Below are 61,487 nucleotides of genomic sequence, written 5' to 3'. Positions count from 1 at the left end.
CGGCGGATACGGTCTTGAGATTCTTTTTCAACACACCGAAATCTACAAAAACAATTTTTTTTTTTTCTACTAGTTTGAGTTCACGCTTTTCTTTTCTTTTTTTTTTTTTATAAAATAATACCATTGTTTTTTCGCTGAAAAAAAAATTGATGAAATTAAGTGAAATTATTTTTCAAAGAACTTCATTCCATAACGGATATGTACAATTTAAACTTTTTTCGATATTTTCATTTTTTAATGTCTTGATTAAACTGTACAAGTACCAAAAGATTAGATTAAAAACAGTAATTTATACTTAGCTGACTCGTCCGTGAAAGACGTTAAATTATTGATTACTTGTAGAAAAATAGCGTCCATGTCAATGCTGTAGTTCCAGAAACTGGAAATGTCATACAGTTAACTCCCTTTTCAACCCACTTTCTTGCACATAGTGATTTTTGCGGACATCTGAAGCGGCGCTTCTTCAGTGAAGCGCGACACTTTGACTAAAATAAAAAATTTACCAAATTAATATTTAATAACAATCATTTTTTATTTGTGTTTTATTGAATTTAAGTTTTTTTTTCAAAATGACATTTTTAGAATTAAAAAAAAAAATGCGTAAAAATAAACATTTAGTATTTATCAACACTTTATACGGAAACCTGCACAGTTGAATTAAGATATTTTATTTAGAAAAAGAGAGAAAAAAAATCAATAAAAATAACTATCATTCGGAAACATTTTCACAACTAAACCCGAAATGTGCACACAAAGAGATTCAAAGATAGAACGAATTTATTTCTGCCAGAGAGTACTTCAAGAAACCGCATATTAAAGTTTACGATATTAATGAATAACTGAGATTGTTAGTAACTGTACGTTTATTTTTTATCAGATAATATTCATTTTTACGGCCAGTAAAAAAGAAAACATTATTATTTTATTTTTTGACAATTCGTATCTTCGGTGCCTTTCGGTGTCTTCCGGTTTATCCGCCATAGTAAGAAGGAAACATCACGGAAGAAAGACGTCAGTTCGAAAATAATAAAGTCTCTTATTTTTTTAATTTCTCAGTTAATTTTTGAATCAATTTAAAAATAACCACTGGATTTGCATTAATAATTGTTTTTTATACCCGTAAATCTTTTCAAAGTGTGTCCATGCAGACGACAGATAATGCCTAAGCAGCGATTTGATTGGTCTGTGGAGGAGAGACGTTATTTTTCTAAAATCGAGCTATTCCGGTCCACTTAACTACCGTTGTTTTACTTGGCGCTATCTGATACCGAATTTACGCCATAAACGTTTAATAACCGCTCCAACTACCGCTTACAGGCTGGTTTATTTATACGAAAAGGTAAGAAAGCAGAAAACTGCGCGTGAAATCTCCGAAAACTACTGCGTTATTCATAACAAGTACGCTAAATATTGGTGGCCACAAAATGGGGGTTTGTTTTTTAATGTATAAGTATTAGTGAACAGACCCCCCACTTTATAGCAGTTTCGTCTGTTGTTGTTGATGGAATAAGTCACAATATAACCAGGCTGTTTTTTTTTTTGTTTGTTTTTTTTTTTTCGGAAAACACGTCTATTTCGAGGTTGGTATTTTTTTTCTTCGATGGTCCGAACTTCATAAAAAGGCCATTTCTATATTGTTTTATTGTTTTCACAATATAAGCAAGGAAACCAGATAGATTTTTAAATCCTAGAAAGAATACATAGTCTTTGTTTGGTTTAGATATAGTTAAAAAAAAAAAAAAAATAAATAAATAAATAAAAAAAGGCGAAGAAATTTATCAACATGGCTGTCGTCCATTGACGATTGTCGATTTCTTTTTTTCTACGACAAAATGTTCCAGTAATTTCTAATTTATTTTTTTCTCTATTAAAGCTTTTAGCAATCCATAATTTATTTTAAATTAGAAAAAAAAAATACATACGGTTGTTTCTCACCTACACAAAAATAAACATTTTAAAGCGTGTTTTAAAGTGGGGGATCATTCTATAATAAATTTGATGTAGTGGATTGATCCCCCCGAGGCACTGTCCCAAAAGTGGGGGTTCAGGTTTACTTATAATCGTATTTGTATATTAATCCTCCATTTTATGGCCACATTGCGTACATGCTTTTATTAGATTATTATTTCCAATATAATTGGATTTCCTTTATCAAATAATTTTATGAACTATTTAAAAAATAAAATTGTTTTTGTTCTATCATTTTTAATATTAAAATTAAGTGAAAATATAGTTAAGTAAACAAATAAAATAAAACCTTTTTTAATTTAGTTTTGATAAAAACTATAATTGAAAATTAGTAATTATTTTAATTAAAAGGAAACTGTCATTTTCCTTGTCAGTAAATACAATTACTTCAAAAGGTTTTAATTTACAAACATTTACTTTTAATTTAAAAAAGTAATTGCGTAGATATTTAAAAGTGAAGTATTTACAGTTTGACAAAATATTATTTTCTGTATCCTATTTATATATATATTCGTGCATTTTAAACAAAAGGGGCGAAGAAGAAATAAATATACAACAAATAAATGTTACCAAACGCAAGATCAGATACTCTTCTACCTACCTGGATAAATTTGTGTTTTAATTTATTTTAAAACTTTTTTGACTTGAAAGCAAAATGTCTTGTTAGAATTGAAAAAAAAAATGTCAGTCTCTTTGCAGGTATGTCGAATCACTCAAAAATCGAAAATTAAACAATTCTGATAGAAACATATCCAATGAATTCTAATAGAATTTTTTTTTGATTTTTAGCTATTATCGTGGAAAAAGATTTGAATCTCCCTAAAAAAAGCAAAGAATAAAAATTACCTATCCCCCCTCAAAAAAAAAAAAAATAATAAGGTGCTAGTGCATGCAGTGCACTTACTGATCCGCACTATTTTTTAAATCGTATTTCCAAGTTTAATTAAAGTTTTGATATGTTTTTTATTCAATTGTAAAGTTAAAGTATGGAATAGTTACAAAACGCTCTCCCCATGCTAAGAATGGCTTTTTAAATAATGTTATTATTTCAGCACGGATCAATAAGTGCACTTGCACTAGTACCAAAAATAATAAAATAAAAAAAACTTTCTTTGCACGGATGGGACTCTCCAATGGCGAATCCCCCACCCCCTTTCAAATTACGAGGCCGGATTGACTTGTAAACAACAATATTCAAAATGGCGACCAGTGAATTTAAAGGAATACATCGGAAAATGTAGGGTTTAATAAGAAGTACTTGCCAGCGTCAATTTTAAATGTGATATTCGTCCTAAACTAGGCACCGCCAAAACTGGGGGGGCAGGTCAGTACTTTTTGACGGACCGTCTTTTTAAAAATCTACCAAAAATCAGGTAATTATCCGATCAATACGAAATTTTCAGCGATTATTAGGAGAAGAATGAACTTTATAACAGTGTACTTATTTTTCATAAACGATATTTATATATATATTTTTTTTTGCTTACAAAACCCCCCCTTGTTTTGAAGTGGGAACAAATATGCTTAAAATAATCATTTGAAACTGAACAAAACATATTGTGTTGTTGTAAGGGACAGAATTATAGATTAAAAAAAAAAAAAAAAAAAAAAATTGTTTGCATACCTTATTTTGACGTCTGAATATCAGAACTTCGATTGTGTTTAATTATCCCGCTTTTGAGTTTTGAAGTGTGAAATTCGGTGAATATGTTAAGTAAAATAATTAATTTAAGTTAAGCAAAACAAAAAAAAAAAAATTTTTATATTTATACGAAAAAAGCCATTTTAAAATTTTTGATAAATAAATTAACAATTTTTTTTTAGCGAGCCGAATAATGCATGACCATTATTAAACAGAGCATGCTTTGAATAATCGATACAAAAAAAAAAATTCGATAAATATTGTGCCCTTTGTGTTAAAAATAGCATCATTTTTTTCGATCTCGTTTGAAAACGTTTGCCGCCTTTCGACTACGGTGGACCAAAAGCGCTGAAATAATTTTTTTTTATTCTGCTTTAAATTGCCCCCTCCCCCCATTTTGGGGAGCCTGGCCCCCACACACATACACATTAAAAACCAAACTCATACAAATGGTCACCCATCTGGTACTGGCCAGCCTCAGCTTAATAATACATTGAAATTTTCGTCACTGAAAAATAAGTTTTTTTGGCCTGTTTAGTCTTCCATAGTTTTCGTCTCATCGAAAGAAAACGTAAATAGAGTCGATCTGAACTCTTCGGCGACGCGAAATATCTGGTTACATATATGAATAAGTGGAATTATTTGAAATTCAGGTACTTATATTATAATATTTTTGCATATTCTCTTAGAAAATCATCCTAAATCTTAGTTAGACAATAAATGAATAAATAAATTATTTCAAAAACCCTTTTTTTTAAATATTTAAGTACGTTTTTTGTGCAAGACAAAAAATAACAATTGTTAACTTTTTGGGAAAATTTAACATTTAAAATTGAATTAAAAATAGTAGAAAAAGTTTTACATTATTCTGTTTTCTATATGATAAAATTCAGGGTTTTATCTTTCTGGAAAAAAAAAAGTTACTCAGAAATAATGGATTTTAATAAATGTAATTTAGTTTTAAAAAACAACAACAACTTGATTTTGCGGCCATTTTTGGCGGTGCCTATCCTAAACGGATCAGAATACCTCTGTAAGTTAACGGTTTAAGAATACCTCTGTAAGTTAACGGTTTAATGGCCAGTTTTCAGTTGGTCCTCTATGACACAAATACCGTTTTTTCCCCTCTATTAGAACATAATACGTTGGTTCTAAAATTTAATTCTACTTTTTAATATTTTTGAATTATTTATTATGAATTCATTCCATATTTATATATTTTAATTTGTATTTTTGCATCCCCACGAAAGCAAAATGTGACAAGGTCGTTTTTAATGTGGGGGGGGGGGGTCATCTCCCCAAGAAGGGGCACTCTCGAAGTAGGCAAAAATAAAAATTGCCTTCGTATAGAACGGTTTCCCCTACATTGACTAAGGACAAATTAAATGTGGCATCAGAATAGATACTACACTGTGATCTTGGCCCGGATTTTTATTATTTTACTGAAAAGTAGTGGTTAAAAGATTCGAACCCTGATTGAAGAAAGAAAATGCGTTATTTTCTCCCTTCCCCCCTTTATTTTATATAAAAATTGAAATGAATTAAGTAATTTAAACTGACTAGTAAAATATTCCAAAATTAAAAGGGACTACAGAAAAAAAAAAAAAAGGATTAACTAAAATAAAAAGTATAAAAACTACTTATTTTTTTAAATACACGAAATATGATAGCCTTGTTTGTTTCAACGTTCATTCATTAGATTTGTCGATTGTCGGCCCTTTAAAATCCCTTGCTTTAATTTTATTGGTTCGTTTTTGTTCGTTTGGATTTTATCGGTTAGAATTTAAGAAATCGCTGCAAATACCAATTTAACAAATACCCTCAACCAAGAAAATATGAATTTCGGTATTTGTGCAGAATACAGATTGTGCTGCTGCTGCTATTATTATTATTATTATTATTATTATTATTATTATTATTATTATTAGGTAGAATTTTCAAGTTAAGTTTTATTTTTACTGCATCTTTTGTTAGGTGAAAGTACAGCACAGTTATCCTCCCCCTTCCATGTTAAGAATGGGTTGGTGACTTTGTTAAAGTTCTGCTCTGCATGTCTGTTTACTTCCGTTTTCTGCTGACCACTCTGCTTCACGATGCATGCATATGCCCTGAAAAAAAAGGACTTTGTTGCGTGTTAATAAAGATAGTCGATAGATCGATTTTTTTTTAAATACGTGGTTTTAAGCAAAAACATAAGTACTTAAGTTAATTGTCATTGAAAATAGTAATATATCTCAAAATTACGAAAATTCAACGGTAAATATTCAGATACGTTACAACAGAACACCGACCACTCTAATTTGTTTTTTTTTAGGGGGTAATCGAGGTCGCTGACAACGAATGTGATACTCAAACCGGGGACAAATTTACCGTTTGCATGGTATTAACCCCTGAACCCACAAACTACTTTCCGCCATTTTACAGCTTCCGTTTGCGCTACGCGCGTGCGCGGCAGCATAAACGACGGCTTGCATCACCTAGCAAGCTGCCTTCTCACATGGCGTACCAATCTTCCGCAGAAAATTTAAAATTAGATGAAAAAGAAATACTTTCACCGGTGTCAAGGTAGGACCTAGCCCCTTCGAACAACAAGAAAAACGGAAAAGGTGTAATATACAAATAAATGCTACCAAAGGCAAGTTAAAAGGAAAATAAGAAGCAATTCGGTATTTTTTTTTTTTTTTTTTTACATTAGGTCAAGGTCCACAATTTTATTTAAAACGACAAGGTTTGATAGGTTTTCGACTATGCTAAATAAGAAAATCTCATTTAAATTTTGGAAAGACAAAGACCTGTATTATGCAGTGTAATTCACTGGCGGCCATGTTCGTATACGCGTGCGACCTCCACAGTTTTCTTGAAAAATGTTAGGATCGGCTTTCAGAATAAACACTTCCAACCTCCCCATGTTAAGAACGACTTTCGAAAATAAACACTCTCAACCTCGAAAGCTGTTCTTAACATGAGGAGGTTGGGAGTGTTTATACTACTCTGGGTACTCTCGCAAAAAAAAAAAAATACCAACAAAAATCTAATTCTTTGAACTGTTGAATTAAAAAAAAAAAAAAATCTAATTCTAAAATGTTGTCTATAGTAATAAATGCTCGAAAATTCTTTTGAATTGCTTCTTGTTTTTCTTTTAGCTGACTTGCCTTTGGTAATATTTATTTGTTGTATATTACACCTTTTTCGTTTTTCTGTTGTTTGAAGTGAGCAACTCTGCTCTTTATTCAAAGGGGCTAGGTTCTGTCTCGACACTGGTGACAGAGTACTACATAACCCAATTTCCCCAAACTTGGAAAGAGGCTGGATTTTCAGACTCCATCTGTGTACCTTAACCGTGTACACCTTGAAGATTGCGAAGATAGAAGACCTACTTGGCTCTCTCTTTCGCCACTTTAATGGCTTCCAACATGAGTTGGAACAGATACATTGAGAGCATTGCCAAGGCTGCTGCTGCTACTGCTGCGATGGTGAGTTCTCTCTACCATGCTAGAAAGTTACATATGCCTAAAAGTATCCTGTACCTCTATAAGCCAACTATTCGCCCATGTATGGAGTATTGTTGTCATATTTGGGCTGGTGCATGTGCTATTAGTCTCTCACTCCTGGACGGGTCAAGAGTCACCAATCTAATAGGTCCTGAATTGTCATCTAGGCTTCAACCTTTGTCTCATGGACGAAATGTTGCATCCGTTTGCCTGTTTTACAAGTATTTTAATGGTGGATGCTCCAGACTACGTTCTTGTACCCCTTGATGTAAATACCCCCGGCGAATCCGACAAGTGGCAAAGTCCCACCCCTACACAGTAGAGATCCCTAGATTTAGGAAAGCCTTCTACTCTAATAGTTTTTTCTCCAGAGCTTCTAAACTGTAGAATTCTCTTCCAGGTTCCTGCTTCCCCAACTGTACTTACATGCAGAAGTTCAAATGTAATGTGAACGGACATCTTGCTGCTCAACTCCCTACATAGTATCCCTGCAACTTATGTTCCTGATAGTAGCCCCCCACTCCCATCAAAGTAGCACTGTGCCTTGTTTGGAGACAAAATATAATAAAAGAAAATGAACACAGACATGCAGAACTTTAACAAAGCCAATAATGGTTCGTATTCTGTTTAAGTACTCGTATTTTCGGTTGTGATTCCTTATTTTCTCCTCCTGTTTTGAAGAATTTAAAATTTAAGAAAATAACAAAACTAAGAATTATTGGTAACTTTATTTTATTTAACTTTTTTTCGATGTGCAATGCAAGGAAAGCATTTTTTCTACTAAAATAGTAAACTTAGTCAACTGGCAAATTGAAAAAAAAAAATGTTTTTCATTTTTAGTAATGAATGGTAAAGATAAACGATCTAAACAGTTCCTTCAAAAAATGCAAGTAAAATTTGTGTAAAAACGGTGTTTGTCCAGAATTCCTCCTATATTGAAAAGAAAAATCTGATGTGTGGTATCTGTAACAAAACTAAAATATCATGATCCGCACTTTACAGAAATTGATCAAGTAGTTTTAATTTTAAATAAGAAAATGAGATCTAACAAAATAAAGGGACATAACTCAATAAGTTAAACTTGCAAGATTTATTTTGTAATGCCTACGAGTTCCCATTAATTGCTTAAAAATGATTTTCTTTACAAAAATAGAACTTGATTAATTCACATTTTTAAAATATATTTTCATTTCGTCATGGAGACGTAAGTCATACCAATTTCTTTATTTTTGTTTTTAATGTGGGGGAATTTTGGATACGAACACAAGTAGGTAAACCAAAATAAACTGTTTTTGACTTTTTCAACTCTATTTCCTTAAAAATAATTTGTATCGCCAATAGTAACCTTTTTATAAAAAAAGGGGCCTCTTAAAAATTAATTCCAACACAACCCTAATTCCATGGCAAGACAAAAAAGCTTTTATTCAATTTTAGGGATCTACTTTTCACATTTTTTATTTTTTTTATTTTTATATTTTCACTCCAAACAAGGCACATTGCCACTTTGGTGTAGGGGGCTACTATCAGGGGCAACAACTACTGGGGTACTATGTTGGGATTTGGGCAGCAAGATGTCGGTTCACATTACACTTGAACTTCTGCATGTCAGTACAGTTGGGGAAGCAGTGGCCTGAAATGGGATTCCAGAGCTTAGCGGTTCTGGGGAAGAAACTACTGGAGTAGAAAGATCTTTTATATCTAGGGATCTCTACTGTGTGGGGGTGGGATTTAGCTGCCTGTCGGGTTTGTCGAGGGTGTCTACGTCGTGGGGGCACAAGTGTCTGCAGTTCGCCAGAGCATTCACCATTAAAATACTTGTAGAACAGGCAGAGGGATGCAACATTACATTGATAGGACAAAGGCTGAAGCTTAGATGCTAGTTCAGGGCCTATCAGATTTGCGACTCTCTTTTGAACCTTGTCTAGGAGCGAGAGACTAGTAGCAGATGCACCAGCCCAAATGTCACAGCAATACTCCATACATGGGCGAATAGTGGCCTTATAGTACAGGATACTTTCGGGTATTAGTAGTTTTCTAGCATGGTAGAGAGAGCCTACCTTCTTCGCAGCGGCCCTGGCAACGCTTTCAATGTAATTGTTCCAACTCGTGTTTCCTGTGAACGTTAGGCCAAGCAGTTTGAAAGATGTACTCTCAGATAAAGAATCACTGGCCATTGCTATTGGTGGCAGAGAAGGTTTCTTGTAATTATTGAAGGAAACCAGTTTAGTCTTGGCAGCATTGAATGTCCCCATTCAGCTACAGATTGGAGGTCATCATCTAGTGTTTTTGCCATTTCTTTAGATATATGTTCATTTGTTTTCCTGTCATGCCTGTTATAGAGTGTGGTGTCATCAGCATATATACCCATCTCAGAGGCAATTTTGTCGGGGAGGTCATTAATGAATATTAGGAACAATAGAGGTCCAAGGATAGACCCCTGAGGCACTCCCACATTTATATCATATTGTTTAGATGTACGACCATCGAGGACAACCTTGATTTCTCTTATCTAAGAAGGATTTAATTATGTTAAGTATTCTACCAGTGATACCGTATGATCTAATTTTCCTGAGGAGACCCTCATGCCACACCCTGACAAAAGCCTTAGATATATCTAGAGCTACCGCTCTGCCTTCCCCCACTTTGTCCAGAGATTACAGTGAGGATGTCTGCTGTGGAACGGGCTTGTCTAAATCCATATTGTTTGTCAGTCAGAAGTTTAGCATCTGTAAGGTGATGGACTAGAGCATGGTTAATTAAAGTCTCAAATATTTTGGTGAAAAGTGGGAGGAGGCTAATGGGGCGATAATTAGATAGGTCAGTTCTTTCACCAGAATTCTTGAATACTGGTACCACAGAAGCAGTTTCCAACAGTCCGGAAAGCAAGATTCATTAAGGCATTTGTTGTAGAGTTTGGAGAGAACTGGAGCTACTTCGGCTGAGCACTTTTTTAATAGCACAGCTGGGATGAGATCGGGTCCACATGCTTTTGAAGTGTCAAGGTTTTTTATGATAGCGTGTACCTGAGCAGGGGTGATTTTTAGATCATCTAGTGTGGCGTCTGTCCGCAAAGGAAAGTCAGGCAAGGGGTGGTTGGAAGGGTCCAGTGTGGAGTTTGAGGCAAACCGACTGGCAAGCATATTAGCCTTGTCGGTTGCTGAGCAAACAACCTCGTGATTGTTGGGTAGTGGGGGAATTGTTGATTGCCCATTATTTGTTATATTGTTCTTTCGATTGTAGCTCCTTGCAAAATTCTATTGAATTAATATTGCCGACCGTATTGGCTGATCTGTAAAAGCATAGAAAAATAAAATAATTATTAGAGATCATCACTCTCACCCTCTCTCATCACAAAAAATCTACTTTTTGTAAGTGATTACATGTGAGCACTCTAAAGAACTTGGCATAATGAAGAAAAAATTTAATGTAAAATGATTACCCATTTCTGGTTCATTCTAGCATTATAGGGCAGTTGTTCTGACTTTAAGTCTATTACAAGAGATTTTGTTTGGTTGGAGAATTGTCACTCTTACTTAGGGTTAGTGGTAGTACTAAGAGTTATAGTGGGAGTGAAGTGCTAACTTTTACTTAATTTTACAGCATCAAATTTGTTGTTTTTTTTTTTTTTTCACCCCAAACAAGGCACATTGCCATTGAGGTGTGTCTGCTGAGAATTCGGAATTGTGCAGCAAGATGTTTTTCACATTGCATTTAAATTTTGTTATGTTGATATAGTCAGGTAAACGGAGGGAATTTTGAAGGCCAGTAGTTTGAGAAAATAGTCTATTAAAGTGGAAAGCTCTATAGCATCTAGGGACCTCTAGTGGCAGGGTGGAATTTTGCTGAGTTGAGTGTATTTACACAGAGGAAAAGGGACCAGAGCAACAAGTTTTACAGAGTGCATTCAATTGAAGTACTTATAAAATAAGCATAGAGATGCAATGTTGTGGCAATGGGAATGGAACCACTTTCCTAGCAGCAGCTTTGGCAGTATCTTCCATGTATTTGTTCCAATTCATATACATTTACCTGTGAATGTTAGCAGAGCTCTACAGATAAATTTATCTTTAGTTGACCTTTGACAACTAAATATTTTTGTTTACTAGCCAAATAGAAAAGTTACTAGCCAACTCAAATGATTTTTGGAATATGACATCTTTGTTCCATGACAAGTATGTACATCACATAGATTTTTTTTGTATTTATTTATATATATATATTTTTTTTTTTTCAGATAAGTGTAATTCTAAATATAACTGAATTTTACATTGAGACTTGAAGGTATAACCATTCAAATTCTGTTTTTTTTTTAAATAGCCTTTATAAAAAAGACTATATATTCTATTAAATCTTTTATTGATTAAATAATTTGACTTTGCTCATTTTATTAAAAAATAATAAAAGTTGAAAAGACATTTTTCACTTATTAATTAGCTTGGGTATAATTTTCAGTGAAAACCCACAATTATCAAAAGATAAGTGTTTTATTTCTAGTCACCACTTGAAAAAAATCACTCACAAATGCGATGGTTTCGCTTGTAACATAAATCCTTATTTTGGCTGAGGAATTAAAATGTTTGACTTCGGTAGGATGCTATTAGCCATAGCAATCCTTACAGCTGTTAAAAGTAAAGGCACTTTGTCTTGGCATTAAATGTGATCATCAGTTTATAACCAATTCAGTTACAGACTGGAGGTCATTTTCTAAGGATTCAACCATTGTCTTGGATATATGTGCATTCGTTTTACTGACATGTTGAGAATAGAGCTTCTTGCCATCAGCAAATATACCAATCTTTGACACAATTCCATCAGATATCGTTTATGAAAATCAAGAATAAAGCTCTAAGGATTTACCCTCTCAGATACACCTGCATTAATGTTATGCTGTTTGGAGGTACCGGCATCAATTAAGACTTGGATCTTTATTTTGGCTAAGAAGGGTTTAATTATATTAAATATTTGTTCTGTAATACCGTACAAATTAATTTTCATGTGAAGACCTTCATGCCAGACTTTGTCAAATATTTTAGATATATCGAGTGCTACCATCCTAACTTCGTCTGCCTTATTCGACGTATTTGCGATGACTGTTGGATATCTGCAATGCTTGCCTAAATCGATACTGATGGTCAGAAAGCTACAAGAGTTTCATGAGAAATACAAGCTAATTTTTTTAGTTGGTAATGCTTGATACAAATTTTGATCAAACTGAACATTTTCAGACTCCATTTGGTTGATTTTTGGGTTTTTATGATACCACCATTTGGTTATGCCGGAATTGTATATTTTGTATACAATTGGTTTTAAAAATTTTTTTTGTTTTGTAAACTTCTAAATGTTAATTTTTATTTAATCCATGGATTTGCATCTCTGATAACTACTACAACTCTGAATCGGAGTTGACCTGAGGATGCTGATAACTAAGACGAAGTTCAACACTCCATATATTGGAGCCTTTCCAATGAATGCATTTTATGTTTATACTTGGGATTGAAAACGAATTGACACCACTGAATGAATGTTCAAAAAGAAAAATATAAATTCTCATTTTATGCTGTGCAGCAAATCTGCATTGGATTTCTGCCTCCATCATACATTGTCAAAGGCTGATCAGGATAAAGTTTGGCTTCTTTTTTTAAAGATCTTTTTGAAATACTCTTGGCTTCTCTATCTTAAATAATTCTTGGAAAGGTTTTTTCTTTAAACTGTGTATATGATGTTTTCAAATGGTATTTTGCTGCACACAGTCACAAGAGGTTTAATTTCCAGGCTGTACCTCCTCCTCCTTCAAATAGAGATGTAGCATAGTGTAATCTTTTTGGATCCCTATTGTGAATAAGTGGCCAGTGTTGTTGTAAACACAAAACAACTATTTGTCTCTGAAGTTGTTTATTGAGAATCATTCATTTTCCCAATATTTTTAACTCCTCACAACTGTGTGTGTGTATATATATATATATATATATATATATATATATATATATATGGTGGAACGATAAGTGTCACCCTAAAGAAAATAAGACTACAGCTTTATTTTAAAACTTATTGAAAAAAAATCAATTCAGCTAACTTGATTATGTAGTAGAGATAACATTCAATGTAGTCACCTTCAGCCTCAATCCCCGCCTTGATACGGATCCGGAACATTGTGTCACTTTCAGACATGATAGAAGGCTCCTATCGCTCTTGGGGTTTGTACACAAGTGGCCGACTAGTAGATGATCTGCAAATGAAAACTGATTTTCATCAAACGGAAATGAATGTCATCTTTTCTAGGGCAGCAATTTTATCGTTCCACCCTGTATAACATGGGATAATATTCAATTGTCAGCAAAATGAACAGCATAAGGTCCCGATATGTGTACATGCATATGGGGGGAGGACATCAGGTGTAGTTTTGTCAAATTTAGAGATATATGAAGAGTACAAAGGATGCACAGCTCTGCAGCCAACAATTTAAGTCCATGCTTCAGCAATTAGGAGCACAAATTATGTTTCTCCAAAGCTGTGCTGTTTTCTGACTTTGTAGGCATGTTCACATATGTTAGACATGAAAATCGAAAACCTCAAAATTTTTGTTGGCAAAATGCTTAATAATTTTAGTCATTTGCTAGATGTGAAAACATCAATGAATCCAAGCCGAAGGAAACCAGGTGTTTTGAATATGGAGTATTTGTTGCTTGTGCAGTGTAATGGGATTTTTAAAAAATGCATTTTAGGTAAAAATGCTATTATGTACTTGAGTGTCATGTTGAAATGAAAAATTACAAAAAATAATAGAGTAGAAAAATGATTATAAGTAAAAATAAAATTTATTGAATTATAGTTTTTATCATATTTGATGTAGACTTAACATCCAAGGGAGGTAACTGAAATTTATGATTTTGACTTAATATAATAATTTGCCATCTCCAAATAGAAAATGACTAACCACTAGTGTTTTTTGTAAAAATTAGTTCTAGCAGATCTTCTAGAACATTTTTTTGTAATGTTTGAAATTTTTACTAATTTTGACATTGCAAGTAAGTATGTAATGTGTTTTTTTACCTAAAATGCATTTTTTAAAAAAATTCCATACTGCACAAGCATCAGGTAATCACCGCTTGATTGCATGTCTTCTGAATGGTTTTCGGATAGTTAATATTCTGCAAATTTGCAAATGTGGTTGCACACCATAGCAGTATAACACAGTTGTAAATAGATGATTGGAGAATGACTTAGAAAGACGTCATTGATCTTCTTGACACTTTTAGATGTGCTTTAATTCAATCCTTATTTCTTTAAAGCATTTGCTCTGGTTATGTTTGTTGCTATCAAATCAGATTGAAGATTCTGGATTTCTGACTTAAAATGCACCAAACATTGATGTTATTGTTTTATTCTTTTCTATTTGCAAAACTTAATCATGTTATGCAAAACCAAAAGCAAAAAGTTTTCCTCGACAAAGGAAGCGCAAAACCCTTTTCCAAAATGATTGAATTTGTCATTAAATAACTTGAAAAAGGTTCATATGCCATAAAAGCAAAACAACTAAATCTTTTCGTTATGATTTTATTTTGAATTTATTTTACCAAAGATTAAATCTCTTCTAAAACAAGCAGTCTATAATATAAATAGCAATACACATGAAAAAATTGAAATAGCTTAAAATATTTCAATATTGGTATACATAGAAAGAGCTTGATGAGCTAAGAATCTTTTTTAAATTTTTAAAATCTGATTAAAATTAAGGAAGTTATGACTATTTTTGTGCCTCACACGTTTGGATATTTTCCCCTCTTTAAGACCATATGCATTTCGTCACATTTTTTTACACTACCTTTTCAGTAAAAATGCTATATCTTTGTTAAAACACAAGATTAAGCAATGAAAGTTGCCATATAAGTGTATTTTTGTGCTAGGAATCAGAATATGCAACTGAATATATCCCAAAAATTCATGGTTTCCAAATTATCTGCAGTAAATGTGCATAAAAATGCTGCAATTCCTTAAAAATGCCATGTATCCATAAACAGAAAAGAAGTTGGAGAAATCTGTTGCTTTATGTACAAAAAGCTTAAATCTAAACATAGGACCATTTAAAAATGAATATGTTGCAATATTTCTTGTATTATTGTAGATTAACACCTTTTGTTTAACCCCACCCCACCCCTTCTGACCACCTCTCCAAAATGTGATTCTACCTTTTTAGGCAATTATGTATGAAATGCCATGAAAAACTTTAATGAAAGATAAACAAATTATTTTGAAATTTAATGTAAAATAATTCCCCATTATAGATCATTCTAGCGATTTGGGGCAGTTAACCGTTTTTTTTAATATTTTTTTTTTATGGGAGACAAATCTTGTATGCTTTTTTTTTTTTTTTTTTTTTTTCTCTGAATGAAATACATGAGTTTTTGATTAATATATTTTATTTCTACTTTATTGAGTGAATTTTTCTTTTTTTTAATATCTAAAAAAAGAAAACCTTGAAATAGAAAAAACTGTCGTCAGCATCCAATATTTACTTGACTATGTAAGCATCACATGAGCTTTCACTTAAAAAAAAAAAAAATCAACATGTTTTTTTAAAAAAAAGGTTTTACATTTTGGACTTTACAGGTAAATTTCCGAAAAAACACTCCTTTTTTTGTTTTAAATTAGAATATTTTATTTATTGATCTTTTCTCTTCAATTTGTGATATATAAAACTTTGATGCATAAATTAATTTTTAAAATTTTAATAAACGTTTCAAAATGAGGGGGGTGAATTTAAAAAAAAAATAAAAAACGTTTGTCTAAAATATTATATTCAGTTTATTGGAAAGAGCATAAAATTTCACATTGACCCTGAAAATATCGTAAAAATTTAACCAATAGGAAAATTTTGATAGATTTTTAAAGTTTAAAAATTAAAAAAAAAATTAACTCTTAAAATTCAATTGATTTCATTACGTAAAAAAACATGGGTGCATGAATGCTCGCAAGTACTTTGTAAACACTGTTTTTTAAAAAATATTATTTTTTAAACAACTTTAATAGTTTATTTTGGAAGTATATTCCATAAAGAAAATAAACAACCCACTTTTAAAAGAGAAATTACGAGTTTTTTTTATATTTTATTCGCAGTTTTGTGTTAGGGGTGTCAAAAATTCCCCCCAAATTCTGATACACCTACTCCACAATTCTTCCATTAGATGGGAATGGAACTAATTTTCATTAGTCGCTACCATCCTCATCCTTTTCACATGTGACCAGAATCCCTCCACAGTTTATCAAATATTAATTACATATTTTTTAATTTTAAAACTTTAATAATTTTTATTTTTATTTTAAAACTAATAATTCGTAATATTTGTGATTTAATGGTGTAAAATACTGATGTGACTCTTCTAGAGTTGTCGAACTTTGCCGAGACTTAACAGCAAGATTGCCATAATACAAATGAAATTTTGATACTTATTTTGATTTTGAAAAAAAAACATTTTGGTTTGTTCACAGTAAAACATTGCTTTAATTCGCTGTTCAAAACTAATGCAATGAATAAAAGTGCATGCAAGCTATATATCTACAAAAGTTCATTTTGTTTTTTTTTTAACCATATTTTTAAATTTGACCAGAAATGTGAGAAATTGTAACGGATTCATAATGCCGAATTGGTTGGGATTGTTATTATATAATAACAATTATAGGTCATTCTAGCGATTTGGGGCAGTCACCGTTTTTTTTTTTTTTTTAATTTTTTTTTTTATGGGAGATAAATCTTGTATGCTTTCTGAAAACCGAATAATTCTAAACTAATGTAATTCTGATAACAAAATAGCTTTAATTAAATATGTAAGAACATTCATATTTTCATTTTTTTCTTAATTCGTTTTTGAATAAAAATTAAAGAACGCGTGTTGTTTACGCTGTGCTATTGCTAATACTACAGCTGCTGCTACTAATACTAACTTCATTTTTCCAAGCTCGAGAAATAGAAACGTTTTTTTGATTTTAAATTTTTTTCCGGGTAGGTTCTTTTAAATTATTATCAATTACTACGGTCTTACTCAACATACAATAATACTTTTAATTGATAAGATAGTAAAAAGATTGATTTACTTACTAGTGGGTGTCCGAAGAAATTTTTTTTCAAAATGTTCGATACTTGTCATATTAAAGTCTTATTTTTAACACAACAACTAAGTAAATGGTCAAAAATATTTCGGACACTTGACAGTATTAAGGTTAACACCTCTTCTGATTGGTTTGCAAATTTCATGACGAAATTCTTCATACAATCACAGTACAAGCCTTTAGAAATCGGAGAGGGGGGTCATTACAAAACCTTACTGAAAACGCCATTTTATGACATTCACATTTTTATCACTTTATTTGCTTAAAACTCTTAAAATATATAATGTGCATTCATATTTATTAATTCATTTGAAAGTATATTCATTTCCGAACAAAACAGTATTTTGAAGTCTTGAAGTGCTTGGTTTAAAAAAATATGGCTATTTTAGAATTACCTTGAAATCTGTGATTATCCGAAGTGTTTTATTGTCGATGTGTATTACTAATATCAATCTCGCCTGTTTGTTTAAATGTTTGTATGTCTGCCTAAAACTTTTGACAGGGGCGACGGATTTTCACGAGATCAGTATCATTTTGAAGCTCGACCCTTCGGATGACAAATATCGAAAAATTGGCCAAAAACATTAATTCCTTCACTCTCAACTGGGCACTTTTTACAGGGAGGGGTCACTTTTTATGCTGATATTTTCGAAAGTTATCTCCTCTTTTTGATTGTTTAGCCTTAATTTAAACCTACGTCACTTCTGGTTTGGTGATAGACGCAACAGCAAACGTGTCACCTTCCCCCCCCCCCTTTTCCCCCTCTTTCGCAGTATGGGTTCGCGCCTGGCCTGCCTACTATCACTTTTTTTTTTTTTTCCTTAGCACACACCTCCAAACACCCTGGCAATGCCGGACACCCAGGCTAGTAGATTTTTATTGTCTGTGTTGAAGGGTTCTTATTTGTGTTATGAAATAACTATTTCGGATATTTGATAAGGGTTTACTTGCAGGGATGAAGTATCCTCATGTGAAGTTGTATTGACAAACCCTTGTATAGAGAAATTAAAGATACTGATGGTATCTAGTAGGATTTAATTTTTCATATAAATTAACTCTGATGACCTAAAGATCATTTACTTTTTATAAAGTGGAGGATTTTTCCAAATTTATTTTGGGTAGTAGAGTAAGTGTGAAGTAATTATTTGACTAGTTTTGTTTCCCCTCACTACTTGAAATGGTTTAGTCAATGGGACTGAAAATTATACTGCTAACTTTTAAGTGACTGAGTAGAATTACATATATACAGATAAATACACATTACATTAAACGTAGAAGCAATGGTGGGAAGTCAATTCAAGAAAAACAGTTCATATTATAGAGTCTGAACTTCACCCGAGATCTTTTCCTTTCATTAGTTTCTTTTTAACATAGAAAATCGAAACAATTCAAGGATGAAATCAGGGTTGTGAAGTTGGTAGCTCAAATGCTGGACTTGGATTCCATCTCTTGAAATTTACAAAGAAATTAACTCAGAATTCAAAGTGAAATATGATCACTTCAAAAGTTTGGTTATATAATGAACTATTGGACCGTTTTAATTTCTAACAATATACACAAGTGACAAAAATAACGGAGTGGGGGTTACAAGAGATAATTGGTAGTGAAACGAACAAGGCCGATAGCCATTAGTCGCGTGCTCTCGTGTAATGAATGAATGCGTGAATGTAGGATTGACATAAAATTCTTAAAGATAAACTAAAATGACCGAAAAATGAGCTGAAATGACTTAAATAAATAAAAAGTAAATGACTTATCTAATTTTAAATGGAGTTGAAATTTTCTGTGATGACTAAAAATGAGTTAGAATACATAAATTGAAAGGAAATAGTCATTTATTTTATTTACATAGGGAAATATTGACTCTCCTATAAATAGGATGCTGGGTACAAGTGATATATTTTAGAAATCGGAAGGCTATGCATTCAAAATTAAATTTAAAGATTATGGTAAGGAAGAAAGCAGTTCAGTTACATTGCACTTTTAGCAATAAATTAGTGTCTTACGATTGCAAGACTCATAAATTCATACATTGAACAAATAGAATTTTAGCAAATTTCACATTTTCATAGAATTTCTTGAATATATAGATGAATTTTATCCCTTTTTCAGAATAATTATACAGTAAGCACTATTATTATATATTGTGTTAGATGTAAAAAAAAAGATTGGTACATATTTGTATCCTGTCAAACTCTGGAATCTGCACAAAATTTGTAACAGGACCCTGTTATTTAATCCATGCTCTTGTTTCGTCAGCCATGACTAGGTAGAAGTCCTAAGTAATTTGTTGTTGTATTTTGACAGTCACCCACACTGAGGATTGAACCATCAACCACCAGAACAGTAACTTGCAATTGAATTTTAAGTACTAGCGGGGGTATCCGGCATTGCCCGGGTGTTTGGAGGTGTGTGCTCTTAAATAAAAAAGAAACCGGGTCTAGGATCGAACCCGAAGCCCTAAGGCGAAATTTGAAAATAAAATGTGAAAAAAACATGAACCATTCGGCCAGCCAGAATGAGTTACTGAAAGATGTTTGAATTTATTTAAGAACCAAATTGACAGGTGCCCACACGGAAATTGTAGAGCGTTACGACGACGACATAAGCAATAGCTATTTAGCAAATGAGGTCAATGACCAGGTTTGTTTGTTATAAGCGAAGTAAAAAAAAGAAAACATAAAAACGAACGTTAAAACTTGAGAGGGGGGTAATCAAAACATCGAAAGAAAACACACAAAAAAACGAACGTAAGGCAAACGAACGATGTTAAATGTAAAAATCGAAAAAAAACCCAGAAAAACGAACGTTAACACCAAAAAAAAAAAAAACATGTGAAAAATGGCTTAAATAAGCCTGTTTCGATATTAAAATTAAAAAAATCGGTGGGTACCTGGGTGTTTTTGGGTGTTGCTAAGAATAAGCGAAGTAAAAAGAAAACAGAAAAACGAACGTTACATGAAAACTGGCTTAAATAACACTGGTTCAATATTTAAATTTAAAAAAATCGAAGAAAAAAAGACATCTCATACCACGATTCGAACCCAAAACATTTAGATAACGAACCAACATGCTAACAAACTGAGCTAACGCAACGTACATGAAATTTAGTCAGTTCTTCAACTATTTAAAATAAATCAGGTCATGACGTCATCTGAGGGGACGGTTTTTGTTGACCCCCCCCCCTGTCGAAAATTGTCGATTTCGGGGTGAAAAAAAATGAACGTTTTTGGCCAATTTTTCGATATTTTTCGGGCGAAGGATGGGGCTTCAATATGATACCGAATTTGTGAATTTTTGTCGTGTCTGTCGAAAGTTTTTAACGCACATACATACATACACACATTTTCGCTTTTATATATATACTAGCGAGGGGTACCCGGGTGTTTTTCGGGGTATGTGAAAGAAAAACAGGTGGCCGTGAAAAAAAACGAAGCCTTCACGACGTGCAGTTGGAAAATAGTAAAGTGTTTAAAAAAAACAAAAAACAGGTGCGCGTTTTTGATTGACGTGACGGCGATAGGTATTCAGCAGTTATGATTTTGTGCGGGACAGTTTTGAAGAAATCGGTTTGTTTGTTTTTAAAATACCCGCTCCGTGTTTATTAGGAGGAGCGAAATGAAAGCTACAGTCTGATATGACGATTGAACAAACGTTAGTTAGCTGTCTTGAGACAACTGGCTTTCGGCCTGTGATTAGAGTCGAGTTTCGCTTTTTTTATACCGAAAACCGAATGTAACGCGTGCCGATGCGGGAAATGTGGAATAATTAACGTTTGAAAGTCAATAAAATTAAATAGACAGGCAGGCTCCGTGGATAACTCTGAGATATTACAATTTATAGATAATATAAAAAGTTTTAAGAAGTTGTGAACCGAGCAAGCGCTTCTTTAAAAGAAGCCTTTTGTGGACATGGAGGAAAAGCGTACATACATACACACATACATTTTCACTTTTATATATATAGATAGACTAGCGAGGGGTACCTGGCATTGCCCGGGTGTTTGGAGGTGTGTGTGAAAACTCCGGGAGTGGGTGGTTAAAAAAAAAAAAAAAAAAAGTATGAGGATCGAACCCAAAACCTTGAGGTAAAGTTGTAAATTAAAGTGTGAAAAAACCCCCCAAAAACGTGCGACGTTAACCATTGCCCCACCGCGAGATGCTAACGGAAACATGTTTGAATTTATTTAATGACTTGGATTTGACAGGTGCCCGTTTTAATGAGTTAATGAGGTCAAGTTTGACAGCGGGATAGTATTCATTTACTGCGGAACGCTTTTTTTAATTTTTATTTTCCCAAGATGTTATAGGAAAAAGACTAACCCACATGCGGCGAGCGACAAATGTTGAATATTTATCTTCCCGAAATCGAGCAAATTAAATAGACAGGCAAGCTTCATTGTTAACTGAGATATTACGATTTAAATGTGATATAAAAAGTTTTAAAAAGTTGTAAAGCGACCGACCGCTTCTCTGAAAAAAAGCCTTTTGTAGACATACAGAAAAAGCGAACACAGATACATACATACATTTTCGCTTTTATATTTATAGATGTTATCCACTACGTTATGAGTCCTTGCCCAAATTCAATAGAAATATTCATAAATTCAATAAGATACACATGAATGTTGGAAGTTACATCAACTGAAAATGTTAAAGATGAGAACAGTAGTCCAAAGAATCTAAATAATGAATTATCAATTCTTATCTGGAAAAAAAAAAAAAAATTTAGAAACAAAACATTATTTGTTGTCTTAGTTATAGAACAGTTGGATCTAATTGGTTAAATAATCTAAAAAGGTTAATGTGTTGTAAAAAAAATAAATTTACCTACAGAGAAATCTGTTCCCTAAAAATAGTTCTTAAAAAGAATATCACAGCAAAAAAATTTTTTTTTTTATTTAGAGGGAAAAATAGGAATTCCTTTTTCTACAGATGTTGTGAATGTGATGGTGTTGCTCCTAGGATACAATGTAGCATTTTATTATGACTTTGTGTCTAAAATGGTGTTCAAAAGTTACATAAGATAAGTGGCTAATAGCCTAGACATATTGAGTTTGTATGTGATATCTGTTGATGCAAACCTACAATATTTTGGTCCAGAGGAGAATTTCTGCAATCATTTTATTATATAGGAGAAGACAGAAATTGTGGAAACTTAAAATAGTTTTGCTTAAATATTTAACTTATGTTAAAACTTCACAATTTTGTGTGGGTGGAGGGAGATGATCTGTTCTACAACTCTTTTCTCACAGAAAAGATGGAAGTCTTTTTCTACTCTGTTAATATTCTCAACTGAATTTCAATCTCTGATTTGTCTTTGTAAAACTTTCAAAGAAAGAGCTTGTCTAGCTACCACCACTGTATAGAAGCTTCCTGTCTTTTTGTAACCTAACATGATATCCATGAATGGAATTTCAATGAGCAGTTTTTTTCCAAGAACTTCCCATTTGTGGAGTATGTTGCCACATGATTGCTTCACTTAGAGCTACAGCATGGTTCTCTTTAAATTTAATGTTGAGCACTTGTCATAAATATTGTTTTTTGCAATGGTGTTCACTCTGATTGGATGGCTTCAATGGCTTTTGCTCAGTTCTTCCTATACATTTGCGCCACCCAGGAATAGAGGTAGGGAGGATTACGTAGTAAATTAATTCTTTTTCTGGATAAGCTGCATCTCCCGAAGATCTTGCTGTAACAAGACAAACTTTGTGTTGAATTGTTGCTGGTGATTGTTGGTCATCATTCATTGATTTTTGTATGAATTCGATGTCTATTGTTGGCATTTGTTTTCCCAGTATCTTTTCTAGAAAGACATCAGGTATTTAAGGAAGGGATCATGTGAAGATTGTCAACATCCATAAGTCAAATTGTTTTTGTGGAACGAATTGGATTCCGACTTGGCACATTCAGTTTTTTTTATTTTTTAAAATTTTTTTATTACATTTTCACCCCAAACAAGGCACATTGCCACTTTGGTGTAGGGGGGCTACTATCAGGGGCAACAACTACTGGGGTACTATGTAGGGATTTGGGCAGCAAGATGTCGGTTCACATTACACTTGAACTTCTGCATGTCAGTACAGTTGGGGAAGCAATGGCCTGGAATGGAATTCCAGAGTTTAGCGGTTCTGGGGAAGAAACTACTGGAATAGAAAGATCTTTTACATCTAGGGATCTCTACTGTGTGGGGGTTTCAAGTGAACCTCTTCTAGAGGTTGAAGGTTCAATCCTCAGTGCGAGTGATACTCGAAATACAAATGTGAATTAAAACTTTATCTGATCATGCTACCCACACAGATTAAATAAAAGGTTCCGTTCGAAATTTTATGCAGATTCCAGAATTCCATTCTTGTCAAGTCATATTGTTAATCAGCCATGATCATCTCCCTCTCCAGCATTATTTGTTACCATCTTATATATTTGTTTTTCTTGACACACTAGTCTATGCATTTAAACTTATTTCTGAGATTTTTTAAAGTAGAAAAGGTAATTTTCACATCTCTCTTTCTCTCGGTCCTGGATATGACCTTAAACTATATCTGATGGTGAGGCCCCAGCTTGTGGGCTTTGGGGAGTGTGGAGTCACCCTTTAATTGTCATTGCTCCCAGGTCCACTCTGACCCCGAGTGGTAGTACCTGCTAAAGCCCCAACTATGAGTTAAATAGAAACTGACTTGAAAAAAAAACAAAACAAATATATTCTATTAAAAAATATTTTGTCAAAATAACGGGATTTGGCATTAAATAACCTGAAAAGGGTTGATATGCCATAAAACAACCAACCAACTCTCTTTCTCTCTCTCTCTCCATATATATATAATTTTGTTTTTAAAATTTTCTAGATTCAACCACTCTGAGTCGTAGACAAAACACGTGTCAGTGGATAATTATGTTTTAAAAACAATATATATGCCACTCACCATATGGGAGTACCAAATTGGTTAAAGGGAAAATTATTCCCAACTCGCATTTAGGTAAAAATGCACTTTCGTAAATAATTGAATTTATTCAAAATATATTGCAAAAACAAATAACGTATATATTAGCAATACTAGACACCATAACATTCATTGCTAGACAAGGCACACTGTTACTTAAGTTGACACTCATAGTCTTTAAATCAGTAATAAGTACATTTCTCCTACCTCCATCAAAATAAAACATATCTGGATTCACAATAAAAATTACTTAAAAATGGTATTTTAATATTTTTGTTGTGATTTTTATATTCAAAGAAATCGCTATTTAAATCTGACTATTAACGACCAAACTAAACACCATAAATAAATATTTGAAGCATAAAACCTTTTCCAAAATTACTGCATTCAGCATCAAATAATCTGAAAAATGGTTGATATGCCGTAAAACAACTAACCAACCCTCATTGATTGGTTCTTCACAGCTGTAGAGAAGAATCATCTGGATGACAAATTGATACACACTTCTTGGTTGATACTATTTTCCGATGTAGTCAATCATCCTCATAAATCAATTTCCTTTTTTTTCTTCTTTTTTTTTTTATATAAAGGAGTCAGCACTTATCAAGGTCCAGAGGCCACTTGAAGATAAGTGTATAGTAGTCAATGGGACAATATCATAGTAATTGTTAGCAGTATAAATTTGGTAAATTGGATTACTTAAGGGGAACTGCTCATCAAGAACTTGTTTACATTGGACTTATGTTACGGCCATGTTGTAGTCAGCTGGAAAGCAGGCAAACGGAAGAGTGCCACAGGTGTGCAGTTCTGAGAAAGAAGCTTTGTTCATGGAATCTATGTTTGTGTTTAGGTACAGTTAAAGAGTGGAAGTGGAGGAAATTATTGATGGTTTTTCAGCTAGACGAGTGTTTTCTTGTGAAAGTTTAGCGAGGGGGGGGCTATAGGTTGGAGCTCAAATGAGTGCTTGCCATAAAAATAACGATAAAGCAGAGACAGGCTCGCAACGTCTCTTCTATGAGAAAGAGGTTGCAGGGAAGAGAAAAGGACATCCCCTACTAAGCTATGAAGTCTATTTTGAACTCTGTCAAGGCAGGCTAAGCTGCTTCTAGCACCTCCTGCTCAGATGTGGTAACAATACTCCATCCTTGAACGTACCTGGCTCTTATATAAGTAGAAAATTGCTTCAGCAGTGATCGATCTACTTGATCGATAAAATTATTCCAGCGACCTTGGCAACGGATTTGAAAGTGTTCCATTTTAGATCAGGAGTAAAGGTCGAGCCCAGAAGCTTGTCAAAACATGGAGCCTCCCCAAGACGAGAGCCATTCATTTCAATTGATGCCAGATTGGGATCAGAGCGTTGATGATGTAAAGATAGAAGCTTGGTTTTAGATGCATTCAAAGTAACCAGCCACTCCTTACCCCATTGTACCACATGCTCAAGATCAGAGGTGAGAATCAGAGAACTTGGTTGTTTATGGTCTTTGATGTGCTTCCATAGATGGTAGTGTCGTCAGCATAAATGTCTACACATGATCTAAAGATGTGATTTGGAAGATCATTGATGTAGATCAGGAAGAGAGTTGGACTCTGGATAGACCCCCTGAAGGACTCCAGCATTAATACTATGAGCTTCTGATTTCTGCCCATCAACTATGCTCTTATGAACCTATCAGAGAGAAATGATTTTAATAATTGAGAAGACATTTCCAGCTATAGTATAGTTGTGAAGTAGACCTTTATTCCATACCCTATCAAAGGCCTTTGATATGTCGAGCAATTGCCCTAGAAAGGAAGCCTCCATCGAGATTCACTAATCCTATGAGATATAACTGTAAGCACATTTGCTGTAGATCTTGCAGAATGGAAACCATATTGAGTGTCACTAAGAAAGTTATTTTTGTTGAGATGGTTGATTACTTCTGTATTTAACACAGATTCCAACAACTTACTCATAACGCACAGGAAACTTATTGGTCTATACTGAGAGAACCACAGCTGGCTGTTAGGTTTTTGCTGGAATTTTTTGACTGTCTGAAACCGTCTATACCTACAATTAACCATTCGGTCATGGCTGATACTATAGAGGGCACATCCCTTTAAACATGGAATGCAGAGGTTGATCTGATATAAATGTACAGAAGCTATCCCAGTCAGCCATAGAGTATCAATATGCTGTACGATAGAGAGGTACATCTGAGGATTTATTACATTTCATTTTTATTTTAACTGATACAACAAAGTGGTCAGAAGATCCCAGTGAAGGCAGAACAGATGATGAACATAGCTCAGAGCAAGTTGTGAGGAAAAGATCTAGGAGACTTGCATACTGATCGTCAGTATCGGGCACACGGGTGGGTTCACGAACAATCTGAGTGAGGTCATAAGCAATGGAGAAATTGTGACAGAACCTCATCATCTCTCTTGTTTGAGTGAGTTAACCATTCCACATTGTGAAAATTGAAATTTCTACAGATGTGAATGTTAGCTGAAGGATGAGCAGACAAGATGTGGTCAATTTTCTCAGATATACTCTTAAAGATAGTAACTCCGCTGTTGTGGGAGCGATAGAGGCCAAATATAAATGCAGTTGTGTCAGCAAGTGCAACCCGAAAGTACATATAGGGTAAATTTAGGTCTTCTCTGGAGATGTTCCTACCACATGAAAAACCATCTTTAATGTAGGCACATATTCCATGCCCATAGTGATCTTGGGAGTCAGATTTGGAAGTTAAATTAGAGTATTCTTTAATTCCAAACTCTTCTAAGGAAATAGTTGGTTCAATGCCAGTTTTGCCTAGAAATAATAAGTCTGGTTTAGTCTCCTGTAATTGGGTTTTAACCTCTACAAGGTTGGAACGTAGACTCCTGATGTTGGAGAAGGAGACATGATAGTGCGGGTCCATGTTGGAAGTTGAAGATCTGGGTTTAATCATATTTTTTTTCTGGAAACTTTTCATAGTTTTGGGATTTGTGGAATAGGTTGACAGACTTGCTTAGAGCAGGACAGAAAGGGGAAATAAGAGAGGAAAAGAAACGAAGAAATGTGTGTGTGTGTGTGTGTGTATGTATGTATGTATATATATATATATATATATATATATATGTATGTATATATATATAAATTTTTTTTTTTTCTGTTACACATAAGGTAACGCTGTAATAATTACCCACTAATATGGTATCAAGAAACCCTACCAGAAGCTACTGCATGGTCCAGAATCCATTCACCAAATGGTAATACAGCAGCCCCAGTACTTTGCACCTGCTCATAGGACAGCCGCCTTAGTGGTTAATCCAAGGTTCAGGTTCCTGACTGTCAGGTCGATAATGGCGGCCCAGTTAAAACGTTTACTTCCAGCACCCTTACTAGTGACATAGCTACAATGATAGACACAGAAACAGAAAATTTCCGACATCTCTGGCGACTGTTCATGCAAAATACTACCAACCTTGAATACATCTTTTTCTTCTCCCTTTGTCACAAAAATCATTCATTAAAAATGAGTACTGAGGGACAAATTAGGAGAAGTGATAGTAACAGGAGCTGCTGATAACGCATCCAGAATGCATTGCCTACTTTTCATAATTCCAGAATAACTCCTTGAATAACTCTTAGCCTTGATAAGTGGTGAATCATAGTATTTTAAAAAGTGTGAAAAGGAAAAAAAATTTTTGATAAAAGGCTATAATTATCAAACGTTTTCTCAGAATGCAGTCTATCATGTATTACATTATCCTGCCATCGTCTCTGTGGTTTTTCCTGTTTCTGCACCCTTCCACCATCCGTTCTAGATGAGACCAAAGGCATAAATACCCTCAAAATACTGTGATTTCTAAATATGTATTACATCTTTAAAGATAAAAAATCTGTTCAGTATGTAGAATTATATTGAAACAATGGTGTATTGTTTGTATTAGAGGCTCACCTATTCTCAAGCGTTTGAAATAAATATTGCTGATTCCTGGACTTTTTATCTGATTTTAAATTTTCTTATTTTATTTACTGGCAGGCCACCTGGTGTGAAAAATGCTTAAATATATTTTAATTCCTGCAGATTTTGTATTATAGTCAGTTCTCTATTGTTACATTGTATCTGATATATAGTATTAATTTCAAAAGTTTAAAAAATAAAATAAAAATATGACTTGAGTGCCATCAGCTAGAACCAAAACATATAGCTCTTCAGCATTATGTTACCATCTGAGTGAAGTCCACATGTATATAAAAGCTTAAACAACAAACATAGTTAAACGCATAAATGTATATTTGTGCATGCCTAGATGTTCGTTTAATCAACTTATGCCTGCTAAACTCCATTTTTTTTTTTTTTTTTTTTTTTTTTTTTTTCCTCAATTTTGACCCCCTTAGCAATTACTGGCTAAAAACCAAATCGAATTTGTTCCACTGATCCAAACCCCCCTATATCCAGTTTCAAGTCTGTAGTCGAAAAATTGATGAGAGTTTGGTAGAGACCCTTTCTCAAGAAGACAAGATCACTTTCATATCTTTCTCTCATATATATATATATATATATATATATATATATAATGATGATCTATTTATTTTAATTATTTCACTTGTTATTGTTCTTCAGTTGCCAAATTATTTATGCAATTATTCCTTTTATGTTCATGCACCCAGTGTTAAATGTTTTTATTTGAAATTTATTTCAAATAGCCTGACTTTTTTTTTTCTTTTCATTCAACCGTCTTAACGCAAAACTATACATTCCTTACCATGGAAAATTATTTAATTTTTCAATATTTGATTCCATTTCTTTTAGGCTTGACTAATTCCTTAGATTCTGCTTTGACAATTTTATATATTTGTTTTTCTTGTCTAGTGTTGTCCATGTGTTTAAACTTATTTTCTTAGGTTTTTCTATTGGATATTAAGTTGGTTTTAATACAAAATTGACAGAGGAAGCCATAATAATGTTATCTTATGTTTGTCCAGCTCTTCTGGACACTATTCCAGTCTATACATACTAAACCAGCAGTGACCATTATTTAGATGGAGATTTGGTTAAATCTTTATTTCATATTCTGTCATGCCTATATTTCATTGTCACTGGAACATTTGTTCAGAAAAAAAAATCAATGTTGCCTGAGATTGAATAATGATTAACAAATGTTCTACACTTTCATATTTTTGTCATCGAAATCAGTGAAATCGCCCATTTTTCAATCAAATCGATTGATAGTTTGTTTTTTTTTTTTTTGTTTTTTTTACATGGGAGTCACCACTTATCAAGGCCTGGAGGCCACTCGGGGATAAGGGTTATTGCGTGTACAGTAATAAATGGGATAATATAGTAATCGTTAGTAATGAAGATTTGATAAATTGAATTACTTAAGGCGTCGGTTTATCAGGAATTTGTTTGTTGGACTTGAAGACATCCAAGTTGTAGTCAGGTGGGAAACAGGCAAACAGAAGAGAGTTCCACAGGCATGCACTTCTAAGAAAGAAGCTTTGTTTATGGAATCGATGTTTTGATTTAGGCATAGATAAAGAGTGGGGAAAATTATTGACTGTGGTTTTAGTTAGACAGGTGTTTTTCATGAAAGATTGGCGAGAGGGGACCAGAGATTGGAGCTCAGGCGAGCACTTGCCATGGAAATAAGGATAAAACAAACACAGGCTCACAACATCTCTTCTGTGGGAGAGAGGTTGCAGAGAAGAGAAAAGGGCATCCTCCACTAAGCTACAAAGTCTATTTTGTACTCTGTCAAGGCAGGATAAGTGTTTTAGCAGCTCCTGCTCATATGGCAGCAATATTCCATCCTTGGACGTACTTGGCTTTTATATAGATAGAGAATTGCATCAGCAGTGAGATATCTACTGGAGCGGTAGAAGGATCCTACCATTTTTCCAGCGACCTTAGCAACAGTTTTGATGTACATGTTCCATTTCAAATCAGGAGTAAAGGTCAATCCCAGAAGCTTATCAAAACATGGAGCTTCCTCAGACAAGAGCCATCCATTTCAATTAATGCCAGATGGCGATCAGTGTTGATGTAAAGATAGAAGCTTGGTTTTAGATGCATTAAAAGTAACCAGCCACCTCTTTCCCAATTGTACCATGTGCTTATGTCTGGCCTTGATATGTCAAGAGCAATTGCCCTAGAAAGAATCCTTTGTCGAGAGATTCACTAATCCTATGAGATATAACCTTTAGCACATCTGTTGTAGAACGGAAACCATATTGCATGTCACTAAGGTTATTTCTGCTGAGGTGGTTGACTACTTTATTTAATATGGATTCCAGCAACTTGCTCATGACGCACAGGAGACTTATTGGTCTGTTATGAAAGGGAGATGATCTATCACCTGAATTCTTAAATACAGGGCATACTGATAAGGTTTTCCAGGGTGTTGGGAAGCACTTTTCCCCAAGACTACGCTTAAACAGTTTTGTAAATATGGGGGCTAGTTCTGGTTGAAGATTTTTCAACACTATAATTGGAATGCTGTCGGGGTCAGCTGTTTTACTGGAATCAAGGTTCTTGATTAGTTTGGCGACTTCACGCACAGATATTTTTATGTTGCATAGCGTGTTGTCTATTATAGGAGGAAATACGGGGAGCTGATGACCTTGGTTGCACGCAGATGGTAGAATTAGCTGCAAAGTTCTTGGCTTTGTTTGATGCTAACAAGATAACCTCAGGTCCATTGATGATAGTTGTTCAGGATCCTGTTTGCTATTTGCCAAAACTAGTGGGAACCAAGCTGCTGCTCAGCTACTTTGGACAGCATATAACTCTTGCATTTTTTATTACTCTTTTACAGTGGTTGCCGGCAGTCCTGAATGCAGCTTTAGTCTCGGTACATCTATTACATTGGTAGCTATAGAAAAAGTTATTTTTGTGCGCAATGGCAGCAACATATTCTGGGGAGAACCATGGCTGGTTGTTAGGTTTTTGTTGGAATTTTTTGGATGGTATGAATTGGTCTATACCTAAAATTAACCATTTGGTCAGGTCTGATACTATAGAGGACACATTCTTTTTAAACATGGAATGCAGAAGTAGATCAGATATAAATGTACGAAGCTATCCCAGTCAGCCATAGAGTATTGATATACTGTACGGTGGAGAGATACGTCTGAAGATTTATTATATTTCATTTTCACCTTAACTGATACAACGGAGTGGTCGGAAGATCCCAGAGGAGACAGAACGAAACATGAACATAGCTCAGGAGAAGTTGTGAGAAAAAGGTCTAGAAGGCTTGCATACTGACAAGTAATATCGAGCACATGGGTGGGTTTGTGAACAATCTGAATGAGGTCATAAGCAATGGAGAAATCATGACAGAACCTCCCCTCATCATCTGTCTTGTTTGAGTGGGTCAGCCATTCCACATTGTGGACATTGAAGTCACCACAGATGTGAATGTTAGCTGAAGAATGAGCAGACAGGATGTGGTCAATTTTCTCAGATAACTTTAGTTTGGGACCCATCATGGTATACTGGGAGGAAGCTTTACATGCTTCCCCACAGTGACTTTGTCCAGAATACATTGTAGCCTGCATTGCTACTGTTAATTTTGAAAAATTATTTTTTTATATATAATGGCTTGAATTAAAGTTTAAAATGCAAAAAGTCGAGTATCATCCTTCAATTGTGCTCTAGACAAAAACATTCATTTTGAACACCCCCTCCCCTATCATATCAAAGAATCTGCTGTATATATTTACTCTGTCTGACCTTACTGCTTGTGCAGTGATAATGGCTTGAATTTAAGTATAAAATGAAAAATAAAAGATCTAATATGCTTCAACTGCACTCTTAGCAAACATTCATTTCGAACACCACTGTCATATCAAAGAAATTACTGTTGGTTTTATGTCTGGCCTTTTCGCTTGTGTGTTAATAAAACTTTTCAAATGCACTTGTGATGTTAAGCTGTGTAAGGTCTTAACTTTGGTCAAAATCGCCTGTTCCTTCTTTTATTGGATTATTTTGATTATCAGTACTTATCAAAGACATTCTGATGCAAAACTTATCTAAGAACATTGCCAACCACATAAAATACCTTTTGTGTGAAATTTCGTAAAAATTGGTCGAGCTGTTTTGCGTTCAGAGGGAACGAACTCACACACACACACAAATTTCCTTTTATATAATAGTAAATCTATATATGTGCCTGTGTGTGTAAATTTTTAAAGCAATGAGTGATTATTTGATTATATAAATGAAGTGAATAGTTCATCTATTATATAGATCTCACCTGTCTGTTTAAATGTATGTTTGTATGTCTGTCTAAAATTTTTCTCGGTGGCATTGGACCGGGTCGAAACTAGTACTGTCTGAAAGGGTGATGTCTCTGTCGAATAATGTGAAAATTAGAAAAAAAAGAACGGTCAATTATTTCCTATAGAAATAAAGGTTTGCAATGAAGGAGGGTAGCAAAAAAAATTGTTCCTTCATGACAATTTAAACACACGTGGGCGAAAAATGTTCTTTCTTGCATTAGTTTAAATGGAAAAAAAAAAAAAGGACGTTACTTCGCTGATGCGATTGTAGAGCAATGGTTATAGTGACAGCGTCGTTATCTTAAGGGTGCACGTTCACGCTAATATATTGGGCATTTTTGTTTTTGATTTTTAAAGTTTTAATATTGAAACAGGGTTATTTATGCCATTTTTTTTTTTTTTTTCGTTTATTCTTTGAACAAAATTGTAATAAAACTATAACTAATTTTGTTAATGTTTTAATCTATTTATAAAAGATATTGGATATAAATGCCCCCCCCCCCTCAAAAAAAAAACAACAAAAAAAAAACTTGCAGTCTATTAAACAGGAGAATTTGCTAAGGATTGTTTTTATTTCTATGGAATGCATAACGTCAGTTATTCTCTTAAAACAAAAGTATTTCTTTTTCTCTCTCCAGAGTAAAGTATTTTTTAGATTACTAGACCACCAGTGACCCATTGGGTCTGTATTTATCTATATTTTATTAAAGCTTTGGATCTTGTTTGCCATCTATTGAAACAGGTGGCAATTACTGTGTACAGTGGATGACCTCCGTAAAGATTATCCTCCATCAAATTGGAAAGAATGAATTGAAAGTGGCCCTTTTATTATCTAAACGGCTCCTGACAGTATTACGTTTTCTATTAGGGAAACTAGACCCCTGGAATCTAGTAGGTTTTTCTAAAGGGTAAGTGTTTGTCTGTTTATATGTCCAGCTAAAAGTCACAACTACTAACATAAGACCCTCAAAGTTTATAATTTTTCTTGATTAGTATTGCCCTGGATGTATATCTAAAATGTAGAAAACAGTATTCCCATTTAAAGCGGATAGTTATAATAAATGAATTACATGAGTGGAGGTGAAAGGGAGGGTTGGAGAGAAGGACGGGAAAATGGAGGATAGAGAAAGCAAGATAGACATCTGAAGATGTCATCACTCACTATTTAATTTCTATTTAATATTTTTATGAACCCAGATAACACCGGGTTGTCCTGCTAATTAAATGTATTATTTCTTAACTTTGGCATTGGTTGATAAAGTAGCAGCAGCTAGCAGTTACTGTTTTCACACAAACATGGTATTGGCAACTACCATTCACCTTTTTATGAAGTCGCTCTTTTGGGAACTTATTTATCCTTTTTAAATAAATACAGAATGTTCGGCACAAGTCTGACTTTATTTTTTTATTTTTATTTTTTTTCCGGAAAGAAAAAAACACGGTCAATAATTTACATATTCTCAAAATTCGGAATGCATTTCTTGGAGAAACTTTTGCAGAATACAGCAGAAAAAACCTCCAGGTGCTGCATTCACTATGGTTTTCAAGAAATGCCTGAACACCGGTTTGATCCTGGCAATCAGCTTGTCCTTAACATTGCAGGTGATATAGTTGGTGTCTTAACTGATTCTCACACATTATAGTCTATGGGGCTATAATCAAGCGAGTTGGAGATGGGGGGGGGGCGCAAATGTTGTGACTGAATTTGGAAGTTCTCAAATGACCATTTCTGGGTTTTCTTGGCGGTGGGATATGGAGCCGAGTTCTGTTACATGTATGGCCTCCCTGCAGCTTCCTTTTTTCAACTAGCACTTAACAATCATGAACAGCAACCTAATATAGTCATCCGAATTGAGTCCCTTTTCAAAGACGTGAGAAAAGCGTTTAGTAACCTTCACCGGAAATATTCCAATGACCATCAGCTTAATGGAAATTGGTCTTGATAAAATTTGAGACTTTGTTTGAACTGTACACTAATCACCTGTTCTGCACGTTATGTAACCGGTACTGATAAGAATCAGAGCATCCCTAATTCGATTGGATGTTAAAATTTCTAGAGGTGTTTGCCTTTCGTGAGGTAGTTTAATTTTTCATTTATGCAGATTTTGTATTTATTATTATAGTCAGTTCTCTATTGATTATTATATTGTAACCAGTATATAGGAGTGATTTCAAGTTTTAAAAAGAAATATGACTTGGGTGCCATCAGCTAGAATCGAAACCAAAATATTTAGCTATCGGATATGTACTGTATTTAAAGAATTATGTGTTAGCTATGATATTGAATTCGATTCTTAACAGTAAAATCGTGCAGGCTTCTTATCCAGATTTAAATGTGTGCCAATACAACTGTCTTAAATATGCACACACAAGATTCAAGCAATGATTGCTGGACGGTCCACAGTGCTTTATAATTAAAATAAAAATCTACTAGTAATAAAATATGATTTTATAAACGGAACATAGTTCCTTATTCAATATTGAATGTATGTTAGCTCTCTTTACTTGGCATTGCCTGTTATTATTAAACCTAAGTTAGCTTTCTCTACATAATAAGCTAAGGTAAGTTCATATTTGTATATACGTTATCATGCCTTATCCTTTTTTGTAAAAGATGGGATCACCCGATTGCTGAAGATGCAATGGAAAAAATTTTTTTTTTAAATTTCTTCTGCTGTTGTGTCAAATAAAAAAAAAATTCCAACTAAAATGCACTTTCTTGGCTTTCGAGTTATAATCAAAGTATAGTATCGGTTCTGTCCAAAGATGGTACAATAATATGGTGGGGGGGGGGGTCTGCATTTGTACCGGACGTCCTTAGAATATAAATATGTTACAAACTCCTGCAAGAGTTTTGGAGATAGACTCTCATAAGCATGGCTGCAAAATGCAACAGATAAAGTATACAACTACGGAATTTTCACAAATAATCAGTTTTGATTTTAAGATATTAACTGTTCCTATTCACTTGCTTCCACATGAGGGCAAGGTTAAAACTTAGCTACCCCCACCCGCCCATTCTAGATTGGAACAAAAAATAAAAATCGCCTCAATCTATAAGGATTTTGTCTTTACTGATTGACAACAGTAGACTGTAGCATCAGAACAGATTCTACACTATTTTTCTAGCTACAATTACTTGTTACCATATTAGGTTCTATCGGAATAAAAATAATTTCTTTTCAGTAATAAACAAAAAATAAAATTTGCTGTTGATGGCAAAAATGGCTTTCAACTATAATTTATATTTGCTGCTGAAAATGAAGATGGCTTCCTTGCAAAAAATATTGAGCTGGATAAATTGTATTTGCAATGAAATTAAAATTTGTTCTTGATAACATATTCCAACATTCAACAGAAGAAAAATACTAAACAGAATGACATATCAATTTATTAGATGAAATGTAAACTAAGTTTTCAAATCCAGCTTACTTTATATATTTTAAGACAGAAACAAAAGAAAAACTGAATAGAAGAACAGCCAGAATAGATCTCAAGAAGATAAAAATGTGAAAACACTATTAGCTTGTCAAAAAGATTTGTTTTCTTGCTTTATCACACTTAAAACAAGTGTGGTAACTATTAAATCCAGTTTCATAGAAGAAAGATTTTATTGTCAGAATTGAGAAATTTTTTAATGCTAGGCAACAAATATTAACCTGGAAATATTTTGGATCTATTGACAATTATTGATGTTGGAAAGTAAATGTTTGGTTTGCTATTGATGTACATTTTTTCATATAAGCACAAAGTAAATTTTTATTTTATACTTAATGTTTCTTGGATTTTAGTGTGATAAGGATTTGAGTCTAATTTAGATCAATTGAATAAAAATATTGGACCAAGTAAAGAATAGATACCCTGTAGCAGACGCCGCCGCCTGGCGGTGACAAGCGCACAATTCAACTAACACCGGTGATTCGACCTTGACATTGGCACAAGCACATGGCGGCGGGTGTTTGTAAACACGTCAAATAGCAAACATGCTCGAATATTCGCCAACAATTTTTTTTTTTTTTTTTTAATATATTTACAAAACTTTTGAAGATTTAAAAGAAAAAAATATATTTACAAAACAGTTTTTTAAAGTAAGTAACAAAACGAACGTATTTAAATAAAAGATATTTAAATAAATGGGTGTCTTTCTGTGTCGGATTTTTTCGACCCAGATTAATATTTATGTACCGTGTTTTTTTTTTGGGGGGGGGGGTTCTATATGCATTTTTAAGACAATTTATTATTTTTTTTTATTACATTTTCACCCCAAACAAGGCACGTTGCCACTTTGGTGTAGGGGGATACTATCAGGGGCAACAACTACTGGGGTACTATGTTGGGATTTGGGCAGCAAGATGTCGGTTCACGTTACACTTGAACTTCTGCATGTCAGTACAGTTGGGGAAGCACTAAGCAGTGGCCTGGGATGGAATTCCAGAGTTTAATTATTCTTTAAAACATTACCTTCAGCGGCAATTAATATATTTTAAAAATATTTTTAAATATTAAATTTTGACGAATATTTGCTAGCAAGATTTTAAAAAAAAATAAAAGATATTTAAATAGATCAGTGTCTTTCTGGGTGCGTTTTTAATATATTTACAGAACTTTTTAATAACTGTTTTATTCTTTTTATCAAACAAAAATAGAACTTTTATAATGACATATATATATATTATGGACTGTTTTTCAAACATCGAAATTTTAAAATTAAAGTTAGTTTTATTAAAAAAAAAAAAAAAAGACGAGGTGTTTTGTTTTCCATTAAATTATAAACTTTATTTGAACTTTCAACAAACTTTTATAGACATAAAAAATAGACTTTATAGATATTTTATAATTTTTTTAAAATATATTTAACAAAAAGTGTTTTTTTATCATTTCATTGTTGACTAAAATTTAAAAGTGATAAATGGCGAAAAAAAATATCTCGAAAAAATAAAACACCTCGTCTTTTATTTATTTTTTTTTAAATAAAACTTTAATTTTAAAATTTCGATGTTTGAAAAACAGTCCATAATATATATTTCATTATAAAAGTTCTATTTTTGTTTGATAAAAAGAATAAAACAGTCAATAAATACAAAAATAAATTAAAAAAAAAAAAAAAAAATCCCCAATCCATTAAGTTCAAATAAAGACTGAATAAAACTTATTAAAAAAAGGTTCATTCTATACGGTTTTGGACATTTTTTTTTGTCTGTGTACGTTTTTAATACAACTCAATATATATTTAAAGTGCGATGTATGTCGGTGGTTAGTGAAGGAGAAATAATTATAGGCCGAGGCAATTTTTATGCATAATAAAATCACAAGTATAAACAATCGAGATTTTAAAATATATTTTATTCACATATCTTTTTATAACTTTTATTTTTATAAAGATGAATTCTAGATAGAAATCTTTGGTACTGGTCGCGATTTGAGTTCCCTGCCGAACACCATAAAAAAACACTGACTTCTCCCTACGCATGAGCAAAGGACATGTTTTAGTTGCCATAGTAACTAAACGATCATGAATTTTTATCGACTTTTTATAAGTTTTACTGTTTATGAATATTGAAATAAAAGAAATTACTACACATTTATTAATAATATCTCACTTTTATCGCCTTTGTTTTTAATCACTTTTATCGACTTTTTTTTACTGTTTTACTGTTTATGTGTCACTTTTATCGACTTTTTCTTCTCTTTTTTAAATAGCATTTTCTTTTTAAATGACGACGTTTTTACTGTTTATGAATATTTAAAGAAAAATAATTACTAAACATTTATTAATAAAAAAATGGGTGCTAGTGCACTTATGATCCGCGCTATAGTTTAAATCGTATTTCTAAGTTTAATTAAAGTTTAATGTTTTTTTTTTTTATTCAATTGTAAGGTTAAAGTAGAGAATAGGTACAAAACACCCTTCCCATGTTAAGAATGGCTTAACCTTACAATTGAATAAAAAAAACATTAAACTTTAATTAAACTTAGAAATACGATTTAAACTATAGCGCGGATCATAAGTGCACTAGCACCCATTTTTTTTATTAATAAATGTTTAGTAATTATTTTTCTTTTAATATTCATAAACAGTAAAAACGTTGTCATTTAAAAATAAAATGCTATTTAAAAAAAAGAAAGAAAAGGTCGATAAAAGTGATAAAAAACAAAGGCGATAAATGTCCTTTGCTCATGCGTAGGGAGAAGTCTGTTTTTTTTTTTTATGGTGTTCGGCAGGGAACTCAAATCGCGACCAGTACCAAATCTTTTTATAATTTTTATTTTTATTAAATAAAAACGCACTCAGAAAGACACCCATTTATTTAAATATCTTTTATTAAAAAAAAAAAAAATCTTGCTCGCGAATATTCGTCAAAAGTTTATATTTAAAAATATTATTTTAAAAATATATTAATTGTCGCTGAAATGTTTTAAAGAATAATTAAATAAATATTGAATTCTTAAAAACGCATACAACCCCCCTCCGTCCCCCCCCCCAAAAAACACACGGTACATAAAAATCAGTCTTGATAGAAAAAATCTGACACAGAAAGACACCCATTTATTTAAATATCTTTTATTTATTAAATACGTTCGTTTTGTTACTTACTTAGAAAAAATGTTTTGTAAATATATATTTTTTCATTTAAATCTTCAAAAGTTTTGTAAATATATTTAAAAAAAAAATTGTTGGCGAATATTCGAGCATGTTTGCTATTTGACGTGTTTACAAACACCCGACACCATGTGCTTGTGCCAATGTCAAGGTCGAATCACCAGTGTTAGTTGAATTGTGCGCTTGTCACCGTCAGGCGGCGGCGTCTGCTACAGGGTATCTATTCTTTACTTGATCCAAAATATTTTGCTGTTAGAAATAACTTCTCTTTTTTTTTTTTTTTTTTTTTTTTTATGAGGGGAGGGGTCCTGTTGGAAAATTAGTGCAATAAATAAAATATTAATTACGCTAGCAAATTGGTTTAGAGGAAGAAAGAAAATAAAAACAGAAGTCTGCCCTTTCTGCATTTTTTTTTTCTATAGTGGAATTTTGCTAAAAGTTGAGTAAAGTACCAGATAAAAAAAAATGGATTTTTGTATACACTTACTACAGGTATGAGTTTTTTGCTATTTAGTGGAATTCCACATTTTTTTCCCCCTCTAACTAAGATTAGGGTGAATATTTAATATTTTATTTATTTCACTAACTTTTCAACAGGATTCCTTCCCCCTAATAAAAATCCAAAATTTATCTCTCATAGCAAACTATTTTTTTGTTCACACAAAACAAAAAAGAACAAAACAAAACAAAACTAGAATTGCTTGGCAATGGGATCATTTTTAGTTTTAATTTTGCATGCGTGCGGTAATGTTGGACAGGTTGAAAATTTTTTTTTTTCTTATTGACCACTCGCATTTTTCTTAATATATAAATTTAATCTAAATTGGTCACCTAGTTCTTAGCCACATGATATATAAGACTGCTGCATTTTATTTTTTTCTGTATTTCTACCCACCTTTTTTAGAGTTATTGTGCTTTTTAAAAAAGCAAAACTTGGTATTACAAAGAATAGTTTTAATTGTCAATGACGTGGATACTGACCGAAAGATGGCAAGTCTATTGACTATTCGAAAAAGAAAAAAAACTTTAAAAAAATAATTGAATAAAAAAAAATATTTTTCTCGTATTCACTGCCGTGTGTCATTAAGTAATTATATTTTTTAGAAATATGAAAGCCTCTCTGTAAGAGACTGAGTCTCTTACACTAGACTTTGAAAGGGCATTTTCGTCGGACCTTTTAGGCTTGTTGAGTGTAAAAAGCCAGACTGAAACAAAGTGTATATTTGCAATAGTTATGTTTCTGAATTTTTGAGATGGGGGTTGATAATTTATATTTGGATTATTTGGACTACTATTCTCATCTTGAGTGTCTCTCCGACCTTCTTCAAGTGTATCTTGTTGAAGATTCCTGAGTTCGACACAATACACCTAAGGAATGTCGTAGGTTACATCAGCTGGAACATTGTGAAAATATTGCTCAAGATGAAATCAGTTAATTCAGATAATGCAATAAAATTGTGATGCGATTCAAGTTTAGTTTGTTTAATTAAACTGTTTTCATCATCAAATGAAATAAATTTCCAAATTCGAATATAAAAAAAGTCCAAGTTTTCGCCTAAAAAGAAATATTAATTATGTAAAGTTTATGACTTTGAAAACAAACATGAACTGGAGATTAAAAAAAAAGTTTTTGGAGAAAAGAACCTGGCATCAATTGAAATGAATGGCTCTCATCTTGGGGAGGCTCTATGTTTTGACAAGCTTCTGCTTGACCTTTACTCCTGATCTGAAATGGAACACGTACATCAAAACTGTTGCCAAGGTAGCTGGAAAAATGATGGGATCCTTTTATCGATCCAGTAAATATCCTGCTGCCGATGCAGTTCTGTACCTATATAAGAGCCAAGTGCATCCAAGGATAGAGTATTGTTGCCACATGAGCAGGAGCTGCTAGAAAGGACTTATCCTGCCTTGACAGAGTTCAAAATAGACTTTGGAGTCTAGTAGGGAATGCCCTTTTCTCACAGAAGAGACATTGCGAGCCTGTCTCTGCTTTATCGTTATTTTCATGGCAAGTGCTTGTCTGAGCTCCAATCTATGGTCTTCCTTGCCAAACTTTCATGAGAAACTCATCTAGCTGAAAACACTACCAATAATTTCCTCCACTCTTTATCTGTGCCTAAACCTAAACATAGATTCCATGAACAAAGCTTCTTAGAACTGCATGCCTGTAGAACTCTCTTCATTTGCCTGCTTTCCAGCTGACTACAATATCATCTTCAAGTTCTTGATGAGGAATTCCTTTTAATTTATCCAATTTACACTGAATGATTACTGATATTGTCCCATTAACTACTGTACATTCTTTAACCACTTAACCACATAGGAGTCATCACTTAGCAAGTCCTCTGGGCCTTGATAAGTAGTGACTTCTTCTATTGCAATTGGACCGTTATAAAGTCTGAATACATCAACTTTATAAAGGAAATACTTTGCAAAGTGTAATTAGATCTTTTGTAAAGGTGTGAGACTAGGACAGTGTTTGATTACAACCACTTATATCTTGCATGTATTATACTATTACTATTAAAACTCTGGATCCTACAGAACATTTGAGTCAATGGTTTATGTAGACAGTGATTGTGCTAGAAGAACCATCCTGTTACTATATACACTAAATGATGTCACAAAGATACTAGTCATTCTTTGACGTTTTCCATTTTCAAATCTGTCTCTTTTATGTACTATTACTATTACAACTCTGGATCTTGTTTGCGTTTGTGCATAATGGATGACTTCACCAAGGAATGACATGAATGGAAGACCTTGAAGAGATCCTTTATGATGTCATAATAGTGTCAACATCAATGAGAGTTTTATCACTCAATAAGGAACCCTTCCTTGGACTTTAGCCGTCTAACTCTGTCCTGAGCTATTCACTACCATATTGGACTCGTGTGCTGTATCAGGTCGTCCCTCCATCTTGGTCTTTCCTTTGGCCTTTTATGTTCACGAGGTATCCATTCCGTTGTCCTAATGGACCATCTGTTGTCATGTCTGGCTATGTGCTCTGCCCATCTGTGTTTGGATGTTTTGATGGCAGTATTGATGCCAATAACTCTTGTTTGTTGGCAGATCCAGATGTTTGCCTTTCTGTCTTGTAGAGTGATGCCTAACATTATCCTCTCCATCTTCCTTTGTGCTACTGCCAAGATTTCACTTTGGCGAGTTGTCAGGGCCCATGTTTCACTGCCGTAGATCATCACAGGTAGTACATATTCATTGAAGATCCTCCCCTTGATTGACATATTTGTTTTTCGGCTTTTCATGATATTCTTTACTTTCCCAAAAGCTGCCCATCCCAATGTTATCCTTCTCTTTATCTCGGGGAGGAGATCTCCATCTTGGGTAGTTTTCTTTCCCAAGTCGATATAGCTTTCAACTTCTTTGATGGTCTTTCCATCAACAATTATTGGCGATGTGGCAGCATACTGGTTTAACATCACCTTAGTTTTTCCAAGATGCATGTTGCGGCCAACTGGGTTGCTCTGAGAGTGGATGTCGTTTAGAATAGTATAGCAAAAGTACAGCTGTCTTTGAAAGGGCATTTAAAAAAAATTTTTTTTTTTTTTTTATTACATTTTCACCCCAAATAAGGCACATTGCAACTTTGGTGTAGGGGTTTACTATCAGGGGCAACAACTACTGGGGTACTATGTAGGGATTTGGGCAGCAAGATGTCGATTCACATTACACTTGAACTTCTGCAAGTTAGTACAGTTGGGAAACGGACCTGGAATGGAATTCCAAAGTCTAGCAGTTCTGAGGAAGAAACTACTGGAATAGAAAGATCTTCTACATCTAGGGATCTCTACTGTGTGGGGGTGAGATTTAGCTGCCTGTCGGGTTTGTCGAGGGTGTTTGTCGTGGGGCACAAGTGCTTGCAGTTCGTCACCATTAAAATACTTGTAGAACAGGCAGAGGGATTCAACATTTCGTCGATGGGACAGAGGCTGAAGCTTAGATGCCAGTTCAGGACCTATCAGATTGGTAACTCTCTTTTGAACCTTGTCTAGGAGCGAGAGACTAGTAGCAGATGCACCAGCCCAAATATGACAGCAATACTCCATACATGGGCGAATAGTGGCTTTATAGAGGTACAGGATACTTTCGGGTGTTAGTAGTTTTCTCGCATGATAGAGAGAACCTACCTTCTTCGCAGTGACCCTGGCAATGCTTTCAATGTAATTGTTCCAACTCATGTTTACAGTGAACGTTAAGCCAAGGAGTTTAAGATGTACTCTCAGATAAAGAGTCGTTGACCATTGTTATTGGTGGTAGAGAAGGTTTCGTCGGACCTTTTAGGCTTGTTGAGTGTAAAAAGGCAAACTAAAACAAAGTGTATATTTGCAATAGTTATGTTTCTGAATTTTCGAATGCTGTCATAATAGTGTAGTGTAGCAAAAGGATAGTGTCTATGAAAACCTTTCGGTCACTGATTGTCTGTAAACGAACTGTGCATGTGTGTGAAGGTGATTCATGGGAATCTGAAAAATTTGTGCCTATTTTACGATACCAAAAACGATTCCATTATCTCTTATTGATTTTGTTTAAATTAAAATCTTCTACTGCTGGTAGTAATAAATATTTGATTTAAAACTACCAGTAAAACTAAAATCTATAGATCACCCACCCTACAACTACAAGTGTTTTTTTTTTTCGTTTGAGAAAACCTATGCACATTTCACGTGTTTTTACAGTAATCGAGGAAAAATGACAACTTTATAGTTAAATATTTAGAGATTTATAGAAAATCTGAATCAGAATTTAATATGAAATCAGGAAAAATATTGGAATGACCCTATCACTAATAACCTAATATATAAACAGATATGTCAGTCTGTCTGTCTCTCAATGTTTTCAAACTCTATCTTCTCCGAAACTAAAAGTCACAGAGCAGCAGTAGGGTCCTCAAATAATTGGATTTTTTACAGCCCATTCTTTTATGAGTCTTTAGCCGGTTAAAATTGTTTTTAAGGGGTCAAAAATGGGTCAAAATTGTTAAACATTTTGTACATTCATCTTAGTTTATTTTTTATTTTTTAATCGGTTTATATGCGTCATGTTGGTACAGTGGTAATATCACCAGCTTTGAATGCTACAGTTTCGGTTTCGATTCTAGCTGATGGCATCTAAATATTTTTTTTATTTTTGAAATCATGACTCTATAATAATATATACAAAATCTAGACAAATTAAAATATACTTAAGCATATTTTACAAATGGTCAAAGCTGGATGCCCCCTGGTGTGTGTGTGTAGTCATCATCAGTGCAGCTAGACAAGCAACTACCTCAAGCCCATATGACAGTTGGAGCTTCTAACTATTGCACTATTTGGCTGCTGCTATGCGGGCAGTGAATTAACAATGTTTTGACATTGTCCAAATACCTAAGCTTAATTTGTTTACACAAAGAGCATCGCTTCATACGCTAATGGTAATTTGTATATCACTTCCCAATATACTCAACCCGAGATAGTCATCCATATACAATAGTTTTGCTGTTTCATAGCTCCTCAGTGTGGCTAGACAAGCAACTACCGCAAGCCAGGATTGAAACCTGATAGGCAATGGTAAACTTCGATCTAATATAAATACCAAGTATTTATATATAGATATTTTAATCCCAACCAAATAAAAAGCTCAATACACAAATAAGAGTAGAGCTTATTAGAAAAGAAAAGAAATTAAAACTATAAGTTGAAATTTACAATTAAATTTATTGTTTGACTGAGTACTCCAAAAAACAATTTACAAAGTCTTTATTCCGCGGAGTTTCAGAGAATGCTATTCTTGCTATTCTTCTCATCAGAGGACAGAAAGAAATCAGCAAATTATATTTGTAGCAATGCTAGAATTTGCTGGTTACGGCATTAAAAGAAACTGCAATTTATTATAGTCCTAAATTTCAAAAATATACATGTCTTTTTAAAAAAAAAAAAAAAAAAAAAAAACAGCAAAAAAAAATAAAAACGAACTGGGCATAAAATTGCAGCTTGCATGAAGAAGCCAACCATGAGGGATGACGTGTTGGTTTTTCTATCCATCTAATTTTTCGAATCAACTCAACTGGGGATCAAGCTATCTTGGAATACTGAATTATCGTGAAAAACAATTTCCATAATTTCAGTTGCATTGAAAATTTTCCAACCGGATGAATTCTAATCAATTGGATTTAATTTTGGACTTGATTCTTTCTAAAGATTTATTTTCGCCTTTGGATCACCTTTGAGAGAATCTTCATACAAGCTGCAATTTTATGCCCGGTTCGTTTTTATTATTTTTTTCTTTTTTTTACATCTACATTTTTTAAGACATGTACATTTTTGCAATTTATGATTATAATAAATTGCAGTTTAATGCCATAACCAGCAAATTCTAACATTGCTACAAATATAATTTGCTGATTTCTTTCTGTCCTCTGATGAGATTAGCAAGAATAGCATTCTTTGAAACTCCACGGAATAAGGACTTTGTAAATTTTTATTTTTAATATTCAGTTGAACAATAAATTTGATTGATAAATTTCAACTTACAGTTTTAATTTCTTTTCTCTTATATATATATAAACCTCCCAGGTGTTTTTGTTAGCCTAGGAAGATTTTATAATTGTGAAAGAACTGCATATAATATGTAGTTAAAGCAGAATAAATTGTTTTGAGCTATTAAAATAATTTGCAACACTATTGGTGTTTACTCATTTATTTTTTATTCTTTCTGAAAACGTGAGACATAAATCAAATCTATGACTTCATGCCAAAACTATAATTATTTTGTTGAGAGAATGTTTTCTATTTATAAGAAAGTCCAAATAAGTCATTTGGTAGAACATCAGCATAAAGATCTCAAGTTTTCAGTTTTGATTTTCGATACATTTTATTTATTAGGAATTAAATATTTACTATTGATGCAATATTCTCTATTTCTAAAAGTTATGCACATATATGTATGTACAACTTTATTTAGAAGTATACAGATTTTGGAATATGCCAAAGAAGTTATATTGCCAATAACATAGTACAACAATAACCAATAAGAATTTGCAAAGTTTGATTTGTCTACTTAAATTTAATGTGAATCTGACAAAATAGCTTAATATGAAGTTAATTTTTATCAGTAATTTGGAAACACAAGCAGAAAGTTATTTTTTTATTACATAGATTCATGCGCTTTTTTCATTTACCCCCCCCCCTTTTTTTTTCATTTTATTATCGTTAACCAGTTTCGTTTCTATCTTGTGTGAGTTAATTAAATTTAAAATTCTGGTAACAGTCTTGTGTAGCAATGGAGTCCATAATTGCCCTTGACTACCAATCGAGAAATTTAATAAGATTTGTTCCTGTTGACAAAAGAATGAGTTTTGAAATGGACAAACATAACTTTAGTAAAAGAAATGTTTAAGTCTCCTTCCTCTGAAACCTTTTCTTTCTGACATTGTTTTTATGTCTCTTCTTACTGTATTGTATTCGCTTTTTGTCTCTCTGGCATTTCACTTAACTGTCAGCCACCTTTGGGCAAAGTGTTCACAACCACCCTACCCAAAATTTGTCTTTCCCAGCTAGTTCTACTTTATTTCTCGACCCTATCAACCACTTCAGTTTTTTAATCTGATGGCCTAAAACTAAATCCAATGGCTAGACCCAAATTTGAGAGCTATGAGGAGTGCTGGGTTGCACTTTGTTTGCCATTATTCCTAGGTTCACTCTGACCCAGAGTGGTAATACATGCTAGTGTTCCATATATGGGTTAAATAGAATTTATCATATTTGGACTATTTACAAAACGGTCACTTACAAAACAAGTTAATCTACAAACCATTCATTTAAAAGACTTGCATTTACATGTTTATACCAGCGGAGAATAATTCCTCGACAATCAGACCGTGGCTTTTTAGCTGAGATTATTGCCAAGGCTGTTGCAAAGAAGGTGGATTCTCTTTAAACGGCTCTGTTCAGTATTGTCAGACTATCTACCTGCACATGAAATTATTGTGGCAAGAGTTGCACAATCTCCAACCACAGCTCTCCTGAATTGGAGCCGTTTTAATTTCAGTTGAAAGTATATATAAGTTTAGGATGACTGGAAAAAATGCCAAAATAAACGGAGAGCACATACAGCACCTAGCGTTTCCAAAAGGTCACTCATCTGGTACTGGCCAGGCTCATCATTGTTTAACTTTGGTGATCTTGCGATGTACAGCACATTCACGTTGACACACTGGGCTCTTTTTACTGTGCTAGAAAATTCCTCGCATCTGATGATATCCTATATCTCTATAAAGCTACCATTTGCCCATCCATGGAATATTGTTTGCCATATTTGGGCTATTGCATCTACCACTAATCTCTTTCTCTTCAGGGTCCAAGAGAGTCTCCAACCTAATATCCATCAAGCTCCAACCTTTGTCCCATTGCCGCAATGTTGTATCACTGTGCCTGTTTTACAAGTATTTTAATGGAATGTGTTCTGAACTCCTAAGCATTTGTGCACCCCTCAACATAAATATCCCTGACTAACCCAACAAACAGCAAAATCCCACTCCTTTACTGTAGAGATCCATCTACTCTAATAGCTTTTTTTTCTTCTTCTGACTGCTAAGCATTGGAATTTCCTCCCAGTCTCCTGCTTCCCTGACTGTACCGAAATGTAAAATGAACAGACATCTTGCTGCTGAACTTCCTACATAGTGTCCTTGTAGATATGATCCCAAATAATAGCCCCATACATCCAAGTGGCAGTGTTCCTTTGTTTTTTTTTGGGGGGGGGGTGAATAATAGATTTAAAATTTTTTCTTCAAAAAAAAAGGTATGGTTCTATTTAGTCCTAGATTTAATCTGCCAGACTTTCAGACTTTTTTGAGAAGGAGTTTTTTTTTTAATTACTAATTGACTTCAGTACTCCAATTACTTGGAAAAGTGGAACAGACAGGCTAAGAGAAATGTATTCACTTCCTCAAAGTAGATCACTGAATGGGTTGACTTTTGCCCAAGTCAAGAAGGCTCATTCCTCATCCTGACTGAGTGCAAAACAGATATACTTTAAATTATTTCTATTCAAAAGTATATAAAACTTGCATTCAAAACCAATTAGGTACAAGGCCATTCAAAAGTGTAAGGAAAATGAGTATCATTGGTCATCCTTTGTCATCATAACTAAAACTTATCTATCCTACTCTTAGCTAATATCATAAATCGTCAGAATACCACATTTACTTCAGGGTACATTCTACTTAAATCTTATTTTCAATAAATTTTTTTGAAATGATTTAGGGAAATTTATGTACAATCGTTTAATTTCATTTGTGTGGAGTGGGGAAAAACAAAGAATAAAACATTTGGTTAATAACTTTGTTAATAAGACCCTCTCAACATTTTCTAAATAATAGACCACCCACTGTTTTTTTGGTTTGTGTTGAACCCAAAGCAAGCATGCCATTCTCTAAGTGGGGATGAGATCCAGATAGAAAAGAGAAAGAAAAAAAATTGGAAAGTGAGTGATGTCCATTCAAGATGAATTCAATTTGGAAGAGGCTAAAAGGCAAAAAGAAAAAAATAGAAGAGGCATCTTGGAGGCTTTTTTTTTTTTTTTTTTTTTTTACATGGGGATCACCACTTATTAAGGCCCAGAGGACACTCGAGGATAAGGGCTAATGGCTGTACATTAGTCATTGTGATTTAGGCTTCCTATTGATGGAGTGGGGGTCATTCACTTGACTAACTAAGAGACTAAAAAGTTCCCAAAGGTACCAGGAACCGCATGTGCCATGCTCAGGCGAAAAGCACATACTCATTTTTGTACACACACGCTTGCTACTTATATCCATCTTTTTTCAAAAACTGCAGAATATAATCATTTTTTTGTCACATCTGATGTTGACCTTCAGTTGGTGCTTGAAGAATGCAATCACATTTTGATCAGCATTTAAAGATTCAACTCCTTGGTTATCTGACACAACGTCCACATCACTATTTGGGCTACGGCCAGGGTAGTAAGAAACATTATTTATCTTTCTCTGTCCATGACAGCCTAGCATTATCAATTGCATAGGACATGTTTAGTGAGCAAGGATGTGCAGGATTGATAAGTCGTCACCTTGTTACATACTCCCAGTACTATCAGAATTCATGACATTCGAAGAAAGTGTGCTCAGACGTTTCTTCTGCTAGAGTCTCGCAGTGAAGACACCCAGACGAATTCACTATTCTGGAACTGTTGTATGGCATTGAGGAGCAATGCATTCACGGCCAGTCACTAGGTCGGAGAGAACTCAGTTGTTGAGATGACTTTAATCTGGTTCCCAACTCCACTTTTGTTACATGATAAAAGGGCTGTCCCCTTTTCATGTAAGTAAAAAAAAAATAGAGAATTAGTTAAATGTAAATATGAAATAGGATAGGCAAGGATTCGAACTTGCGAAGCTAGATTTGGAATTGAAAATTCCAATCATAAGTTAAAATAAATACAGAATGTTATTGAAATAAGGAATTGCAATTGTTTAGCTTGCATATCTGTATATGGAAAAGGAATGTGATAATGAAATTTGTTTCTCTGAAAATTAAAATAAGGAATTTAATCATCAATTGAAATTGTAAACATATTTTGTAAAAATGTTATTTGAAAAATAGGTTACTGAACTTGGGGTCATGTCAAGTTGGGCAACGTGAGGCATGTCATCCAACGTGCTTTATGAGCACATGTTTAATCATGCGATGACGTGACGAGTTCTCAATATAGGTAGAGTTAGATCAGTCAGATCAGAGGAGCAGAGAGGTTCAGACCGATTCTCGGCACCCTCTGGAAGCGAGGGGGGGGTTTAGAGATAACCATGTAACAACTTTGAATCCCTGAAATACAAAATCATGTCCGACCGGTCGAAGAAAAAATAAACGTATCATCATGTGGTTTTGTATCTGCGTCTTCTGTGTTCATCATTACGAGAAAGGTAACGGGTTTATATTATATGCACAGCTGTCAAAACGTAAATGTCAAACGCACTATCTCTCGGTCTATCTATCAAGATATTCACAAATATTAATATGAACTTTGTGTAGTAACATGTACACTGTCTATTATATATATACAGAAGTCTCTCTCTCTTTATATGTACTCTGTCTCTATATCTCACCAATGTCTCCATCTCTTACAGCATGAACATCTTAAGACATATGAACACTTCTAAGACTGTCTCTATTACTCTAAGACTCTCACAAATATGAACAACAACAAAGATCAGTCCTCTTCTAATATGAATTACATAACATACGAATATTTGGTACCATCTTCTAAAAATACAACCGAGTATATAACACTTTGAGCAGATACTCTCTTCCGACCATTTCAACCCCCCCAACGAGCGTGTCATCAGTGCTCCTCCCTTACTAGTCCCCTATGGAGTTTCTTTCAAGAAGTTGTTGTGGTGTGGAACTGCGTATCTCCTCCTCAGCCTATGGCGACCCTTGACTGAATGATCGAAAATAAGGTTGGAAAAGGCACTATCAACTGCTGTGTTCCACACAGATTCCTCTGGTGTTCCATGCAGATTCCTCTATAAAAGTTAGATTCAGGAAGGCCAGTCTCTCAGCGTCTTGATAATGTCAAATTGGGCATTCCCAAGCCTCCCTCACAGAGGAATCCAATGCCTTTTTCTGTCCCAAAGAACAGGAGGTGCTAGAGGGCCTTTAGGTTTTTCACAAGCAGAGGAAGTACGGCTGATCAATATAGTATGAGAGGAAAGATAAAAGTGGCGCATGCCTCGACTCTACCCTTTTAAGGAGACTTTCTTCCATAGTCAAGAGTTAACCAACACTTCGATCTTTGTACCTAGGACCAATTCTTTTTCAGCTGGAGGCCTGGTCCGAGCCACATGCCAGGTCATCAATCCAGCTGAAAGGAGCAGGGCAGGTGGTGTCATCACTCCAGACACCCGACTGACTTGCTGCAGTTGAGCTAATAACTCCATATTTTTTTTTTTTTTTGTTTTGATGTTTTTATATTTGAATATTATCTAATTTTCTTCATTGTTTCATTATTTATGTAGATATTGAAGTTTTGTACTTTCTTTCCACAGGGAGTTACTCGACTCGACTTGTTGGTGGAAGTGTGTGTGTCTCTGCATGGTGGAGCTCTGACGGCCATCCACACAATTAATTTGCTATTTGCTTGTATGCTTAGCACCTGTCCACTCAATGTTCACCTGTAAGCCTATGTTGGTAAGTCATCCAACACTTTCTTGCCCTCTTTTACACAATATCTCCTCTCTTATCTCTCTTGATGTAAAGGTAGTTGATATATGTCTTTGTACAGGATTTACTCCTAAACTAATTAACTGATTATGAATTTTTGAACACAGCTGCTAGATGTAAGAGGTTCAAATGTGACTTATATTTAGTTTTATGTAATAGGAGCAAAGATTGGCAACGCTTCATGAAGATTCAGATATCTTCAATTTTTGTGAAATTTTAACATTGGATATCAGTTGATGGCTATTCTCAATTTTATTTTTATTGTAAAAGAATGTTTGGAAAATTGATTTTTATCTGTCCTAGGGTAGGTATTATATACCCTAGACCTAAAGAGGTTCGTTTTCCTTTTCCTAATTGATGTGATATGATAAAGTTTTATGTAACTTTTATTTCTCGCCTTTTATTTCTTATATGAATTGCTCCTGTTAACCGTGTAGAGTTTTTCAAATCTTGATAGATTTGCTTTGCTTAAAGATTGTATCTTGATCAATTTCATTTATTACTATATATGTTAGAGGTGTTAAATTTATATATTTTAAGAGGAAGAGATTTATGTTCTGCAAGCATTCTTTAAATAAATTGTATTAGTAAAAAGTGTTTAACTTTTGTGGTTCTTCTTATGAAATAGAAACATTGATTTTCTTAGATTTAACAGTTCAAATACTTTCAAATTCCAATTCCTGTGAGAAATTTGTCAACTACAAAAATAAAACAAAAAAACTAGATTGTACTTAAAAAAAAATAAAAATAAAAAATAAAACAAAAAAATATTTTAGGTGATTACGTGTGAACACTTTTTTTTTTTTTTAACCTTGGCAAAAAATGCATTAAAAACCAATTAGTCGAGGATCAGTTTGCCATTTAAATCTGATATAAGGTTCTGTTTTCTCTTTCAATCTTTCCATAATAACCAAACCTTTTTTTTATTATTTTTTTTTTCAGTGTTCTAATGTGGAAAACTTGTCTCCTCAAGTTATCCGCCAAGTTGCAAAGGAGCTTGCGGAGTTATCCAGTAATCCGCCAGAAGGTGTAAAGGTATTTCCCAATGAAGAAGACATTACGGATATCCAGGCGCGAATAGAAGGACCAGGTAAAAAATGCATTTGTTGATGGGGATAAATTGATTTATATACATTTACTTTATTTATTCCTAAAAATTTGTAGACCTTGATTCCTATCTACTGTGTCGTGTAGTGTAATACAAGTTATACAAGAAATATTTTGACCAAAATTACCCAAATTTTAGTTTGCAGCAGCATTCAAATACACACAGATCCACATATCTATGTACTATATGTATGTTTGACTATTTTCAAATCCTATACCAAATAAGAGTATGCACAATGGTATGAAAGTTGTTTACAACTGTTTCAAGACAATGTTTATTTTCTGTTATAGAAAAAATTTTGTTCAAAAAGTGTCTTTCTTTAAAGTAGTATTTCTAGTATCCTTCATATGTACACAGAAAAAAAACAATATCTCAAACAAATAAACAAGAAATTTATCCCTACCCAAAACAAAAATTACAGAAATCTATCCAATGTCTATATCTTACTAAAATTCTCGATTATTCTATATATGTATGAATCCTGCACCCCCACCCCTCCATTTCACATAATCACCACTTTACTATCAATGCAAAATATCTTTTATTGCTAAAGGTAATTCTACATAAATCTCCCAAACACAATTGAAATGCGTGTATTGTCAGGGTAAACACAGAATATGTGGGTTATGTATAGTAAGTACAACTTCTTTTGATGTCTGGGAACTATCCTGTATAAGAATGTAGCATACAAGATGTATATGCTCAGATAGCTAACTGTATGTGGGGGGACCTATCTAAATTATCGCTAGAAGTAAGACCTGGCGTTAGCAGTGTAAAATCATGCGAAAATGTAGAGCTAGTTCAAACACTTCAAGCTAACTTCAAACCTAATCCCTGAGAGTTGTATCTGGTTTCTAAATATCTTCATGTGGAGTAAAAAAAAAAAAAAAGCTGTTTTGTGTCCCCTGAACAAAAGAAGAGTGGACCTGTAAATTCACCCTTGTCTGTTTGTCTGTCTGCACTTTTCTCAATAACTACGGCTTGAAATATTTTGAAATTTTGCACAAACATTAAACATATGAGCAAAAAAAAAAAAAAAAAAGTAACGGAACGGATTTTCGGGAAAAAACTCTGGTTGCCCCCCCCCCTTCCCCAGGGGGTGCCTTTCAGGTTAAAATTCACACTTTTGTGCTTATTAAAAAAAAAATGATGCATTGGATTTTTATAAAACTTTCTGAAAAGTTGTAACTTACTGATTTCTATATAATTCTGTTTGTCTATACTTTGCGAGAACTCTTGGGTGTGCCCCAAAGGCTCTTTTAGGGCAATGCTGAACTTAGTCATTTTTTTATGCCTCGTTCACTGTGTGCACTCATGAGGCACCATGCATGCTTCATTTGTTTTTCCAGAAATTGAGTTCATTCTCTCATTTGCAAGTAATGATTCAGAGGAGATAACTTGGATTTGGTCTGTGAAAGAAGACTTGAATATTTTAGGCCAATAAATCACTAAATTAATCTAAGCTCAAAGATGGAGTCAATTATACTTAAGTAATTATATGTATTGATAAATCATATCTACACTAAACATACTACCTTTTAATTTATTTTTATTACATAAATTTCAGATGTGGAGTTGAGTTCATTCTCTCATTGGCAAGTAATCATTTGGGGAGATAAAAATGAAAAGGAGGACGGCATGTTTTTACATCAAACATATTGTATTTCACTTAGCTAAAGAATGAGTATTCATAGCTAAGAGTTTCTTTTGGTTATCTTTCAAAAGGCAGGCAAAGCTTCTAAAGTCTGTAGCAAAATTTATATTATAGTATTAAACAAATTATTCCGCTATCTACCCTCATATCAGATGATGGGAGACTTTAAGGTCAAACATTGGGTCAATTATACCTAAGTAACCATGTGCATTTGACAGATCCTGACTGATCTATGCTAAGTAACATGCAATCTTAATTTGTTTTCATTTCATAAATACAAGGTGGTGCATAATTCACTTGACTATTTTGAAATAAAATCTTTTTTTTTTGTAAGTGAGTGTACTCTATTTAAAAAATTTTTTTTTTATATAGTTTAAAGATTGCCATTTTGTAATTTCTGTAGGAATAATGTTTCATAAATAGCCTCAATTTTCAGATTTGCAAACATGATTTCTTTGTATGGCAAAGTGACTTATATGCCACCCTGTATTAGAAGACTTGAAATCCTAAGATGAACGTAGCAATTGTGGGTTTGTTATTGTAACAAATAAAATCCTTGTGATGTCGCCAATTTTGTTTTCTATTTTGTCAATTTATATATTTTATGTTTTTTTGTCTTTTGTTTTTTTGTTTTTTCAGCTGGAACACCGTACGCCGGAGGAATTTTCAAAATGAAATTGGTTTTAGGAAAGAACTTTCCAACGGAACCTCCGAAAGGATTTTTTTTAACAAAAATATTTCACCCGAATGTGGCAAATAATGGCGAAATTTGTGTGAATACATTGAAGAAAGATTGGAAACCAGAACTGGGAATCAAACATATATTATTGGTGAGATTATGCAACTTTTTTCTATTTTATTTTTTTTATTTATTACTTTTCTTATTATTATCTCTGTCTCTTTCTCTCATGTCTGTTAGCTCTCTATCTGTCAATATCTTTTGCTCTATAAATCCTTTTTCTTTTGTAGACTGTGAAATGTTTATTGATTGTGCCAAATCCTGAATCTGCACTGAATGAAGAAGCAGGCAAACTTTTACTTGAACAGTACGATGATTATTCGACGAGAGCAAGGTTATATACGGAAATACATGCAAAACCAAAGTAAGCCATTAAACTTGCCTCCCATTCTCTGTAGCTAATTTAAACGATCAACACTTGTAGGTCTATGTGCATCATGGCATCAGAATGCAATATGTACGTACATTGGTAAAAAATAATGGAAATGCTTTGAAGTTTAAACAAATTTTAATACAGTGTAACCCCCCCCCCCATTAATAACTGATTTAATGTGACATGAAATTGATTCGTACAATGCTTGGGTGATTTCTAGAATTTTGTACCCTTCTCTAGTGAAAACCATCTTTTAGTTCTTTCAATGATGAGTCTGGATGTACTGGTAAGATTAGATGTTCTACTTTATTTGAAAGTTCTTTGAGTGCCATGGTTTTGTGCTCTTTCTTCACAATCCTTACAGGGGCTTTAGAATCTTTCAAACAGCATCGGATTTCTTCCAGAATTTTATTTAGAGGGGTGGGGTGCTTTCCCTTCTTTTTCATAGGCTGCCATCACTTTCGAGATAGTTCCTTTACATTTTTTTTTTTTTTGGAGTAGATTGCTGTACTAAGAATATAAGAAACATGCATTTTCTCTTTTTATTAGATTTTTCTATTACACCAAATTGAGCCACAGCAACGTGTGGCAGGTTACAGCTAGTGTGTATATATATATATATATATATATATATATATATGAGTAATCTGGGTAAAGTTTCCATCTACATAACAGTAAAATGAAATATGTCTAGTAACAGTGCAGTTGCATCTATTTCTTGTCAATATTGAAGCAGCTGTGCTAATAGTTCTTTTGTAAAATAACAACACACACTATTGTTCAAGTTTTAATAAATTTTCTTTGTAGTTTTATATTTCCTTTCTTTAAACTCTATTATTAAAATAGCAATAACCACTGACCATAAAACGCTTTGGATAATTAGATTTCAAGGTAGTTCTACTAAAATAGTCATATTTTAAAAACCAAAGCACTTCACATCCTCAATATATCACCACTTTGTTTGGAAATAAATAACCTTTCACATGCATTAATAAATATGAATCTACATATTTGAGGAGTTTGGAACAAATAGTGATAAAAATATTAATACCATAAAATGCCCATTTTCATAACATTTTTTTTTATGAACCATCTGTTCTTTTAAAACTTTCTTACCATTCCTTGATGAGGAGTTTTGCCATGTAATTTTGCAACCAATCAATTTTTTGCCTATTTGAACTTGACTTATAGCAGCTGCACAATTAGAAGTTAATCATAGGGAAGAGTGGGGGCTTGCTATAGAACTTTCATATGGGAATATAACTTGTGCTTCAATTGTTGTTTTGAACCATTCAGTTGCTTTGTTTGTGCACTGTTCAGAGAAAAGCTATTATTCCCTGGGTTGTCTCTGTGATTTCTTTATTTCCCAGTCAACTTTTTTTTTAAGTATCTTGTTATTTTGAGCAATTTGGGATTGAGTTTAGAATGATTACTACCAAGGTAATCAATGTTTTCAAGTGGGCTATGGACATTTGTCACACAATCTTCTGAGATTTTAGTCAGGAATAGGTCAAAGAGTGAAACTTGCTGATCCTCACAATATGGAGAGGGGGGTCAGAAACAGGAGTCTGTAAGGGAATGAGATATAAAAGAACTGTGTTGCTTCCAGCTGCATCTGTATAGCTTGAAAAGTTTTTGTTTTGTCTGTTTCGGCTATCACCGCGGAACGGTTGAGCCAGCTCCACCTGTTGAGTTAGCTGCATCTCGAATTGAGGTTGACCACATCTGGCGATCTGATGCTGCAGTAGCCATTAGCGAGAGCCATTCCCGATTCCAGCATCGTATTCCGTAGAGTTGAGGGCCCAGAATCAGCACAGTCTTCCTTCACAGTCCTGATCCAGGTCTTCAGCTGTTCTCCGCGTCACTTCTTCCAGCCCTTGAAAAGCTGAAACAATTACTGTAAGTTACATTAAAATCACTGAATACATGTGTTTATGCTGTCAGACATGATTGATCAGGGTACAGTCCTGGATCAAGGGAGTTGAAGATTCTGCTGCATATGACATAATAACCAAAGCAATATCATTTACTGAACTTAATTTCCATTATCAAAATGAATTGTTGCTTGTATTTACATGTTCACATTTTTGATTGCTACTTTTGTTTACCAATCCATTTGTGCTAGGAGATGAAAGTTCAATCTGCAGGCAAGTTGTAACAAATATTTAAATAAAATGGTATTTGATGCCCACTTGATGAACACTGCATTATAAGGCTAGGATCAAGGAAAAGTGGAGTAATCCTGGCAAAGGAGTGATGGCCTCCCCTAAACTTTGATGTAGGGAGCTTTTGGGTTGTCCTCTACTATAATCTCCTACTTTTACATTTGTTGTATGAAATAAAATTGATAATTTTTTTTATTTTATTATTCATTTCAGACCCAAAGAAGAGCAGTCATCAAATGTTCGTGATAAATCGTCAGATGGTCCCATAGCAAAAAAGCATGCGGGCGAAAAATTTGCTGGTGAAAAGAAACTCATAGCAGTTGAGAAAAAGAAAAAAGAAAAGAAGAAAATACTGAAGAGATTATGATAACGATTTAGATACCTTGTACAGACTGTGAATAAATAGACTCGCTCCTTTATCTCTCAATATCTCCATTTTGACATTTCTGTTTTTTTTTTTTTTTTTTTTTTTTTATATTTCATGTGTCATGGATTGGTGGAAGACAGTTGACTTTAATCACTGATGGACAATCGTGTGTGTATGTGTGCACAGGAAAGATGCGTATATGTTACGTCTCGCTCTTTCTGTTTGACTCTCTCTATGCATCTCCTACAACAAAACCTCCAAACACATAAAACTCACCTGCCACATCTCTTATCCGTTTTTTTATTTTGCATTCTGTTTTGAAAGAACCTAAGATGAAAAATACATCCGCAAGTCAGATGATTAAAAACATGGTGCTGGAGGGAAATATTGTTTCTATTAACCCTGACCTTTTTTTTTTCTTCTATTTTTTCTTTTTTTCTACTTCTTTATTTTTTTTTCTACTTCTTTCTTGTGTAACTTGTTTCTATTTGTATGTACTTATATATATGAAGAAACCAACAATAATTTTAACAAAATAAAAGAATAGAAAACTTTAATTTAAAAAAGAATTTTAAAAAAATGCATAGATCTTAAAAGCAAGATAAAATTAAACTTAGCAAATTTTAATATTAAATACAATTTGCAAACGACAACAAATTTAATTTAGAAAAAAAGAAAAAAAATACTTTAATGTTTACCTCCCCCTCCTGCCCCTAAAAAAAACCCCTCAAACACAGTCATTAGGAAATAGTGACTATATTTCCTGCAGCACTATTACTGCCTATCTCATATGACCTGCATCAACTTAATTTTATTTATTTTATTTCATCTTGGATTCATTTGAAGCAAAGATTACACTTTATTTTTCTCTTTTCTTCCATTTTTTTTTTCTTTGCACTCTGCTTTCCTGTGAACTCTTTAGGGGTCAGCATCTCTGGTTGTTTCTGCCTTAAAGGAGAAATCTTTAAATCCTCAATTTTGCACTCAAGTTTCAGTGCTGAATGTGTGGATTATTGTTTCTGTGTCCTCTATCCCCTCCCCTCTCCTCTCACCTAAAAAAAAAAAAAAAAAAAAAAAAAAATTACGCACACACACGCACACTGGCCAAAAAGACAGCGTCTGACAGTGAGTGTTGTCATCACTGTATGATTTGAATAAAGTTTCGGGCAACATCTAAATTATTTTTCTATTTTATTTTTCTCACTCTTTCTCTCTTCCTATTTTGAATACACCTTTTTTCTTTTTCTTTTTTTTTTTTTTTTTTTTTTAAATCACCTGATCATTTTTGTTTTTGTTTTTCAGCAAGCATTTTATTTTTATTTATTTATTTATTTATTTTTTTTTTGGTTATACTCAGCTAACTTACTTCCTAATTTCCGGCATAGCACTACTAGAAGTGGTGACAAAGCAAATCAGTTCCTTAAGTTTTATTGTTCTTTAGTATTTCTATTGTGAAGCAATTTATTGAAATAAAATATAAGAAAAAAAAAACATTGGAAAGTATACAATAAAAATTCACGAAATTACACATATAAAAAATCACACAATTAGTTTTTATATGCACTTTTAATATAAAATTAAAAAAGTTTTATTTTATTTGAAATTTTATAAGAAATATGTTTACAAAATTATAAAACTTTTTTTTTTTTTAATTTTAAAAAATAAATTTCTTTATTTAAATTTATATAATTATGTTTATGAAAGAATAAAAATGAAATTATTGAAATCAAAATAAATAATTTCTAGGTGTGAGAGAAAAAAAGCAAAGGAACTGATTTGCCTTGCCACTGCTCCCAGTAGCACTAGGTTGTAAATTAGGAAGTACATTAACTGACTATATCAAACGTTTTCAATATTGCAATGCATAATTTATTCCAATCTTGATATATATATATTTTTTTTTTCTCAAAGTTTCCACTCGAAAAAAAAAAAAAACTAAACCCACACCAAATGAATCAACAGTTAGTTTATTGGTATTTTAAAGTCAACTAATGTGTTTTTTTTTTTTTTTTTTTTTTTTTTTTTTTTTAGTGGTGATTAGCAGTTTTGGCTTCCAAAGCCATTATTTAGGAAGCTTTATCCTCAATGCATATGTAAAGATTTTTTACATCGAAACTGAAATAAAACTAACTTTTTAATAAATTTATAAAAAAAACTAATTTGAATTAGCAATTTTACTTTGAATGTTTGGGTTACAAAGATATATACATATATATTATTCTTTATGTAAATAGTCATATCTTGCTTTGATGTGCAGTATTTACATAAAAAATAATAAATAAAAAAAAACAACATAATTTGTTCTTTGATTGAGCACTATCAAAGACTCTTGTTGAAAGTCAATATTTGTTAATTTTTGAATATTTTTCTACCTGGAATATATATATATATATATATTGATTGACTGATTGCTGGAAAATGTTACTCAAATGAGTCCTACCTTGAGGAAAGCCACATACCCCCACCTCACTTCAACATTGATTTTATGCTCCTTTATTGCCCACGATGTTATCATCTTTCATGCATAATTTCTGACTTGAATTAAGTAGAGCATTATAGTTCCTTCTATGTTAAATCCTATGCATTTTTTTTAATGGTTATTTTTTCCATTCCTTTTTACTCTTCCCTTCATGTGGATGTAAATTTAAAAATTATTTTTTTGTTTTTGTTCAAACTCTCAACATCTTGTAATATACATAAAGTATTATTATTGGAAGAAACTTTCTTGAGCCAAACCTTTTTAAAAAGTCAAATCAAGTGTTTTTGGTTATCAGCTCCAACACAATCCTAAGAACTGTTCTCAAAGACATAAACTTCTATCAATAGAATCAGACGATATGAATGAAGCAAGATGAAAAACAAATAAACCACGACTAACGTTGATTGTTTCTGGATTTTTGAGGTGAGGATTGATTATTTGGATTTTTTGGACTACTGTTCTCATCTTGAGTGTTATTTTTACGTTTCTGTGGATGTAATCTCCAACCTTCTGGAGGTGTATCTTGTCAAACTTGCGAATCTGCACGAAGTTGTCCACAAAGACTCGTGGTTATGTGGATAAAGTGTTTGGTAAATTCAGTTGTCTGTTACTTTTTTGGAGGTTCAATTCTCACTGCAGGCGACATTCACAATACAATTGCAAATTACTTAGGACATCTACCCAAGCATGCTTGATGGAATGACATAATACATCTAACGATGGTCAGAGGTTACAATGATCAAAGCATTACGAAATTAACACTCAAGATGAGAACAATAGTCTGAAGAATCCAAATAATGTTGATTTTATACTAGTATTTATTAGAGACAAGTGGAAATTCCATTTAAATTTAAACAAAAAGGTTTTCATTTCTTGCATACAAATTGGTTAGCCTCACAACTTACCACTGCACTTCTCATGTACCCAATTCTTCCAAATACCACAGAAAAAATTGAATTTCCCTTTGACAAACTGGAGAGAGAAACTTCCCTTGTTTTGGAGAGCTTTTCCAACACTCCAACCACTTGATCATCACTTTGATCTTGGAAAACTTCACTTTCATACCTTTACACATGCAGGGTTCACACGGGCTTGAAAAGGCTTTGAATTTTGAAATTTACCTTCAAAAGGCCTTATTTCTGTTATTACCTTCAAAAATCCTTGAAAATATGGAAAATGTTCTTTATGTCCAGTAATTTGTTTTGCAATATTAAAAATAATATAAAATCGAAATACATTGTTCTGAAATTGCATCGTATTCTTGTGGATATAAGAGTTACATCCCTTTATCAAGAAACTACCCAATGTTTTCTATATTAATAACATTGAGTAGTTTTGTGATAAAGGGAAGAAA

At 33.3% G+C, this 61,487-nt stretch overlaps 1 protein-coding gene across 3 annotated transcripts; it reads left to right on the top strand.

Annotated features, from left to right (window-relative positions):
- Window positions 1–979: 979 nt before the first annotated feature.
- On the top strand, window positions 980–58,832 carry LOC145286204 (ubiquitin-conjugating enzyme E2 S-like). 3 transcript variants are annotated; one of them, XM_080135003.1, is made up of 7 exons: window positions 1,186–1,339; window positions 33,148–33,313; window positions 51,074–51,215; window positions 52,191–52,338; window positions 54,650–54,840; window positions 54,980–55,113; window positions 57,501–58,832. In XM_080135003.1, exons 3-7 carry the CDS (start codon window positions 51,192–51,194, stop codon window positions 57,652–57,654), a joined length of 651 nt encoding a protein of 216 aa, XP_079991129.1. In that variant the 5' UTR covers window positions 1,186–1,339; window positions 33,148–33,313; window positions 51,074–51,191; the 3' UTR covers window positions 57,655–58,832. The 3 variants fall into 3 exon arrangements, with proteins under 3 accessions (XP_079991128.1, XP_079991129.1, XP_079991130.1); XM_080135002.1 differs by lacking the exon at window positions 33,148–33,313 and having other exon boundaries at window positions 980–1,339; XM_080135004.1 differs by lacking the exons at window positions 1,186–1,339; window positions 33,148–33,313 and adding an exon at window positions 1,463–1,580.
- The last annotated feature ends 2,655 nt before the right edge of the window (window positions 58,833–61,487 follow it).

The sequence above is a fragment of the Euprymna scolopes genome, chromosome 10 (genome assembly GCF_053919585.1).
Source record: "Euprymna scolopes isolate OS-2025 chromosome 10, ASM5391958v1, whole genome shotgun sequence".
NCBI classification, from domain to species: Eukaryota; Metazoa; Mollusca; class Cephalopoda; order Sepiida; family Sepiolidae; genus Euprymna; species Euprymna scolopes.
Note: the sequence above shows the minus strand (reverse complement) of the source record. Positions and strands in the feature narration are given on the sequence as shown.

Coding starts and splice junctions, on each gene's coding strand:
- LOC145286204 (XM_080135002.1), top strand. CDS start 51,192: ATGTTCACCTGTAAGCCTATGTTG. Junction 51,216..52,190: donor TCACCTGTAAGCCTATGTTG/GTAAGTCATCCA, acceptor TTTTTTTTTCAG/TGTTCTAATGTGGAAAACTT. Junction 52,339..54,649: donor GGCGCGAATAGAAGGACCAG/GTAAAAAATGCA, acceptor TTGTTTTTTCAG/CTGGAACACCGTACGCCGGA.